The sequence below is a fragment of the Oncorhynchus gorbuscha genome, linkage group LG16 (genome assembly GCF_021184085.1).
Source record: "Oncorhynchus gorbuscha isolate QuinsamMale2020 ecotype Even-year linkage group LG16, OgorEven_v1.0, whole genome shotgun sequence".
NCBI classification, from domain to species: Eukaryota; Metazoa; Chordata; class Actinopteri; order Salmoniformes; family Salmonidae; genus Oncorhynchus; species Oncorhynchus gorbuscha.
Window position 1 is genome coordinate 70389211 of NC_060188.1, and position 68878 is coordinate 70458088.

Sequence of the window (68878 nt, forward strand, 5' to 3'; positions counted from 1 at the left end):
TAGAGGTTTGTTAGCACAGTGTCCAAAGAAGGGCCAGATGTATACAGAATGGTGTCATCTGAGTAGAGGTGGATCAGAGAATCACCAGCAGCAAGAGCGACGTCATTGATATATACCGAGAAAAGAGTCGGCCCGAGAATTGAACCCTGTGGCACCCCCATAGAGACTGCCAGAGGTCCGTACAACAGGCCCTCCAATTTGACACACTGAACTCTATCTGAGAAGTAGTTGGTGAACCAGGTGAGGTAGTCATTTGAGAAGCCAAGGCTGAGTATGCCGATAAGAATGCGGTGATTGACAGAGTCGAAAACCTTGGCCAGGTCAATAAAGACGGCTGCACAGTACCGTCTTTTATCAATGGCGGTTATGATAATGTTTTGGACCTTGAGCGTGGCTGAGGTGCACCCTTGACCAGCTTGGAAACCAGATAGCATAGTGGAGAAGGTACGGTGGGATTCAAAATGGTCGGTGATCTGTTTGTCAACTTGGCTTTCGAAGATTTTAGAAAGGCAGAGCAGGATGGATATAGGTCTGTAACAGTTTGGGTCTAGAGTGTCTCCCTTTTGAAGAGGGGGATGACTGCTACAGCTTTCCAATCTTTGGGGATCTCAGACCAAAGAGAGGTTGAACATGTTAGTAATAGGGGTTGCAACAATGTTGGCAGATCATTTTAGAAAGAGAGGGTCCAGATTATCTAGCCCAGTTGATTTGTAGGGATCCAGATTTTGGATTTGGGTGAAAGAGAAGCGGGGGTGGGGGGGGGGGGGGGCTTTGGCAAGTTGCTGCAGGGGGTGCTGAGATGTTGGCCGGGGTAGGGGTAGCAAGGTGGAAAGCATGGCCAGCTGTAGAAAAATGCTTTTTGAAATGATCGATTAACGTAGAGATTTATCGGTGGTGACAGTGTTCCATATCCTCAGTGGGCAGCTGGGAGGAGGTGCTCTTATTCTCCATTAACTTTACAGTGACCCAACACTTTTTTGAAATTAGTGCTGCAGTATGCACATTTCTGTTTTAAAAAGCTAGCCTTAGCTTTCCTAACTGACAGATTATATTGGTTCCTGACTTCCCTGAAAGTTGCATATGTGGCTATTCGATGCTAATGCAGAACGCCACAGGACGTTTTTGTGCTGGCAGTCAAGTCTGGGGTGAACCAAGGGTTATATACTGTATCTGTTCTTAGCTCTACATTTTTAAAAATTGGGCATGCTTATTTAAGATGGAGAGGAAAGCACTTTTGAAGAGCAACCAGGCATCCACTACTGATGGGATGAGGTCAATATCCTTCCAGGATACCCGGGCCAGGTTGATTAGAAAGGCCTGCTTGCTGAAGTGTTTTAGGGAGCGTTTGATAGTGATGAGGGGTGGTTGTTTGATTGCGGACCCATTACGCACTCAGGCAATGAGGTAGTGATCGCTGAGATCCTGTTTGAAGACAGCAGAGGTGTATTTAGAGGGAAAGTTGGTCAGGATGATATCTATTAATGAATCTTCTTCGGGATCGGTGTCCCTTCCATGGGACGGTTGGGCTAACGTAGGCTTATGTGATTAGCATGATGTTGTAAGTAACAGGAACATTTCCCAGGACATAGACATATCTGATATTGGCAGAAAGCTTACGTTCTTGTTAATCTAACTGCACTGTCCATTTTACAGTAGCTATTACACTGACATAATACCATGCTATTGTTTGAGGAGAGTGCACAATTTTGAACATGAAAAGTTACTAATTAACAAATTAGGCACATTTGGGCACTCTTGATACAACATTTTAAACAGAAATGAAATGGTTCATTGGATCAGTTTAAAGCTTTGCACATACACCTATACCATCTAGTGGCTAAAATCTAAATTGTACCTGGGCTGGAATAATACATTATAGCCTTTCTCTTGCATTTCAAAGATGATGGTACTAGGTTACATAAACAATTTATATGTGTTTGCTTGTCGAAATGTTATGATTTACATACATGATCAAGGCTCAAGCAAAACAAGCACACACACATTTTCTTGATTTACTCCAGACAGGGCCTGACTGCTGAACTGACGTAGAAGCAACAGGTTGCAGTAAATTCAGTAATTCAGTATAACAAATCTGAAGTTGTCTATGTAAATGCTCTGAAACGATCTGTCTGAGCCTAATCTGCTTCTGATTGACAGGTCCCATCTTGGTTGCCATGTGACAGTGCAGAAGTGGATGGATGGTATGACTGTCCAAGTGCCCCAATAGTTGAGGGACGCTGTGGGATCTAAAGGCAGCCAGTGATCCTTCATGCAACTTGCTGCCCCTCGCACCTATTGTACAAAGTCTAATAATAATCCAACATCCCCAGGAACATATCACTCAGGAACATATCACATATCAATCAACTAGCTTGAAGTAGGTTCGGTTGTAGAATCAGTTGTAGCAATTACATGTTAACGGTACATAGCGTTAAAAAGAAAATACTGCCAGCAGCGGGCCATTGCCTAAAGTAGCATGCCTTTAGAAGTCATTTCTGTAATTAGAAATAGTAAGTTAAGTGTTACAAATCATTGTTTGTAGCTCTGTAACAAGGCATCCAGCCTGCTGGCTTCATAATGTTTTCTTGTTTTGATGTTAACCTGCCCTGGAACTGCAGACGGAAATGAGCTGCTAGCTAAATCTGATACAACACATATTTTCTCAAGTGTACTGCTTCTGATGTACATTGTCCTTGCTCAAATAAACTCAATAAATAAACACAATAAAGAAATAAAAGGAAACATTATGCCTAGGACCCTAGGACTGAGAAGGCATTGGAAAACATACTCAGAGATTCAGAGATGTTTAGGGCTAACTTGATTTATTATCGGTGGTGCCATCAACATAAGCTCGTACAGGGGTGAAGAGGTGCAAATCCCCCCCTCGCACGCACGCACGCACGCACACACACACACACACACACGTTGATATGAAGGTTAACGCTACATATGATTATTGTTCAAAGTTACAGTTCTAGGATAAAACATACATAAAAACAGACAATGATGTGGTAAAAGTGGTACAGTATATGTTACTATGTGTTTAAGACCGTTATATCAATGCGTCTAAATGAGATCTATACATGAGGCTTCATTTTGCAAATGCAAAATAGCACTGAACTGTGCAAAAACAAAACAAACATTTAAACTCACTATATGCAATGTGATTTACGTTGGTCATTTTTCTTTAGCGATAAAAGTGAGAAGTAGGTGATTACTTATTAACCAGATGTTAACTATACAGCAGGAATATGTGTTGCACACCATACAATCACTTTACATTATTTGGAACTCAGTTTGGATAATATTCCATCTCAGGTATTTATATTGTTACAATTATTCTGTATATTTGTTTTGTTTGCAAAACAGAATCCAGGCCATAAAAACTTAAATAAATGTGTATGTTTGCCCATATACAAGTTGTGCATCTTATACCTAATTTGCCTCAAATTTGGTTGTTTTTACTTTTTCAGCGACAGATTATCACAGCCCCATTAGGAAACACATACATCACAGTGATGTCAAGATGTCTGGTCCTTATTCATAATGCTTCTGTATAGAAAATTATTAAGGTTATGAATCCCCACTCATTTGGAGGAAGTGCTCTGTCTAAGTGGTTTGAGTGCCTGCATTCAATCTGCACCATCCAACTGGGCAACAACTGGTTGAATCAATGTTGTTTCCACATCATTTCAACCAAAAAATGAAATGTGATGATGTTGAATCCATGTGTAAAAACCGATTGGATTTGCAAAAAGTCATCAATATAAGATCATTTCGTATTTTTTTCACCCTATTTTTTTTAACCTAAATCCAATGACATGGTGAAATGTTTTCTTGATTTCATGTTGAATTCACCTTAGATGACAACTCAACTTAAAGTTAATCAAAATTAGACTTTGAACTGATGTCTATGCCCAGTGGGATCCTTCATTGACTTAATTTATAATTTCACAAAAAATACACACAAAGAGGGGGGTGAAATAACCCAGGATGATCTACATTCTGACAGCCCATTACAAAACATCAAATGATGAGCATTAACAATCAGACAACTCCTCACCATGTGATCGCTTTGTGGCATTTTCTGTTGGTTCCAACATTTTATTTTGCCACTGGAGGAGCTCTTTTTTGTTCCATTTTGCATCTAAGTGGCCATTCTTGCTGTCACTTGAGTTGAAGTATTCTCTCACAGAATTTCTGACAGTTGCTTGCAGTTTTATTCTAATAGTGTGGCTGATTGCACATTCGGTCTTGTGGCTGATTGTGCTTGCAGTCTTGTGGCTGATTGTGCTTGCAGTTTTGGCTGATTGTGCTTGCAGTATTGTGGCTGATTGTGCTTGCATTCTTGTGGCTGATTGTGCTTGCATTATTGTGGCTGATTGTGCTTGCAGTTTTGGCATGAGTTTTAGATGATGTGTGGGAGAGAGGAGTGCACCCACCACCCAACTGTTCAGGGACCACTTCACCAAGGTGAATATCTGTTTTGGCCTTTCATCCTTTTTGTTATTTGCAAATTGTCTGGTTGACACAGACTGCAGGACCAGTGGAGTGTTTTGACCATAGGACACTGTCTGGGGTATGTGGAGCTGCACACTTTGGGCCAGCAGTTCCCCAATTTCCTGATGTTCTCTCCCTGTGTCAGATACCAGAGAGACTCCACACAGTTCCACAGATTGATCAGACTGTTTTTTCACCAGCATTCTGTTAGAGGAGGTGTAAAATGCAATTTTCGTCCCCTTCACCTCTTCCTTCTTGACAAACAGTTTTTTTATTTCTCAGCTGTATGTGTGCAATGGATGTTTCTTTGGTCTGTCCTTTTGACTCTGACAACTTGCACACTTTATCCTTCTGTGTCATGTTTGTCATTTATTATCTTGTCTTGTCCCTGTGCTTCCCATTCTATTCGTTTCCCTCTGCTGGTCTTATTTGGTTCTTTCCCTCCTTCTATCCCTCTCTCTCCCCCTCCCTCTCTCACTCTCTCGCTCTCTCTTCTCTCTATCGTTCCGTTCCTGCTCCCAGCTGTTCCTATTCCCCTAATCATCATTTAGTCTTCCCACACCTGTTCCCGATCCTTTCCCCTGATTAGACTCCCTATTTATTCCTTTGTGATCCGTTCCTGTTCCATCGGTTCCTTGTTTTGTATTCCATGCTGTGATTGCGTTTCGCCTTGTCCTGTCGTGTTTTTTGCCGTGATTGTGTATCACCCTGTCCTGTCGTGTTTTGTGCCTTCTTCAGACGCTGCGTGTGAGCAGGTGTCTCAGTCGACTACGGCCTGCGCCTACCCGAAGCGACCTGCAGTCTGTGGCCGCTTCTCCAGTTGTTTTCCCTCTACAAATCTAGAGGATTTCAGTTATTCCGTTTTGAACATTAATAAACTCTGTTTCTGTTAAGTCGCGTTTGGGTCCTCTTTCACCCGCATGACAGAAGGAACCGATCAAGGAATGGACCCAGCGACTTCAGACGCTGTTTACACTGCCGTCAAGATCCAAGGAGCCATGCTCGGCAGACACGAGCAGGAATTGTCTGCTGCTCGCCATGCCGTGGAGAACCTGGCCGCTCAGGTTTCCGACCTCTCTGGACAGTTCCAGAGTCTACGTCTCGTGCCACCTGTTACTTCCTGGCCTGCCGAGCCTCCAGAACCTAGGGTTAATAACCCACCTTGCTACTCCGGGCAGCCCACTGAGTGCCGCTCCTTTCTCACGCAGTGTGAGATTGTGTTCTCTCTCCAACCCAACACATACTCTAGAGAGAGAGCTCGAGTTGCTTACGTCATTTCACTCCTTACTGGCCGGGCTCGAGAATGGGGCACAGCTATCTGGGAGGCAAGGGCTGATTGCTCTAACAAATTCCAGAACTTTAAAGAGGAGATGATTCGGGTTTTTGACCGTTCAGTTTTTGGTGGGAGGCTTCTAGGGTCCTGGCTTCCTTATGCCAAGGTGAACGGTCCATAACGGATTATTCCATTGAGTTTCGCACTCTTGCTGCCTCTAGTGAGTGGAACGAGCCGGCGCTGCTCGCTCGTTTTCTGGAGGGACTCCACGCAGTGGTTAAGGATGAGATTCTCTCCCGGGAGGTTCCTTCAGATGTGGACTCTTTGATTGCTCTCGCCATCCGCATAGAACGACGGGTAGATCTTCGTCACCGGGCTCGTGGAAGAGAGCTCGCATCAACGGTGTTTCCCTGCTCCGCATCGCAACCATCTCCCTCCGCTGGCTTTGAGACTGAGCCCATGCAGCTGGGAGGGATTCGCATCTCGACTAAGGAGAGGGAACGGAGGATCACCAACCGCCTGTGCCTCTATTGCGGAGTTGCTGGACATTTTGTTAATTCATGTCCAGTAAGAGGCCAGAGCCCATCAGTAAGCGGAGGGCTACTGGTGAGCGCTACTACTCAGGTCCCTTCATCTAGATCTTGTACTACTATGTCGGTCCATCTACGCTGGACCGGTTCGGGTGCTACATGCAGTGCCTTGATTGACTCTGGGGCTGAGGGTTGTTTCATGGACGAAGCATGGGTTCGGAAACATAACATTCCTTTCAGACCGTTAGACAAGCCTACGCCCATGTTTGCCTTAGATGGTAGTCATCTTCCCAGTATCAAATTTGAGACACTACCTTTAACTCTCACAGTATCTGGTAACCACAGTGAGACTATTTCTTTTTTGATTTTCCGTTCACCGTTTACACCTGTTGTTTTGGGTCATCCCTGGCTAGTATGTCATAATCCTTCTATTAATTGGTCTAGTAATTCTATCCTATCCTGGAACGTTTCTTGTCATGTGAAGTGTTTAATGTCTGCCATCCCTCCCGTTTCTTCTCTCCCTACTTCTCAGGAGGAACCTGGCGATTTGACAGGAGTGCCGGAGGAATATCATGATCTGCGCACGGTCTTCAGTCGGTCCCGAGCCAACTCCCTTCCTCCTCACCGGTCGTATGATTGTAGTATTGATCTCCTTCCAGGGACCACGCCTCCTCGAGGTAGACTATACTCTCTGTCGGCTCCCGAACGTAAGGCTCTCGAGGATTATTTGTCTGTGTCTCTTGACGCCGGTACCATAGTGCCTTCTTCTTCTCCGGCCGGGGCGGGGTTCTTTTTGTTAAGAAGAAGGACGGTACTCTGCGCCCCTGCGTGATTATCGAGGGCTGAATGACATAACGGTTAAGAATCGTTATCCGCTTCCCCTTATGTCATCAGCCTTCGAGATTCTGCAGGGAGCCAGGTGCTTTACTAAGTTGGACCTTCGTAACTCTTACCATCTCGTGCGCATCAGAGAGGGGGACGAGTGGAAAACGGCGTTTAACACTCCGTTAGGGCATTTTGAGTACCGGGTTCTGCCGTTCGGTCTCGCCAATGCGCCAGCTGTTTTTCAGGCATTAGTTAATGATGTTCTGAGAGACATGCTGAACATTTTTGTTTTTGTCTATCTTGACGATATCCTGATTTTTTCTCCGTCACTCGAGATTCATGTTCAGCACGTTCGACGTGTTCTACAGCGCCTTTTAGAGAATTGTCTCTACGTAAAGGCTGAGAAGTGCTCTTTTCATGTCTCCTCCGTTACTTTTCTCGGTTCCGTTATTTCCGCTGAAGGCATTCAGATGGATTCCGCTAAGGTCCAAGCTGTCAGTGATTGGCCCGTTCCAAGGTCACGTGTCGAGTTGCAGCGCTTTTTAGGTTTCGCTAATTTCTATCGGCGTTTCATTCGTAATTTCGGTCAAGTTGCTGCCCCTCTCACAGCTCTTACTTCTGTCAAGACGTGTTTTAAGTGGTCCGGTTCCGCCCAGGGAGCTTTTGATCTTCTAAAAGAACGTTTTACGTCCGCTCCTATCCTCGTTACTCCTGACGTCACTAGACAATTCATTGTCGAGGTTGACGCTTCAGAGGTAGGCGTGGGAGCCATTCTATCCCAGCGCTTCCAGTCTGACGATAAGGTTCATCCGTGCGCTTATTTTTCTCATCGCCTGTCGCCATCTGAGCGCAACTATGATGTGGGTAACCGTGAACTGCTCGCCATCCGCTTAGCCCTAGGCGAATGGCGACAGTGGTTGGAGGGGGCGACCGTTCCTTTTGTCGTTTGGACAGACCATAAGAACCTTGAGTACATCCGTTCTGCCAAACGACTTAATGCCCGTCAAGCTCGTTGGGCGTTGTTTTTCGCTCGTTTCGAGTTTGTGATTTCTTACCGTCCGGGTAGCAAGAACACCAAGCCTGATGCCTTATCCCGTCTGTTTAGTTCTTCTGTGGCTTCTACTGATCCCGAGGGGATTCTTCCTTATGGGCGTGTTGTCGGGTTGACAGTCTGGGGAATTGAAAGACAGGTTAAGCAAGCACTCACGCACACTGCGTCGCCGCGCGCTTGTCCTAGTAACCTCCTTTTCGTTCCTGTTTCCACTCGTCTGGCTGTTCTTCAGTGGGCTCACTCTGCCAAGTTAGCTGGTCATCCCGGTGTTCGAGGCACTCTTGCGTCTATTCGCCAGCGCTTTTGGTGGCCGACTCAGGAGCGTGACACGCGCCGTTTCGTGGCTGCGTGTTCAGACTGCGCGCAGAAGAAGTCTGGTAATTTTTTTCTGCTTCTGCTCCTGGTCTTGCTGGGTCTCAGTCTGTTCCCTGCCATCGCATCTCTCCTGTTCTTGTCCCTGCCCTTGCTGTGTCTCAGTCTGTCCCTAGTTCTCATTTTTTTTTTAGAGTAGTACCCTAGTTTCCCTTTTTATCGTTTTTCGTTACGGTCCTGAGGAGAGGAGTTGGGTTCTTTCTCGGGACGTGCTGGACCGTTTGATCTATGATTTCCTCCGTTGCCGCCAGTGTTCCTCCTCGAGAGCGCCAGGAGGCGCTCGGTGAGTGGGGGTACTGTCATGTTTGTCATTTATTATCTTGTCTTGTCCCTGTGCTTCCCATTCTATTCGTTTCCTCTGCTGGTCTTATTTGGTTCTTTCCCTCCTTCTATCCCTCTCTCTCCCCCTCCCTCTCTCACTCTCTCGCTCTCTCTTCTCTCTATCGTTCCGTTCCTGCTCCCAGCTGTTCCTATTCCCCTAATCATCATTTAGTCTTCCCACACCTGTTCCCGATCCTTTCCCCTGATTAGACTCCCTATTTATTCCTTTGTGATCCGTTCCTGTTCCATCGGTTCCTTGTTTTGTATTCCATGCTGTAATTGCGTTTCGCCCTGTCCTGTCGTGTTTTTTGCCGTGATTGTGTATCACCCTGTCCTGTCGTGTTTTGTGCCTTCTTCAGACGCTGCGTGTGAGCAGGTGTCTCAGTTGACTACGGCCTGCGCCTACCCGAAGCGACCTGCAGTCTGTGGCCGCTTCTCCAGTTGTTTTCCCCTCTACTATCTAGAGGATTTCAGTTATTCGGTTTTGAGCATTAATAAACTCTGTTTCTGTTAAGTCGCGTTTGGGTCCTCCTTCACCTGCATAACATTCTGGCTCTGGTGCACCTGTTCCCCTCTCCAATCAGAGTGAATCCTTTCACTGTCTGGTTGAGAGACAGGGCTTTGAATATACTCACCTTTTAAACTACAGAGGCTTTGGGTGAGCATCTGGTGGTCTTCTCTATTCTGAATGCTAATAGAATGGCAATGCTTCTAGTCTCCTTTTCTCTCATCAGACCAATTATACCCATCCAAATCCTTGGGTGCCTGAGCAACTGCCACTGGGAATGTCATGGTCCAATCTTTTGGAAATGTCTTTGTGGTGTCTGGAGTGAGAGGGCGTAACCGTGCCGACATGCCGAACAGGAAGGGGAGGGAGTTGGGCTCGTTGGGAGAGGACACAGAGTCGGTGCAGAAGGAGAAGGCACTGTCTTTGGAGCTCAGAGAGGAGGTAGATGGAGAGGTGCCTGTGGAGGACAGGCTGGAGAAACTGGACCTGTTGGACACGGCCAGCCTCTGGACAAGGTGCCAGAACCTCGAGGCTACATGAGGGGATCTCCAGAAGGCATACCTAGACTTGCTGGCATCTACCCTGGGGTTGCTGTCCCACTTTAGTAGCCCCTTGGTGTGGGATTTGTGTGTGTGTGTGTTGGGAGTGGTCTGCATGGCCACACATCACTGCTGCATCGCAGCTGGACTGGCGGGCGACAAGAGTGTAGAGCTGGCTGTGGGACCCCAACCGGGGGGAGCTTAGACACACAATGGGCTCTGAGGAGCAGCGGGCTGAGCAAAAACTTTGTGTCCCCATCAGGGAGCAGATAGACCTACTGGAGAGGGAAGACATTAAGTCTAGATTCCCACAGCTATAAGCACTGTCCTCAGTCACATGTTGCTTTTTCAAGGAGTCAACCTCATTCAGAAGCCCCAAAATCTCTTTCAAGACCAGTTTCTCCAATGGCAGGAAAAAGGTTCCCTGTTAGGAGAGTGATGTCCTTCTTGCTTCTCTCAGTCCCAATAATCAGACGAGTCGACCTGCTGGTAAGACTCCACTGAAAGGAAAAACACAAAAAGATCCAAATGAGAGCACATGGTTACCATGGAAATGCTAAAATAGCGAAGAAACACTTATCTAATATAGATCTCACCCATGACATCCTCTGCAGTTCCTTGTTCCTTCTTTGGCTCAGTAAAAATGCACTCAACATCTTCACCAAAAAATCGCTGGGGTGTTTTCAATGAGATGTTGAACGAGAGCTGCAACCTGTATGGGAGACAGGAAAAACGAATTGAGGCAGAAACCCTTAACAAATAGGAAGCACAGGAGATGAATGTACACTATCTGCTCATGGATGATAATTATATTTTTTTGCTAGCTAAAACACCAGAATCATTACTGGGGTCCAATGAAAAATACTTTCAATTAAATATATTATTCCAACTTACACAGAAACAACTTTGATGTGTTGATGTGTTTAGAACTCTTGAGGACTGTTTTTTAAATGTTTATCTTGGTGATGTTTCACAGCAGCACAAATGTCAAATACTAGATCAATGTGCTGACGTTTAATTGGCATAATAATTGTGTAGGCCAAATTGTGTTGTAGACAACAATGTACCACGTAGACTGTTTTTGGTCCTCTGCAAATTAAACTTAATACATTTCTTAGCCTTGACATCATGTTGCTCTTTAAAATGATAATTTTAGCAGTAAGCTGCAGAATAGATAGAAAATGAAGCCTATTCCAAAAGCAGGACCAAATACGAACTGACAAATTCAGCATATACAGTGGGGTCCGAAATACCGACACCCTTGATAAAGATGAGCAAAAATGACTGTATATAACAATACTGAGCAATTGTATGCTAAAAAAGGGAAATTATATTAATACCAATACAATTGCTAAAAGAAAGATTTTGTTTAACAGGTAATAATTGTTTTTCTCAAAAAGGCAGGGGTCAAAATGATTGACATATGTAAATATCCTTATAAATAAAGTAGTCAAAAGTGTAGTATTTGGTCCCGTATTCCTAGCACGCATTGAGTACATCAAGCTTGTGACTCTACAAACTTGTTGGATGGATTTGCAGTTTGTTTTGGTTGTGTTTAAGATGATTTTGTGCCCAATAGAAATGAATACTAATTAATGCATTGTGTAATTTTGGAGTCACTGTTATTGTAAATAAGAACATAATACATTTCTAAACACTTCTACATTAATTTGGATGCTACAATGACTACAGGTAATCCTGAATTAATCATGAATAATGAAGAGTGAGAAAATTGCAGAGCGTTAAAGATCATACAACCAAGACATGCGTACCTCCCCTGTTATTGGTAATAGGATGCATTCTTGCATTTGTGTGTTTTATTGAAGCCTTAATAAAATATGATATCTTTGACTATATTTAATAAAATAGAATAATAGTTAACATGCTCACTCTCATATTATTTTTCAGAGGTAGTCGGGTGCTGGATCCTTATAGTCCATAGTGAAAGACATGGTCAGCACACAATAGTACTCTATGGATATTTTATTACACCATAATCATCTTAATTCATTTATTTCTCTGTGTACAAAATACAGAGAAAAAATAAATAAATAAATTATTGATGATTTATGGTACTTATAAAATATCTAGTGATGCACCGATACATCATTTTGGCCGATACCGATATCCAATATTTTCCTTGCCCAAAAAAACAATATGTCACGCCTTGGTCATTGTATTTTGTGTTTTTGTTATATGTTTGAGTAGGCCAGGGTGTGACATGGGTTTATATGTTGTGTTTCGTATTGGGGTTTGTATTATTTGGGATCGCGGCTGATTAGGGGTGTGGTATAGGCTTGGCTGCCTGAGGCGATTCTCAATTAGAGTCAGGTGCTTATCGTTGTCTATGATTGGGAACCGTATTTAGGCAGCCTGAGTTTCGCCTTGTATTTCGTGGGTGTTTGTTCCTGTCTCTGTGTTATAGTCACCAGATAGGCTGTAATTAGTTTCACGTTCCGTTCTGTTGTTTTTGTATTTAGTTTCAGTTATTTCATGTACCGCGATTCTTTCATTAAAGTCATGAGTAACCTACACGCTGCATTTCGGTCCGACTCTCTTCATTCAACAGACGAACGCCGTTACAAATATTGATACCGATAACTGATATTAAAAATTTTAGCGGCCTTTTAAGCATTCTAGTACAGTTAAATAGTTAACACACATATGGACGCAGCGCTCTAAGGCACTGCATCTCAGTGCAAGAGGTGTCACTACAGTCCCTGATACGAATCCAGGCTGTATCATATCCGGCCGTGATTGGGAGTCCCATAGGGCGGCGCACAATTGGCCCAGCGTCGTCTGGGTTTGGCCGTGGTAGGCCGTCACTGTAAATAAGAATTTGTTCTTAACTGACTTGCCTAGTTAAATAAAGGTTACACACACACACATACACACATACACACACAGACCAAAATGTATGTCCCCATTACCAGTAAATCATAATCAAAACCTATTTATTTCCCTTAATTGCTGTGCTGTTTTGTTGTTCATTTGTTCAGTCGTTTCATTCTCAACCAGGACTTCATCACACATGTCAAGCAGTGAAGTTTCAGCTTTGTCTGTCCGTGGCCTCTCTTGCTCGGTGCGCACTGTCACTTTTCATTTCCATCATGTCCAGCTGTGGTAGAATGGCCAGATGGAAGCAACTCCTCAGTAAAAGGCACATGACAGCCCACTTGGAGTTTGCCAAAAGGAACCTAAAGACTCTCAAACCATGAAATTCTCTGGTCTGATGAAACCAAGATTGAACTCTTTGGCCTGAATGCTAAGCGTCACGTCTGGAGGAAACCTGGCACCATCCCTATGGCATGGTGGTGGCAGAATCATGCTGTGGGGATGTTTTTCAGTGTCAGGGACTGGAAGACTAGTTAGGATCGAGGCAAAGATGAGCGGAGCAAAGATAGAGAGATCCTTGATGAAAACATGCTCCAGAGCGCTCAGGACTTGGCACACAGCCAAGAGAACACAGGAGTGGCTTTGGGACATGTTTCTGAATGTCCTTGAGTGGTCCAGCCAGAGCCGGGGCTTGAACACAATCTAACATTTCTGGAGAGACCTGAAAATAGCTGTGAGCAACACACCCCATCCAACCTGACAGAGCTTGAGACGATCTGCAGAGAAGAATGGGATAAACTCCACAAATACAGCTGTGCCAAGCTTACAGCGTCATACCTAAGAAGGCTCTATGCTGTAATCGCTGCCAAAGGTGCTTCAACAAAGTACTGAGTAAAGGGTCTGAATACTTATGTAAATGTAATATTTAGTCATTATGGGGTATTGTGTGTAGATTGATGAAGGAGAAAAAAGGTTGGATGAGAGAGAAAAGAAGTTTGAGAATCACTCATTTAGACAACAGTTCTTAAAAAACTCTTAAGGATCTGCTCCCTTTTTAATAAAATAAAAAAATTATCCTAAAATGACATACCCAAATCTAACTGCCTCTAGCTCAGGCCCTGAAGCAAGGATGTGTATATTCTTGGTACCATTTGTAAGGAAAAACTTCCACGTTTGTGGAAATGTGAAAGGAATATAGGAGAATATAAAACAATGGATAGTGTAGAAGATAATACAAAGAAAAAACAGACATTATTTTGTATTTTCTTGTACCATCATCGTTGAAATGCAAGAGACAGGCCATAATGTATTTTTCCAGCCCAGGTGCAATTTAGATTTTGGCCACCAGATGGCAGCAGTGTATGTGCAAAGTTTTAGACCGATCCAATGAACCACTGCATTTCTGTTCAAAATGTGCCTACTTTAGGCCTCCCGGGTGGCGCAGTGGTCTATGGCCGCGACCGGGGGGGTCCATGGGGCGACGCACAATTGGCCTAGCGTCGTCCGAGTTAGGGAGGGTTTGGCCGGTAGGGATATCCTTGTCTCATCGTGCACTAGCGACTCCTGTGGCGGGCCGGGCGCAGTGCACGCTAACCAGGTCGCCAGGTGCTTTCCTCTTTGGTGCAGCTGGCTTCCAGGTTGGATGCGCGCTGTGTTAAGAAGCAGTGCGGCTTGGTTGGGTTGTGTTTCGGAGTACGCATGGCTTTCGACCTTCGTCTCTCCCGAGCCCGTATGGGAGTTGTAGTGAGGAGACAAGATAGTAACTACTAACAATTGGATACCACGAAATTGGGGAGAAAAAGGGGGGTAAAATAAAAAATATCTATATTTTTTAAAGTGCCTAATTTGTTTATTAAAATAACCTTTCATGTTCAAAATTGTGCACTCACCTCAAACAATAGCATGGTATTATTTAATTGTAATATCCACTGTAAAATGGACAGTGCAGTTAGAGTAACAAGAATTTAAGCTTTCTGCCAATATGAGATATGTCTATGTCCTGGGAAATGTTCTTGATACTTTCAACCTCATGCTAGCCGCACTAGCCTACAACTGTCCCATGGGAGGGACAACGATCCCGGATAAGTATTAATTGAGACACATGGCCTTACCAAATTTTTCTCTTCCCTCCATGGGAAAATGTGTAGAATTGTAGGAAGACACTTTTGCTGGCCGTATTCAACGTTTTGTTTTTCAATCCCTTTGGCTCATTCTTTAGATGTAAGTGGTATATTATTAAACCTCAAAGTACGAAATTCTAAACTGATAACCCTTGTAATGCTCCCTATTTTATGTTAGGAACCTTCACACATCTTTCACCCCTGCAAAAGTTTTCTGTGAAATACCATGAGAATATTACATTTAAGCCATTCAGTAGACACTCTATTTTGTAGCGACTTACAATTACTGCATTCATCTTAAGATAGATAGGTTAGAAAACAACATATCACAATCATCTCATGTACATTTTCTCTCAACAAAGTATTTATCAGCCAAATCAGTGCGTGTGGATAAAAGAGGTGCCGGGGGCGCCATGAGAGTTATATTTTGTTTAGTCACCAATAAGTCATGTAATGATAGGCTCACCATTTAGTCACATTAACTATAATTGAATCCAATAGCAAAAAAATACAATAACTGTTATTTTGTCTTGAATAGAAAGAATAGTAGATGGTAAATATAATTTCCATACAGTATTTGACTATAATACATTTTTTAAATTTTATTCAGCAGTATTGTTAACAAATTACAAGAAAATCACATCAAAAGTCAAGTGAATACTTAGATGATCTGTTTAGATTTTTGTGCTTTGTGAAAATGTACCACATACTTATGAAAATTGCAACAAAATTATTGAAAAAAACTGTGTATACAGTACCAGTCAAAAGCCTTGATGACAGCTTTGCATACTCTTGGCATTCTCTCAACCAGCTTCATGAGGTAGTCACATGGAATGGATTTCAATTAACAGATGTGCCTTGTTAAAAGTTAATTTGTGGAATTTCTTTCCTTCTTAATGCGTTTGAGCCAAGTAGCTGTGTTGTGACAAGGTAGGGGGGTTTACAGAAGATAGTCCTATTTGGTAAAAGACAGAGTTCATATTATGGCAAGAATAGCTCAAATAAGCAAAGAGAAAGGACAGTCCATCATTACGTTAAGACACGAAGGTCAGTTAATCCGGAAAATTTCAAGAACTTTCGCAAAAACCATCAAGCGCTCTCATGAGGACCGCCACAGGAAAGGAAGACCCAAAGTTACCTCTGCTTCAGAGGATAAGTTCATTAGAGTTACCAGGCTCAGCAATTGCAGCCCAAATAAATGCTTCACAGAGTTCAAGTAACAGACACATCTCAACATCAACTGTTCAGAGGATACTGCGTGAATCAGGGCTTCATGGTCGAATTGCTGCAAAGAAACCACTACTAAGGGACACCAATAAGAATAAGAGACTTGGTTGGGCCAAGAAACACGGGCAATGGACATTAGACCTGTGGAAATCTGTCCTTTGGTCTGACGAGTCCAAATGTATTTTTGGTTCCAACCACCGGGTCTTTGTGAGACGCAGAGTAGGTGAATGGATGATCTCCTCATGTGTGGTTCCCACCGTGAAGCATGGAGTAGGAGTTGTGATGGTGTGGGGGTGGTGCTTTGCTGGTTACACTGTCAGTGATTTATTCAAGGCACACTTAACCAGCATGGCTACCACAGCATTATACAGCGATACATCATCCCATCTGGTATACGCTCATTTGTCTTTCAAAAGGAAAATGACCCAACACACCTCTAGGCTGTGTAAGGGCTACTTGACCAAGAAGGAGAGTGATGGAGTGCTGCATCAGATGACCTGGCCTCCACAATCACCTGACTTGAACCCAAATGAGATGGTTTGGGATGAGTTGGACCGCTGAGTGAAGGAAAAGCATGTACGAGAACTTCTTCAAGACTGTTGGAAAAGCATTCCAGGTAAAGCTTGTTGAGAGAATGCGAAGAGTGTGCAAAGCAGTCTTCAAAGAAAAGGGTGGTTACTTTGAGGAATATTTGTTTCACACCTTTTTGGTAACTACATAATTCCATATGTGTTATTTCATAGTTTTTGTCATGTTTTGTCATTTATTATCTTGTCTTGTCCCTGTGCTTCCCATTCTATTCGTTTCCCTCTGCTGGTCTTATTAGGTTCTTTCCCTCTTTCTATCCCTCTCTCTCCCCCTCCCTCTCTCACTCTCTCGCTCTCTCTTCTCTCTATCGTTCCGTTCCTGCTCCCAGCTGTTCCTATTCCCCTAATCAATCATTTAGTCTTCCCACACCTGTTCCCGATCCTTTCCCCTGATTAGAGTCCCTATTTCTTCCTTTGTGTTCCGTTCCTGTCCTGTCGGTTCCTTGTCTAGAATTCACCGTGCTGTGTTTGTGTATCGCCCTGTCGTGTCGTGTTTTCCTCAGATGCTGCGTGGTGAGCAGGTGTCTGAGTCTGTCTGGTTCAAGTGCCTTCCCGAGGCAACCTGCTGTTCACCTGCTGTTCAAGATCGAGTCTCCAGTTTGTCCTCGTCATTTCGAGTGAAAGTTGTGTTTTTGTTTGTATTTACTTTACTGGATTAAAGACTCTGTTTTCGCCAAGTCGCTTTTGGGTCCTCTTTCACCTGCATGACAGAAGGAACCGACCAAGGAATGGACCCAGCGACTTCAGACGCTCGTTACACTGCCGTCGAGATCCAAGGAGCCATGCTCGGCAGACACGAGCAGGAATTGTCTGCTGCTCGCCATGCCGTGGAGAACCTGGCCGCTCAGGTTTCCGACCTCTCTGGACAGTTCCAGAGTCTACGTCTCGTGCCACCTGTTACTTCCTGGCCTGCCGAGCCTCCAGAACCTAGGGTTAATAACCCACCTTGCTACTCCGGGCAGCCCACTGAGTGCCGCTCCTTTCTCACGCAGTGTGAGATTGTGTTCTCTCTCCAACCCAACACATACTCTAGAGAGAGAGCTCGGGTTGCTTACGTCATTTCACTCCTTACTGGCCGGGCTCGAGAATGGGGCACAGCTATCTGGGAGGCAAGGGCTGATTGCTCTAACAAGTTCCAGAACTTTAAAGAGGAGATGATTCGGGTTTTTGACCGTTCAGTTTTTGGTGGGGAGGCTTCTAGGGCCCTGGCTTCCTTATGCCAAGGTGAACGGTCCATAACGGATTATTCTATTGAGTTTCGCACTCTTGCTGCCTCTAGTGAGTGGAACGTGCCGGCGCTGCTCGCTCGTTTTCTGGAGGGACTCCACGCAGTGGTTAAGGATGAGATTCTCTCCCGGGAGGTTCCTTCAGATGTGGACTCTTTGATTGCTCTCGCCATCCGCATAGAACGACGGGTAGATCTTCGTCACCGGGCTCGTGGAAGAGAGCTCGCATCAACGGTGTTTCCCTGCTCCGCATCGCAACCATCTCCCTCCTCTGGCTCAGAGTCTGAGCCCATGCAGCTGGGAGGGATTCGCATCTCGACTAAGGAGAGGGAACGGAGGATCACCAACTGCCTGTGCCTCTATTGCGGAGTTGCTGGACATTTTGTTAATTCATGTCCAGTAAAGCCAGAGCTCATCTGTAAGCGGAGGGCTACAGGTGAGCGCAACTACTCAAGTCTCTCCATCAAGATCCTGTACTACTTTGTCGGTCCATCTACGCTGGACCGGTTCGGGTGCTACATGTAGTGCCTTGATAGACTCTGGGGCTGAGGGTTGTTTCATGGACGAAGCATGGGTTCGGAAACATGACATTCCTTTCAGAGAGTTAGAGAAGCCTACGCCCATGTTCGCCTTAGATGGTAGTCATCTTCCCAGTATCAGATTTGAGACACTACCTTTAACCCTCACAGTATCTGGTAACCACAGTGAGACTATTTCTTTTTTGATTTTTCGTTCACCGTTTACACCTGTTGTTTTGGGTCATCCCTGGCTAGTATGTCATAATCCTTCTATTAATTGGTCTAGTAATTCTATCCTATCCTGGAACGTTTCTTGTCATGTGAAGTGTTTAATGTCTGCCATCCCTCCCGTTTCTTCTGTCCCTACTTCTCAGGAGGAACCTGGCGATTTGACAGGAGTGCCGGAGGAATATCATGATCTGCGCACGGTCTTCAGTCGGTCCCGAGCCAACTCCCTTCCTCCTCACCGGTCGTATGATTGTAGTATTGATCTCCTTCCGGGGACCACTCCTCCTCGGGGTAGACTATACTCTCTGTCGGCTCCCGAACGTAAGGCTCTCGAGGATTGTTTGTCTGTGTCTCTTGACGCCGGTACCATAGTGCCTTCTTCCTCTCCGGCCGGGGCGGGGTTCTTTTTGTTAAGAAGAAGGACGGTACTCTGCGCCCCTGCGTGGATTATCGAGGGCTGAATGACATAACGGTTAAGAATCGTTATCCGCTTCCCCTTATGTCATCAGCCTTCGAGATTCTGCAGGGAGCCAGGTGCTTTACTAAGTTGGACCTTCGTAACGCTTACCATCTCGTGCGCATCAGAGAGGGGGACGAGTGGAAAACGGCGTTTAACACTCCGTTAGGGCATTTTGAGTACCGGGTTCTGCCGTTTGGTCTCGCCAATGCGCCAGCTGTTTTTCAGGCATTAGTTAATGATGTTCTGAGAGACATGCTGAACATCTTTGTTTTTGTCTATCTTGACGATATCCTGATTTTTTCTCCGTCACTCGAGATTCATGATCAGCACGTTCGACGTGTTCTACAGCGCCTTTTAGAGAATTGTCTCTACGTAAAGTCTGAGAAGTGCTCTTTTCATGTCTCCTCCGTTACTTTTCTCGGTTCCGTTATTTCCGCTGAAGGCATTCAGATGGATTCCGCTAAGGTCCAAGCTGTCAGTGATTGGCCCGTTCCAAGGTCACGTGTCGAGTTGCAGCGCTTTTTAGGTTTCGCTAATTTCTATCGGCGTTTCATTCGTAATTTCGGTCAAGTTGCTGCCCCTCTCACAGCTCTTACTTCTGTCAAGACGTGTTTTAAGTGGTCCGGTTCCGCCCAGGGAGCTTTTGATCTTCTAAAAGAACGTTTTACGTCCGCTCCTATCCTCGTTACTCCTGACGTCACTAGACAATTCATTGTCGAGGTTGACGCTTCAGAGGTAGGCGTGGGAGCCATTCTATCCCAGCGCTTCCAGTCTGACGATAAGGTTCATCCTTGCGCTTATTTTTCTCATCGCCTGTCGCCATCTGAGCGCAACTATGATGTGGGTAACCGTGAACTGCTCGCCATCCGCTTAGCCCTAGGCGAATGGCGACAGTGGTTGGAGGGGGCGACCGTTCCTTTTGTCGTTTGGACAGACCATAAGAACCTTGAGTACATCCGTTCTGCCAAACGACTTAATGCCCGTCAAGCTCGTTGGGCGTTGTTTTTCGCTCGTTTCGAGTTTGTGATTTCTTACCGTCCGGGTAGCAAGAACACCAAGCCTGATGCCTTATCCCGTCTGTTTAGTTCTTCTGTGGCTTCTACTGATCCCGAGGGGATTCTTCCTTATGGGCGTGTTGTCGGGTTAACAGTCTGGGGAATTGAAAGACAGGTTAAGCAAGCACTCACGCACACTGCGTCGCCGCGCGCTTGTCCTAGTAACCTCCTTTTCGTTCCTGCTTCCACTCGTCTGGCTGTTCTTCAGTGGGCTCACTCTGCCAAGTTAGCTGGTCATCCCGGAGTTCGAGGCACTCTTGCGTCTATTCGCCAGCGCTTTTGGTGGCCGACTCAGGAGCGTGACACGCGCCGTTTCGTGGCTGCTTGTTCGGACTGCGCGCAGACTAAGTCGGGTAACTCTCCTCCTGCCGGTCGTCTCAGACCGCTCCCCATTCCTTCTCGACCATGGTCTCACATCGCCCTAGACTTCATTACCGGTCTGCCTTTGTCTGCGGGGAAGACTGTGATTCTTACGGTTGTCGATAGGTTCTCTAAGGCGGCACATTTCATTCCCCTCGCTAAACTTCCTTCCGCTAAGGAGACGGCACAAATCATTATCGAGAATGTATTCAGAATTCATGGCCTCCCGTTAGACGCCGTTTCAGACAGAGGCCCGCAATTCACGTCACAGTTTTGGAGGGAGTTCTGTCGTTTGATTGGTGCGTCCGTCAGTCTCTCTTCCGGGTTTCATCCCCAGTCTAACGGTCAAGCAGAGAGGGCCAATCAGACGATTGGTCGCATACTACGCAGCCTTTCTTTCAGAAACCCTGCGTCTTGGGCAGAACAGCTCCCTGGGCAGAATACGCTCACAATTCGCTTCCTTTGTCTGCTACCGGGTTATCTCCGTTTCAGAGTAGTCTGGGTTACCAGCCTCCTCTGTTCTCATCCCAGCTTGCCGAGTCCAGCGTTCCCTCCGCTCAAGCGTTTGTCCAACGTTGTGAGCGCACCTGGAGGAGGGTGAGGTCTGCACTTTGCCGTTACAGGGCACAGACTGTGAGAGCCGCCAATAAACGCAGGATTAAGAGTCCAAGGTATTGTTGCGGCCAGAGAGTGTGGCTTTCCACTCGCAACCTTCCTCTTACGACAGCTTCTCATAAGTTGACTCCGCGGTTCATTGGTCCGTTCCGTGTCTCCCAGGTCGTCAATCCTGTCGCTGTGCGACTGCTTCTTCCGCGACATCTTCGTCGCGTCCATCCTGTCTTCCATGTCTCCTGTGTTAAGCCCTTTCTTCGCACCCCGTTCGTCTTCCCTCCCCCCCCTCCCGTCCTTGTCGAGAGCGCACCTATTTACAAGGTACATAAGATCATGGACATGCGTTCTCGGGGACGGGGTCACCAATACTTAGTGGATTGGGAGGGTTACGGTCCTGAGGAGAGGAGTTGGGTTCCGTCTCGGGACGTGCTGGACCGTTCACTCATTGATGATTTCCTCCGTTGCCGCCAGGATTCCTCCTCGAGTGCGCCAGGAGGCGCTCGGTGAGTGGGGGGTACTGTCATGTTTTGTCATTTATTATCTTGTCTTGTCCCTGTGCTTCCCATTCTATTCGTTTCCCTCTGCTGGTCTTATTAGGTTCTTTCCCTCTTTCTATCCCTCTCTCTCCCCCTCCCTCTCTCACTCTCTCGCTCTCTCTTCTCTCTATCGTTCCGTTCCTGCTCCCAGCTGTTCCTATTCCCCTAATCAATCATTTAGTCTTCCCACACCTGTTCCCGATCCTTTCCCCTGATTAGAGTCCCTATTTCTTCCTTTGTGTTCCGTTCCTGTCCTGTCGGTTCCTTGTCTAGAATTCACCGTGCTGTGTTTGTGTATCGCCCTGTCGTGTCGTGTTTTCCTCAGATGCTGCGTGGTGAGCAGGTGTCTGAGTCTGTCTGGTTCAAGTGCCTTCCCGAGGCAACCTGCTGTTCACCTGCTGTTCAAGATCGAGTCTCCAGTTTGTCCTCGTCATTTCGAGTGAAAGTTGTGTTTTTGTTTGTATTTACTTTACTGGATTAAAGACTCTGTTTTCGCCAAGTCGCTTTTGGGTCCTCTTTCACCTGCATGACAGTTTTGATGTCTTCACTATTATTAAGTAGAAAATAGTTCAAATAAAGAAAAACCCTTGAATGAGTTGGTGTGTCCAAACCTTTGACTGGTACTGTACATTAACTAGGTACTACCTAGTTTTGGTTCAGTAGATATCAGTTTTGATCAGTTTAATTAAGTGATATTTAATTATATTTTTAACAAATGACAAGAAAATCATATCAAAGGTAAATTGAGTTTTGCATTTTGTAAAATAGAGACTTAAATTGAAACTGTGTCCAAATTGAAAGAGTCATTTGGTGCAGTGAACAATTGACTTTAATTTTGTTTGTTGTACTCAGTCAATTGAAAATGTGCTTGGGGGTTTGAAACATGAGCCATTTTGATGATCTGTTAAGATTTTTGAGCTTAGAGTTGTGAAAATATACCATATACTTGTGAAAATTGCACCGAAGTGATACAAAACAAATGCAGTGGTATAACACAACAAATCAACTGGAATGGCATTCCCGTTGCACAAAAAGAGCAGTGAGCAAACCACACCCCAAAATATTCAAATGAGCCTCCGTTCCTACATGTTAATTATAATTTAAAGAAGAAAGAGTCATTATGGTTGCACATAGAACCATCACCTTAGCAAAGAACCATTGATGAACCTTGTTTTCGGGGTATGCAGATACAGACAGGGACAATACAGCTACAAAGGCATACATGAGAAGACATGGATGTGAGCACTGATGGCTGGTGGAAAAAGTCAAATACATGAGTCTTGCCATAAATGGTTTCTTAGAGAATGTTTGCATTACAAGGCAGCTGCTGAAAACACCCTTAAAAGGCACAATGCAGATAAATCACCATACACGTTTTTTCAGATATACCTTTCAAAACGGTGCATACAAAATGACCTGGCAGAAATATTTATATGGCATTTGAGAAAACATTACTCATTTTAAAGAGCAGCAAAAAGCTTAGTTATAAAATTATTTGTATATATTTTTTCCCACAATGTTGTGTTAAGACAGAGAGACTTGTGTGCTATACCTCCAACACGCTATGGCACATTTAAAACACTAATTATCCAAATTACAGGAAGCAGATTCCGATAACGTCTATAGAACTAGATGTGCTAGCGTGACAGGAAGTGATTTACTATCTCCATGTCAATCACATCCGTAAAGAGGGTGAGATAATTGATGTGTAAAAAGTAGAAAACATTCAACAAAATGCACTATTGAAAATGATATTTTCTATTCCTGTTGTGTATATCAATGGAACTTATTAAAAATCAATATATGCTAGCCTCTCTCTCTCTCTCTCTCTCTCTCTCTCTCTCTCTCTCTCTCTCTCTCTCTCTCTCTCTCTCTCTCTCTCTCTCTCTCTCTCTCTCTCTCTCTTGCTCGCTCGCTCTCTCTCGCTCTCTCATTGAAAGTTAATAAAGGATTCACCTGCTCGGCCAAGTCCTCCCACATCAGCCTTTAGCCTGAGGATGAAGTTTGGGCCAGAAGCATCTTTGAGAAGGTGATCAAGGTAGAGGCTCCCATCTATGTTGTTGGTGACTGCTGAGACTTGGCAGTCTGTTTCCCTCAAGGAGTTTAGGATAATACTGAAGGGATGCTCATGACCTGACAGACATGACACATGTAGATCTGATCAAATTAGGTTTTTGTGTAGAATTGGAGAATGCATTCAGTCACTGCTTCTACCGTTTCTGTTTAATCATGAATGATGATGTGGCCTATATGGTCAAGTGGTTAGTGCTGTTGCTCCTGGTACATGTGTGTACCACTGTCACAGTAGGTTTGAATCTGGCCTGGTAATCTGTCATCAGCTTACTATCTATTCAAATAAACCAACAAAATTGAAAGGAATGGGAAGGAGTCAAATGGCAAGGAGTTGAGAATTTAAAGGAGCAATTAAATGATGCTAGAAACATGTTGAATCACGCGCCCCTTATATTTACATGGGCTTAAAGCAAATATTAGATAAACATGGTTGCAGTCTTACCAATCCTTTGCAATTTTCTTTTGAACTGAGATCACCTACAATTCTCAGGGTACTAAATTATATTATTTTCTACCCGTATTGACTTGAGACAATGAGGTACTGTATGTGCCCTTTAGACAGAATAGCATGCAGTTGTATGAGGCATTCATTCCATGAATCCTTTTTATCAGATTCTTAAATATGCCTTGGCTTTCTAGAGAGGCTCCTGTAGCCATGTCACCAGATTACAGTTTCAAGTCATAAACCCTACATGTGAACACACCAAGGATGAGTACGGACCGAAAACCTGCCCAACTGAAATATTTGTTTGCTTTGGGTAATCCCTTGCCTACATAGAAACACTAAGGTGTAAAACCAGAGCCAAGTCAAGTGTGCCTCCATCCTGACTGTGTTTGGAGGTGTGTTTCAGTGCAAAGTGATAGTTCTGACACATTTCCTCACCAATAAGAGGGCATGGGGCTTCCTCTCTCCCTGAGACAACCCAGAGCCGGTAGTCAGTGGGTCTGCCCTGTGGGAATAGAAAAATACAATTATGTTTAGGAGGAAGAAAGGAAACTCAGCGATATCTACACCCCCAGGAATGGTCAGAGACAGGAAATGCAATTTGAGACCACAAAACATTGTCATTTATTCTTGTTCCTCTTGTGATACTCTTCTGGCCTACTCTAAAGATCTATGAGTAAAGATGTAGGCTAGTGGTAGCGGAGAATGATCTAAACCTTAAAAAACGAACCTTAAAAAACGAATAACTTAATTAAACATGTTGCAACAGGTGTAACATTGCAGAGCTTGGAGAGATTGAGTCTAGGTCAGGGCTCTCCAACCCTGTTTCAGGAGATCTACTGTCCTGTAGGTTTTCGCTCCAACCATAATCTAGCGCACCTGATTCTCCAGGAACATGGTTGGAGAACCCTGGTCTAGGTCATGCATGATTATCTTCAACTTGAAAAAAAATATAATAAAAAAAAATATATATTATTATATTATTATATATATATTATTATTATATAATGCTAGTATTATTTTTGTTAATACATAATACAAACAGAATATCCATACAGCAAAAATATGGATTACATCTAATAATAGAGCTAAGACATAATGACTACATTAACTAGTGTCAACAACTCACAGTGAGTCTTAACTGTTGGGTGAAGATCCTGTGTACTTTGTCAACTTCGTCTTTATTGTCCACATTCACAGTTGTCTACATTAACACAAAACACAGATACTTCCTTCATATTCTTATAGAATTGGAAAATATTGTCTGAGGTTACTTGAATCAATGTCATGTTAACTAGGAAAAGTCATACATTCATTCAATGTATATAATTTAGAATTGAAAGATTTGAGGGAAATGGTCAATAAGCATAGGATAAGTAGCAGTAGTTGTAGATGAGTGAATTCCCTTACCATTGCACTAGTTCCAATATTTATGAGAACAACCTTCATGGTTAGATTGCTGGGATATTCCACTTTCTTGGATTTGGTGATGTGCCTGTGGCAAATAGGCATATATTAGTGCTATACATGTCTGATATCTTAATGTGCCTGCATCAGGTAGATACATAATCCTACACTCTTAGAAACAATTGTTCCAACAGGGTTCTTCGGATGTCCCATAGGATAACACTTTTTAGTTCCAGGTAGAACCCTTTTGTGTTCCATGTAGAACCTCTGTGAAAAGGGTTCTACATAGAACCCAAAAGTTTTTTTTACCTAGAACCAAAAAGGGTTCTCCAAAGGGTTCTCCTATAGGGACAGGCGAATAACCCCTTTAGGTTCTAGATAACACTTTTTTTGTGTTAACATTTAAGTGTCAACATTTAATTTCAGGAGTAATTTTTATATTGTACACCTGGGTTTTGTAAATATTTCCTTACCATTGTAAAGATGAAAGCCATTTCTCCTTTGCCTCAGATGAACTGATTGGGAAAACAAATGTCATCTTTCCCCCCCAAGTTAATTTTAATCAATTTTTCTGGCAATTGAAAAATTGAATTTAATGATTGGAAGTAGCCTACCTGAGAGTCACCACGTAATTGGTGGTACGCCAACCAATGACAAAGGAGTTCTTTGAGGTGAGTTTTCTCTCATCATCCTCTTCAATTCAAGAACCCAACCACATCTCACACAGCCTCACACTCTCCTTCCGTTTGAGGCTTGAGGAAGACCTGCAAGACAACAGAGTAGATAAACCACTATCAGCTATCTATCAGGACAAAATACAATAGTAATTGCAATCATCAATTTCACATTATATGTATATATATATTAAATTAAAGTGCCCCACTCATCCTAAAATGATCCAAATCTGCACAATTGACATGAAGGACAAAATGCTCACTTCTAATATCCCATTGTTAGTTCGCATCTATTCCTATTCATCTTGTTCAGTAAGTGGACATTATTTTTAGACGCTGAGGACTAACTTTGATTTAGTGATGATGAGTGTGTCACTGAAAAGTGTCTCTCTTGGGTCTACAGTCCAGTGCTTAGCTGCATCTGCTCCTCCATCACAAACTCTGCACTCTGGGACGTTAGGCTTTGGATCAGCCGTGCTCTTGGTGATGGGACTGGGACGCCACCCCTAAAGACAAAAAACACTCTGTAAAGGCGATATCATGTCTCTGGCAATGATTCAGTTAATTGTACTTTTAATTGAATTGAATCCCCTTGGGTGACTTTGCCTTGAGTCTCCCATCAAACAGGCATTTAACAATACATTTATCACATTGCACAAAAAACACACAGGGGTTACATTCTTTGTAGGGGTTACATATTTGAATAATTTTACTATTTAGATGTCTGATACTCATGGGAATGCACGGCTTCTGGGCACCGGTTGTATATAAGTGCCTGTTTAATTTAAGTTTCATTTTAATTAAATAATTCAATGTCCAACAAATATGACTGTGTCTGATCTGACAACTCAAATACTTACCTAAGGGAAATGGAACAACAACGGAGCTCCCAGTAGCACACAAACATGTCAAATGACAATGATTAATTTAGTATCAAAGTTGAAATCACTATGATTGTTGCTGCAAATACAAAAGCATGTACTACTACAGTAATGGTTATCTGCCTTGAAAACGTTCTTAGTTTGTACATGACTGTGAGACAAGAAAGGACACAGAGAGGAAATCCAGTCGTCTACAGAATGAAGTGTGGATTGATAGCCATCTTTTGTAAACCAAGCCAACCAAAAATTAGGTAGAGACTAAATTCTCTTCAGTTTTTATAGGAGGTAATCCGAGATGGCAATAGCCCCACGTGCTGTGTTTCAAAGGGGTTGTTTGTGTTTCCCCTCACTGTTTATCTGCCATTACCATGATAGAGAAGTTCTGAGACCAAATAAAGGCAGGAATTCTTTGCAGATGGCAGGGCTACAGACCTTGGGACTGTGGAGTGCCGTGTGCATTATGCGTCACTGAGACAGTGAGCTAGAGCAGGGCTTGGAGAAGACAGGAGAGTTGAACATGAAAACAAAATGTTAGTCACTGCACATCTCAAGGGCAGTACAAATGTCTTTGGAGAAACTAGATTGATGAAACTGACAGTACAGAAAACCACACAAGCCATAGGTCGTATCCATTCTTCTGCTGAATACTAACAAAACATACCTTATCAAGTATGACATGATGTCTTTCAATAACTCATCACAATATAAGTCTATCACTAGTCTGCTTCGAGTTTGCTTTCATGGCAAATGCAGCAGCAGGGTCTGTGCAAAGCTGACAGCAGTACAAGTATTGTATTACGGAACAATAACATGGTGCTTGCCTACGGAGCTGTGAGGGGAACGGCACCTCAGTACCTCCAGGCTCTGATCAGGCCCTACACCCAAACAAGGGCACTGCGTTCATCAACCTCTGGCCTGCTCGCCTCCCTACCACTGAGGAAGTACAGTTCCCGCTCAGCCCAGTCAAAACTGTTCGCTGCTCTGGCCCCCCAATGGTGGAACAAACTCCCTCACGACGCCAGGACAGCGGAGTCAATCACCACCTTCCGGAGACACCTGAAACCCCACCTCTTTAAGGAATACCTAGCATAGGATAAAGTAATCCTTCTCACCCCCCCCTTAAAAGATTTAGATGCACTATTGTAAAGTGGCTGTTCCACTGGATGTCATAAGGTGAATGCACCAATTTGTAAGTCGCTCTGGATAAGAGCGTCTGCTAAATGACTTAAATGTAAATGTAAATGTAAATGTAACAATGGCTGGAAATGAGACTGTTATTATGTCAGATGAGACCATGATTATGCCTGAACAGTGAGTAAACACAAACAGTCACTGACATGAGACAAATGGATCTGGTAATTCAAATAGCATGAGTAAAAAGGGGAAACAAGCCTGGAGACAAGTGTGTAGACAGACAGACAGACAGACAGACAGACAGACAGACAGACAGACAGACAGACAGACAGACAGACAGACAGACAGACAGACAGACAGACAGACAGACAGACAGACAGACAGACAGACAGACAGACAGACAGACAGACAGACAGACAGACAGACAGACAGACAGACAGACAGACAGACAGACAGACAGACAGACAGACAGACAGACAGACAGACAGACAGACACTGTAAGTGGCAGTACTCTTCATATAGCTGACCTGCTGTGGCCCTTCGGTTTGCTGAAGGCCTTTGTCATGGCCGATTTGCCAGTGTTTTCGCTGAAGTGTTGTCCTCATTTTCTGTGAGAAAAAACATACACTTTTTGATCAAAGATGAGATAAACAAATAATTCATTCCTGGAGCCAAAAGTGGCTTGGTAAAGAGATAGTTCACCCAAATTAACAACATTAGATGATTCCCTACCTTGAAAGTATTCTATGGAACATGAGAGAAGGTTTACATTTACAAAACAACAACAAAAAATCAAATCAAAAATATATTTTATATTTAAGATTCTTCAAATAGCCACCCTTTGCCTTGATGACAGCTTTGAACACTCTTGCATTCTCTCAACCAGCTTCATGAGGTAGTCACCTGCAATGCATTTCAATTAAGTACCTTCTTAAAAGGGAATTTCTTTCCTTCTTAATGTGTTTGAGCCAATCAGTTGTGTTGTGACAAGGTAGGAGAAGTATATAGAAGATAGCACTATTTGGTAAAATACCAAGTCTATATTATGGCAAGAAAAGTTCATATTAGCAAAGAGAAATGGCAGTCCATCATTACTTTAAGACATGAAGGTCAGTCAATACAGAACATTTCAAGAACTTTGAAAGTTTCTTCAAGAGCAGTCTCGAAAACCATCAAGAAACTGGCTCTCATGAGGTCCGCCACAGGAATGGAAGACCCAGAGTTACCTCTGGTGCAGAGAATAAGTTCATTAGAGTTACCAGCTTCAGAAATTGCATCCCAAATAAATGCTTCACAGAGTTCAAGTAACAGACACATCTCAACATCAACTGTTCAGAGTAGACTGGTTGAATTGCTGCAAAGAAACCACTACTAAAGGGTACCAATAAGAATAAGAGACTTGCTTTGGCCAAGAAACACGAACAATGGACATTAGACCTATGGAAATCTGTCCTTTGTTTTGGAGTCCAAATTGGAGATTTTTGGTTCCAACCATTGTCTTTGTTAGACGCGGGGTGAACGGATGAACTCTGCATGTATATTTCCCACCATAAAACATGGAGGAGGTGTTATGGTGTGGGGGTGCTTTGCTGGTGACACTGTCTGTGATTTATTTATAGGCAAACTTAACTAGCATGGCAGCCAACAAGTGCTCAGCATATGTGGGAACTCCTTCAAGACTGTTGAAAAAGCATTCCAGGTGAATCTGGATGAGAGAATGCCAAGAGTGTGCAAAGCTGTTATCAAGGCAAAGGGTGGCTACTTTGCAGAATATTTGTTCAACACTTTTTTAGTTACTATATGATTCCATATGTGTTATTTCATAGGTTTGATGTCTTCACTATTATTCTACAATGTAAAAAATAGTAAAAAATAAAGAAAAACCCTTGAATGAGTAAGTGTTTTAAAACTTTTGACCGGTAGTGTATATAGAAACGTATATGAGTGCATCTCATACGGTACAATGTAATGCAATTGTAGTACTGCATAAATAAATAACAAGTTTTGTCCATAGCTGATGGAAAGCAACATGTGGGATAGGATGGTGAGGGCTTCCTTCACTCCACAGCTGCCTAGCAGAGGAAGGAAACAGATGTACCCATCTGTATTATTCGCCCATGGTGATAGAGCTATACATCTGTGGGGTCCAATATCTTGATCCATTTGGATGGACACAAAAATATAAATATTGATTCACTTGCTATGTATTGTGTGCTGTGCAAGTGTTTTCTATGGTATTGTACATCTCTTTTATACATACAGTGGGGAGAACAAGTATTTGATACACTGCCGATTTGACAGGTTTTCCTACTTACAAAGCATGTAGAGGTCTGTAATTTTTATCATAGGTACACTTCAACTGTGAGAGACAGAAAATCCAGAAGATCACATTGTATGATTTTTATGCAATTAATTTGCATTTTATTGCATGACACAAGTATTTGATCACCTACCAACCAGTAAAAATTCCGGCTCTCACAGACCTGTTAGTTTTTCTTTAAGAAGCCATCCTGTTCTCCACTCATTACCTGTATTAACTGCACCTGTTTGAACTCGTTACCTGTATAAAAGACACCTGTCCACACCCTCAATCAAACAGACTCCAACCTCTCCACAATGGCCAAGACCAGAGAGCTGAGTACACGGCTGGGATGGGCTAGAGGACAATTGGCAAGCAGTTATTAGATGGGCTAGAGGACAATTGGCAAGCAGTTATTAGAAAATGGAAGAAGTTCAAGATGACGATCAATCACCCTCGGTCTAGGGCTCCATGCAAGATCTCACCTCGTGGGGCATCAATGATCATGAGGAAGGTGAGGGATCAGCCCAGAACTACACGGCAGGACCTGGTCAATGACCTGAAGAGAGCTGGGACCACAGTCTCAAAGAAAACCATTAGTAACACACTATGCCGTCATGGATTAAAATTCTGCAGCACATGCAAGGTCCCCCTGCTCAAGCCAGCGCATGTCCAGGCCTGTCTGAAGTTTGTCAATGACCATCTGGATGATCCAGAGGAGGAATGGGAGAAGGTCATGTGGTCTGATGAGACAAAAATATAGCTTTTTGGTCTAAACTCCACTCGCTGTGTTTGGAGGAAGAAGAAGGATGAGTAGAACCCCAAGAACACCATCCCAACCTTGAAGCATGGAGGTGGAAACATCATTCTTTGGGGATGCTTTCCTGCAAAGGGGACAGGACGACTGCACCGTATTGAGGGGAGGATGGATGGGGCCATGTATCGCAAGATCTTGGCCAACAACCTCCTTCTCACAGTAAGATCATTGAGGATGGGTCGTGGCTGGGTCTTCCAGCAGGGCACACAGCCAGGGCAACTAAGGAGTGGTTCCGTAAGAAGCATCTCAAGGTCCTGGAGTGGACACACACACACACACACACACACACACACACACACACACACACACACACACACACACACACACACACACACACACACACACACACACACACACACACACACACACACACACACACACACAGTGAATTGAAATAGCACAGTACCTACTGTAGAACATTAATGACAATGAAGTATGATTAGTACTTACCTTCACCTTCTCTTGAATACTTGACTCATTGTGGTTTACTTTGGGGTAGAAGCCAGTGCTTTGTTGAGGGGTCATCTTTTTAAGCCCGGTACGGTCACAAACGAAGTCACCTACTGTAATGTCCTAGTGCACTTTTATGCTGACGTTCACTAGAGAGGATCATTTAAAATGTTTGTAAAAGTCTTGCAGAGAGGTAGCAAGCAATCAAAGTCACACTTTGTTTGACAAAATAATTGGGTTTTGCTGACAGCCCTCTACAGTTGCACGCTTTTCCTGCTTTTTCCCAAACCCCACTGCTTTCTGGGCTGGGCCTCCCTCTTTCCTCCTCACTAACTAAATAAAGATATCCCAGCCTAGTCTCCTCACACTGTAGGTTGGGGCAGACAGTCGGTCAAGAGGACCTTCTCAGGTTACAATTCATTACCCAGCCTTCACCCAGGGGGCACTAAGGAGGACTTTGTGGGGACTTGAGGCTGCACAGTGCTCTCAACCGCTCAGGCCTGTGGTAGGACTGAGGTTGGTGAGAATAAAAGTGCCTACAGAGGTTTAAGAAATCATAAGCTCAGGGAGCTTAAAAAATATATTATTGCACAGATTGTACAATATTAGGAAGAAATATACAGTAGCCTATATATATATCATAGGCTACAGTAGGCTACTAAATAACATGTCCAGTGGCACACTGACTCACCTAATGATGAAGATGAAGCCATAAGGCTACTCATGGTGATGGCTGATGTGCCCATCGTGTCAAGAGCTTATATCAAGATGAGCTACTTTGAAAAACAATGCTGCTATTAGCAAAAAATTGGGAGTTGTTGAGATATTTTTTTCTTCTATTGGTTCTACAGACAGATTAGTCTTCTCTTTTCAGCAGTCGGCATTTGCTTTCCAAACTGCAGGCTTACGTTGTTCCAACAATTGTGTTTTGAAATCTGCAAAAGGCAAACTGACAGCTATAACCAACCACAGAAATATAATCCATAGATGGCAGATTCCAATCAAGTCAGGACTGGCATTCATTGCTAGTGTCCCCATGAGTTTAACAGACAAATTGCCAGGTTAAGAGGTTACAAAACCCTTCTATGGAATACATGTCTATCGTCACAACATGCAACAAGCTGTATAATTTGCGGGCATGCTACCCAAACTGCGGCCTTCACGACTGTAGGCATACTGGTAACTGCCAAAATAAAGGAAACACTTGAGTCAACAAGGGATGCAAAGTTAGCGTTATGGTGTGGGTTGCATTTTCTTGGCATGGTTTAAGTCCACTTGTAGAATCTATGCCAAGGTACACTGAAGCTGTTCTGGCAGTTTGTGGTGGCCCAACCCTTTTAAGACACTTTATGTTGGTGTTTCCTTTATTTAGGCAGATACAGTGCATTCGGGAAGTATTCAGACCCCTTGACTTTTTCCACATTTTGTTACGATACAGTCTTATACATTTTTTTTAAATACATTTGTTTCCTCATCAATATACACACAATACCCCACAATGACAAAGTGAAAACAGGTTTTTAGATTTTGTTTCGCAGATGTATTAAAAATAAAAAAAGGAAAAACCTTATTTACATATGTATTCAAACCCTTTGCTTTGAGACTTGAAGTTGAGCTCAGGTGCATCCTGTTTCCATTGACCATACTTGAGATGTTTCTACAACTTGATTGGAGTCCACCTGTTGTAAATACAATTGATTGGACATGAACCGTCCCACAGTTGACAGTGCATGTCAGAGCAAAAACTAAGCCATGAGGTCGAATAAATTGTCCATAGAGCTCTGAGACAGAATTTATTGAGGCACAGTTCTGGGCAAGGGAACTGAAAAATGTCTGCAGCATTGAAGGTCCCCAAGAACACAGTGGCCTCCATCATTCTTAAATGGAAGAAGTTTGGAACCACCAAGACTCTTCCAAGACTCTTCCGCCCGGTGAAACTGAGCAATCAGGGGAAAAGGGTCTTGGTCAGGGAAGTGACCAAGAAGCCGATGGTCACTCTGACAGAGCTCCAGAGTTCCTCTCTAGAGATGGGAGAATCTTCCAGAAGGACAACGATTTCTGCAGCGCTCCACCAATCAGGTCTTTATGGTAGGCCCAGTTGGAAGCCACACGACAGTCCACATGGAGTTTGCCAAAAGGCACCTAAAGACTCCCAAAACATGAGAAACAAGATTCTCTGGTTTGATTAAACCAAGATGGAACTCTTGCCAATCGCCACGTCTGGAGGAAACCTGGCATTGTGGTCGCAGCATCATGCTGTGGGGATGTTTTTCAGCGGCAGGGACTGGGAGACTAGTCAGGATCGAGGGAAAGATGAACGGAGCAGAGAGATCCTTGATGAAAACCTGCTCCAGAGCGCTCAGGACCTCAGACTGGGGTGAAGGTTCACCTTCCAACAGGACAACAACCCTAAGCACCCAGCCAAGACAATGCAGGAGTGACTTTGGGACAAGTCTCTGATTATCCTTTTGTGGCCCAGCCAGAGCCTGGACTTGAACCCGATCGAACATCTCTGCAGAGACCTGAAAATAGCTGTGCAGCTACGCTCCCCATTCAACCTGACAGAGCTTGAGAGGAGCTGCAGAGAAGAATGGGAGAACCTTCCCAAATAAAGGTGTGCCAAGCTTGTAGCATCATACTCAAGAAGAATCGAGGCTGTAATAACTGTCAAAGGTGCTTCAACAAGGGTCTGAATACTTATATAAAAGTCATTTTTCCGTTTTTTATAAATTTGCTGAACGTTAAAAATGTTTTTTTTTGCTTTGTTATTATGTGTCACACCCTGACCATAGAGAGCCCTCGGTTCTCTATGATGTTTAGGTCAGTGCGTGACTGGGGGGGGTTATCTATTTTTTCCCCTAGGTTGGTGGTTTGTGTGGTTCCCAATTAGAGGCAGCTGGTAATCGTTGCCTCTAATTGGGGATCATATTTAGGTAGGTTTTTCCCTACCTGTATTTGTGGGATATTTTTTGTTAGTGCACAACGTCAGTTTGTGTTTGAGCACGATGACTTCACATCCATTGTGTCCTCCTCCCAAAGCGCTAAGAACCTTGGCGTGATCCTGGACAACACCCTGTCGTTCTCAACCAACATCAAGGCGGTGGCCCGTTCCTGTAGGTTCATGCTCTACAACATCCGCAGAGTACGACCCTGCCTCACACAGGAAGCGGCGCAGGTCCTAATCCAGGCACTTGTTATCTCCCGTCTGGATTACTGCAACTCGCTGTTGCCTGGGCTCCCTGCCTGTGCCATTAAACCCCTTCAACTCATCCAGAACGCCGCAGCCCGTCTGGTGTTCAACCTTCCCAAGTTCTCTCACGTCACCCCGCTCCTCCGTTCTCTCCACTGGCTTCCAGTTGAAGCTCGCATCCGCTACAAGACCATGGTGCTTGCCTACGGAGCTGTGAGGGGAACGGCACCTCAGTACCTCCAGGCTCTGATCAGGCCCTACACCCAAACAAGGGCACTGCGTTCATCCACCTCTGGCCTGCTCGCCTCCCTACCACTGAGGAAGCACAGCTCCCGCTCAGCCCAGTCAAAACTGTTCGCTGCTCTGGCCCCCCCAATGGTGGAACAAACTCCCTCACGACGCCAGGACAGCGGAGTCAATCACCACCTTCCGGAAACACCTGAAACCCCACCTCTTTAAGGAATACCTAGGATAGGATAAGTAATCCCTCTCACCCCCCCCCCCCCTTTAAGATTTAGATGCACTATTGTAAAGTGACTGTTCCACTGGATGTCATAAGGTGAATGCACCAATTTGTAAGTCGCTCTGGATAAGAGCATCTGCTAAATGACTTAAATGTAAATGCAAATGTAATTCTTTGTAAGTTTTGTTGTTTTGTTTCTAGTTTCATTTTGTATTAATAAGATGTGGAACTCAATTAACGATTCCAAGATCGTGACATTATGGGGTATTGTGTGTAGATTGATGAGGGGGGAAAACAATTACATTTTTATTGGAATAAGGCTGTAATGTAGCAAAATGTGGAAAAAAAGTCAAGGGTTCTGAATACTCTCCGAATGCGCTGTACCTATATGTACTTGTGATAAAACTTAATCCACAGTTATTTGTTTGATAAACTATTGATCCTACATGGCTAAATTATGCTCTCTGGTGTATTTTGAACATTGAAAGCGGGTTCCTGTGATTGGATAAAAATGTATGTAATTATTATATTTTTTGCCTCTTAGGGCCCCTACATCCTTGAGCCCAGCCCCTGACTCACACAATTGACCAATAACATTGATTTATTACACAGTTTATTTTTATTAAGGCAGGGCCCCCCAGTTACCACGTGGGCTCCCTACCTCCTCTCCTCCCCAGCAGAGTGGCAGTAGGCAGCAGCAGGCTATCTACACTCATTGAGAACAGGCACCTGAGCCCCCCTGTGGTTGGTGGTTGCAGTAAAAAAATATATATATATATATAGTACATATATAGTACATGTTTCCTTTATTATGTTTTTTCTGTATAAAAAAAACAATCTGCCCGGTAAATCCGTGCATTAATCTGGCCCTGAAGGCCTCATGCAATTGTGTGACCGTAGCTAGGTTTCCATTCAATTGGTGAAAGATTTTCATCCAAATATTCTGAAATCTGCATAAAGTAAATATCTGCATTTTCCCACCAGTGGTGTTTCCACCAAACTGACGTGTTGATAAAATATCACTGCATGATGATGTAGTGCATACAAAATGTGCTTTTAAACTTAAGTTTTCAGTTATGTAATGAGATTATTATGGATAAGATAATATTTGTTTTCGGCAAACGACAGTTACGCATCAATCGTCATGTCACCAGAAGAAGACCCTCGATATTTATTGGAAAGTAGCATCAAGATCACTGTGCGTTTATACCATCCTGTGAAGTTCAATAAATGTAAAACTTATTTAATCTGTAGCCTAATAAACTGCATGGTTTCCCGAGTCGCAGTGGGAGGACCACACACCATATCATTGCATGACTCCAAGTTTACTTTAATATTATGGTTTAGCTGATGAGTATTTTTCTCAGCTCTGTCATGATGTTGGCCTCTTTGGGTATAGCGAGCCCCATCCCCCTCTCCCTGCCTCCCCCTTTGCCTCCTTCAACTAGGTTGCTGTGGTCAGAGAAGTCGTAAAATCCTGAGAAGACCCTGCCACATGGCCACACAGTATAGAGAGAGTCAATTTTCATGGAAAACAAAGGAAATCCTTCCAACTCACAGAACTTGAGGTACGAACAAATTTGATGTTCCGAAGAAAGTATAAAAGATCGGTGAAGAATCCAGCTACAAACTGGTCCGTTTGTTACAACTTGGGGAAGCTCATGGGAGACGGTGTGGCCACAATACCGTAACGCTGTTTATATAATAGCCGCATATGAGGTTTACATCTAATTGTTGTATAAGATGAATGAGTCAGTATGATACTGTTTACACAATTTTACAATGTGATTTTGGACTGTTTAATGAAGGAAAACTCAAAAAGCAAACTGGATTTGAACTAAATCAGAGGACCGCCCCTGAGCCCAGTTAGGTTCAGACATCCTGGGACAGCCTTTTCTGCCATTCCGAATAAAAAACCCACTCGGGTTTTCGATCAGCAGACCGAGCTTACCTCAATTATGAGATGGCTAAAGGTTGCAGACCATGTTTTTCTCCATTAGGAGGACAAAGATTGTAGACCATTGCTGAATCTTTTAACCATACTGTAACGGCGTTCGTCTGTTGAAGAAAGAGAGTCGGACCGAAATGCAGCGTGTTGGTTACTCATGACTTTAATGAAATGAATCGCGGTACATGAAATAACTGAATACTAAATACAAAAACAACAGAACGGAATGTGAAACTAATTACAGCCTATCTGGTGACTACAACACAGAGACAGGTACAAACACCCACGAAATACAAAGCGAAACTCAGGCTGCCTAAATACGGTTCCCAATCAGAGACAACGAGAATCACCTGACTGATTGAGAATCGCCTCAGGCAACCAAGCCTATACAACACCCCTAATCAGCCGCGATCCCAAATACTACAAACCCCAATACGAAAAACAACATATAAACCCATGTCACACCCTGGCCTACCCAAACATATAACAAAAACACAAAATACAATGACCAAGGCGTGACACATACCACATGGTTAAACTCTTAGCCTATCGATACCAACAGAATAAGAACAAGTCTTTGGTATTAATTACTAGTCTGCAGCTAGGAATTCGGTATCATTTAACGCGAAGAATGACATCCGGCGAAACATCCATTCTATAACGTATGTCACTCTGAACAATCCCCTCTAACCACAACCGAGAGAGAGAGGAAGAGAGACGGACAATTGAAATTAACTTTTCACCAGCGATCAAGATGACACACTGAGCGTAAATATATATATATTGATTGCAATTGTTCCCGAATGAGTGAGCGTTCATGTGCAAAGGATTAGCATTTCAATTGTTATAATTATCACTGTAGTGACTTCTTAGTCGACCCCCACTTCCCCTTTTGTCTAACAAGCCGCCATGCCGGTTTAGCCCACTAGGGCACATTCTCCTATCATTTCATGTAACCACATTTACCTTGTTTGTTTGTTTGTCTATGCATTTCTGTGAATTACTTAGTTAGTAATAAATAAATGATTTAAAACAATTGATGTATGGATGACTCATAGTGAAGACTGGGTTGGTGCAGATAACCAACAATTTACGACTTTTGTAATGAGACGAAGTAAATAATTAATTAATTCGAAAAGGAATTGATCAGATAAAATATCTGAAAAGTTATTTTAGGAAATGATAACTTTGCAATCTGAATATTTTTCCTTGGTGCCTCGATTTCCTAGTAATTACGGTTACATGGATGTCTTGCTCCCAGACAGACTAAATAACTATTTTCTTTTGCCCGCTTTGAGGACAATACAGTGCCACTGACACGGCCCGCAACCAAAACCTGCAGACTCTCCTTCACGTCAGCCGACGTTAGTAAAACATTTAAACTTGTTAACCCTCGCAAGGCTGCAGGCCCAGACGGCATCCCCAGCCGCGTCCTCAGAGCATGCGCAGACCAGCTGGCTGGTGTGTTTACGGACATATTCAATCAATACTTATCCCAGTCTGCTGTTCCCACATGCTTCAAGAGGGCCACCATTGTCCCTATTCCCAAGAAAGCTAAGGTAACTGAGCTAAACGACTACCGCCCCGTAGCACTCACTTCCGTCATCATGAAGTGCTTTGAGAGACTAGTCAAGGACCATATCACCTCCACCGTACCTGACCCTCTAGACCCACTCCAATTTGCTTACCGCCCAAATAGGTCCACAGACGACGCAATCGCAACCAAACTGCACACTGCCCTAACCCATCTGGACAAATCAAATCCCTGCTCACCCACGGCTGAGTGGCCATGCACGCCTCCAACTCAATCATCAAGTTTGCGGACGACACTACAGTGGTAGGCTTGATTACCGACAACGACGAGAAGGACCACAGGGAGGAGGTGAGGGCCCTCGGAGTGTAGTGTCAGGAAAATAACCTCACAATCAACGTCAACAAAACAAAGGAGATGATTGTGGACTTCAGGAAACAGCAGAGAGAGCACCCCCCTATCCAAATCGGCGTACACATCACGGACAAACTGAATTGGTCCACCCACACAGACAGCGTCGTGAAGAAGGCACAGCAGCGAGGGGGCAAACTACCCGCCCTCACCGGGGGCAAACTACCCGCCCTCCAGGACACCTTGATCCATGAAAATGTCACTGCTCATGTTTTGTAGGAGCAGTGCATCTGTTGTTGTTATTACTGTAAATCTCCATCAACATACCATCTCTCATTAGTACAATGTAGACTGTGTATAATGCATACTTGAATTTATGGAGTCAATTTGGAGCCAAGACTATTGATGTTGGTTGAATACAGAACATCTTTTGATACAGTAAAATAGTCCAAGATTGGTCCTGCATCCATAAAATATTTGTAAACATTGTGTCCACCATTTCATAAACAAACTTTTACATTTGCATATAACAAAAATGTGGCCTGTCCCTGTAAAAAAATAAAAAAATAAACCCAACATACTGTATATTTGAACATTTTGAAAAATACAAAAACCCAGGATCCCTGAGGCCTGAAAGTAGTACATGTAGTAGTAGTGTAATAGGAAGTTAATTGTTAATGTAGTACACAATGGAAAACAACCACTTGTATCTCTGAAGCAACCAAGCAACCAACCCTTCCAACCACAGTAAAGTGAGGTAGTGGTTTGGTACTTCCTGTGTGATATGAGGGAGGAACCCAAAACTTGAGGTGTTGAAAGATAAATTGCACACAATATGGTTGCCCTGGTTTGAACTACCTGAATATTCACCATCATATTCTAGATAACACAAGTCAGGTATCAACAATAACATGTTCATTTCACATGTGGATGCACCAAGTCTGAGTCACTACATCTCCCTGTTTGCTACAAAAATGAATTTTTATCAGATGATCCCAATTGTAATAATATAAATGTTCCCTGTATTTAGTAGCAATGCACATGGATGGCATTTTCAGCTTGATTTTAAATATATATTTTTTTTAAGTTGTTCTTATGAAAATTGGGACATTTTCTAATTGAGAACATGTACACACCAATCAAATTAAATCAAATTTGATTTGTCACATACAACAGGTGTACAGTGAAATGCTTACTTACGAGCCCCAAACAAACAATGCAGTTAAAAAATACAGATAAGAATAAGAGATAAAAGTAACAAGTAATTAAAGAGCAGCAGTGAAATAACAATAATGAGACTATATACACGGGGGTACAGAAACAGAGTCAATTTGTGGTGGCACCGGTTATTTGAGGTAGTATGTACATGTAGGTAGAGTTATTAAAGTGACTACGCATAGATGACAACAGAGAGTAGCAGTGGTGTAAAGAGGGGGTGGGGGGTAGCCATTTGACTAGATGTTCAGGAGTTTTATGGCTTGTGGGTAGAAGCTGTTTAGAAGCCTCTTGGACCTAGACTTGGTTCTCCGGTACCGCTTGCTGTGCAGTAGCAGAGAGAACAGTCTATGACTAGTGTGGCTGGAGTCTTTGACAATTTTTAGGCCCTTCCTCTGACACCGCCTTGTACAGAGGTCCTGGATGGCAGGAAGCTTGGCCCCAGTGATGTACTGGGCCGTTCACACTACCCCCTGTAGTGCCTTGTGGCCAGTTGCCATACCAAGCAGTGATTCAACCAATGCTCTCCTTGGTGCAGGTCTCTAACCTCCTCCCCATAGGCTGTCTCGTCGTTGTTGGTGATCAGGCCTACCACTGTTGTGTCATCTGCAAATTTAAAGATAGAGTTTGAGTCGTGCCTGGCCGTGCAGTCATGAGTGAACAGGGAGTACAGGAGGGGACTGAGCACGCACCCCTGGTGGCCCCTGTGTTGAGGATCAGTGTGGTGGATGTGTTGCTACCTACCCTCACCACCTGGGGCGGTCCATCAGGAAGTCCAGGATCCAGTTGCAGAGGGAGATGTTTAGTCCCAGGGTCCTTAGCTTATTGATGAGCTTTGAGAGCACTATGGTGTTGAACGCTGAACTGTAATCAATGAATAGCATTCTCAAATAGGTGTTCCTTTTGTCCAGGTGGAAAGCAGTGTGGAGTGCAATGGAGATTGCATCATCTGTGGATCTGTTGGGGCGGTATGCAAATTGGGCACAGCGACTATGGTGGTCTGCTTGAAACATATTGGTATTACAGACTCGGACAGGGAGATGTGGAAGATGTCAGTGATGACACTTGCAAGTTGGTCAGAGCATGCTCGCAGTACACGTCCTGGCAATCCGTCTGGCCCTGCGGCCTTGTGAATGTTAATCTGTTTAAAGGTCTTACTCACATCGGCTGCGGAGAGCGTGATCACACAGTCTTTCGGAACAGCTGGTGCTCTTATGCACGTTTCAGTGTTATTTGCCTCGAAGCGAGCATAGAAGTCGTTTAGCTCGTCTGGTAGGCTTGTGTCACTGGGCAGCTCTCGGCTGTGCTTCCCCTTGTAGTCCGTATTAGTTTGCAAGCCCTGCCACATCCGACGAACGTCAGAGCCGGCGTAGTACGATTCGATCTTTGTCCTGTATTGATGCTTCGCCTGTTAGATGGTTTGTCGGAGGGCATATCAGGATTTCTTATAAGCTTCCAGGTTAAGAGTCCCACTCCTTGAAAGCGGCAGCTCTAGCCTTTAGCTCAGTGCGGATGTTGCCTGTAATCCATGGCTTCTGGTTGGGGTATGTATGTACCGTCACTGTGGGGACGATGTCATTGATGCACTTATTTATGAAGCCAATGACTGATGTGGTGTACTCCTCAATGCCATCGGAGGAATTCCGGAACATATTCCAGTCTATGCTAGCAAAACAGTCCTGTAGCTTAGCATCTGCTTCATCTGACCATTTTTTTAAATGATCTAGTCACTGGTGTTTTCTGCTTTCATTTTTTGCTTGTAAGCAGGAATCAGGAGGATAGAATTATGGTCAGATTTGCCAAATGGAAGGCGAGGGAGAGCTTTGTATGCGTCTCTGTGTGACAAAGAATACAGATGAAAACTCTCTCGGTAGGTAGTGTGGTCTACAGCTTATCACGAGGAACTCTAACGGAGGCGGCAGGATAGCTTAGTGGTTAGAGAGTTGGACTAGTAACCGAAAGGTTGCAAGTTCAAATCCCTGAGCTGACAAGGTACAAATCTGTCATTCTGCCCCTGAACATCTGTCATTCTGCCCCTGAACAGGCAGTTAACCCACTGTTCCTTGGTCGTTGTTGAAAATAATAATTTGTTCTTAACTGATTTGCCTAGTTAAATAAAGGTAAACTAAAAAGAATTGCTCAAGATTACCTTAGATATCATGCACCAGCTGTTGTTTACAAAAATACATAGACCACTCCCCCGTCTTACCAGACGCTGGTGTTCTATCTGCCGGTACATCGTATAACCAGCCTGTTGATGTTGTCGTCGTTCAGCCCCGACTCCATGAAGCATAAGATGTTACAGTTTTTATTGTCCCGTTGGTAGTTTAATCTTCCGCATAACTCATCGATTTTATTCTCCAAAGATTGCACATTTGCTAGCAGAATGGAGGGAAGTGGGGGTTTATTCGATCGCCTACGAATTCTCAGAAGGCAGGCGGACCTTTCGGCCCCTCTTTCTCCGCCTCCTCTTCACGCAGATCATGGGGATCGTGGCCTGTCCCCGAGTAAGCAGCGTATCCTTCGCGACGGGCTCATCAGAGTCGTGAAAGGAAAAAGAGGATTCTGCTAGTGCGTGGTGAGTAATTGCAGTCCTGATGTCTAGATGTTATTGTTGGTCATAAGAGACGGTAGTGGCAACATTATGTACAAAATAAGTAAAAAAATAAGTTACAAACAATGCAAATAAGTGAACAAAAAAACACAATCGGCTGGGGGCATGTAAAACATCTGCCATCTTCTCCGGTGCCATCTTACGTGATGCATTTTCTGAATGTTTATAGAGTAATTGGTATTCATCATAAATACGGCATCCCCTTGTGAATAAGCTATCTACGGCAGCACTGACATAACAGATATGTGTTTTTAGAAGTGTTACCCATCAAAGCATTTAAAAGATCCAGTGCTATGAACATGGGTCATAGGGTCATGATAGGCCTACCCTACGGGAGATGACAGCTTATTTGCTGTACGAAGATATGACTTATTCTACTCAGCCTTTTTACACTCATACGTCAAACATTTCTTGTTTCAACAGTGTCTTAAGTGGCTTGTATTTCCTTCAACCACACAGTGTAATAATAGAGAGAAGTGAATGAATGATCTGAGGAAGTTTTTTCTTTCTTTCTTTTAAAGGTGAACTGAATGTTCACACTCACACACCATGTGAAACAAAGCTGTGAGTTTATATATTTATCTCTGACATGCACTCATTTTCAGTTATCCTGGACGACATTTCTTAGACTCGCCTCAGTTAAGGGGATCATATACGCTAGAAATCAACTGAAAGATACTACAGTAGAAGCTGCTAGGCTGTACCTAACTAAACATGACTACACGTTACTACACATTCATTTTGACAGTTGTATAATTGCGGTACCATTGATAAACAATTTAACCATGATAATACGCAGGGTGATTCTGTAGCTATTGTAGAACATGGACTTCTATGGTTCAATATTTTTAAGTACCAAGAAAATTGCTTGTGTTGTGTGACATGCATCAATTGTGTTGTATGACATTACCTATGACATGGCAGACATGTTGAAACAAACACGACCCACACTCTATTACAAGGTTATTAAGTCCCTCTAATGTTATTGCATTGCATTGAAGAGTAACTCTTCAAGGATTGTGTGAGAGTCAGGCTGGTAAAGAATACAGTGCATTCGAAAAGTATTCAGACCCCCAGACCCCTTCACTTTTCCACATTTTGTTACATTTCAGCCTTATTCTAAAATGGATTAAATACTTTCCCCCCTTATGAATCTACACACAATACCCCATAATGACAAAGTAAAAACAGTTTAGAAATGTTTCTTAATTTATTGAAAATAAAAAACTTAAATATCACATTTACATAACTATTCAGAGCCTTTACTCAGTATTTTTGTTGAACCATCTTTGGCAGTAATTACAGCCTTGAGTCTTCTTGGGTATGACGCTACAAGCTTGGCACACCTGCATTTGGGTAGTTTCTCCCATTCTTCTCTGCAGATCCTCTCAAGCTCTGTCAGGTTGGATGGGGAGCGTCGCTGCACAGCTATTTTCAGGTCTCTCCAGGTATGTTCGATCGGTTTCAAGTCTGCGCTCTGGCTGGGGCACTCAAGGACATTCAGAGACTTGTACAGAAGCCACTTCTGCGTTCTCTTGGCTGTGTGATTAGGGTCGTTGTCCTGTTGGAAGGTGAACCTTCGCCCCAGTCTGAGGTCCTGAGCACTCTGGAGCAGGTTTTCATCAAGGATCTCTCTCTACTTTGCTCCGTTCAGCTTTCCTTCGATCCTGACTGGTCTCCCAGTACCTGCCACTGAAAAACAAAACCACAACATGATGCTGCCACCACCATGCTTTACCGTAGGGATGGTGTCATGTTTCCTCCAGACGATACGCTTGGCATGCAGGCCAAAGAGTTCAAATTTGGTTTCTTCAGACCAGAGACAAAAATTATAGTTATTTCAATCAAATGAAAGCATACTGTACATGTTTGTTTTATTAACAAGGAATAATGAGTAGAAAGCCGAGGTCACAGACTGTTTCCAAACTCATTAATTCAGGCTATCTACAAAGAACTCGTTACAGGCCATGGTCAGCACAGCAACCAAGATGACAAACTCCTGAAAGTCCACTAAGCAGGCTGTCATGTGCCTTTTACTGAGGAGTGGCTTCCGTCTGGCCAATCTACCATAAAGGCCTGATTGGTGGAATGCTGCAAAGATGGTTGTCCTTTTCCCACCTGTACAGAGGAACTCTGGAGCTTTGTCAAGAGTGACCATCGATCACCCGATTGCTCAGTTTAGCTGGCCAGCCAGCTCTAGGAAGAATCTAGGTAGTTCCAAACTTCTTCCATTTAAGAATGACAGAGGCCACTGTGTTCTTGGGGACCTTCAATGCTGCAGAAATATGTTGGTACTCTTCTCCAGATCTGTGCCTTGACAAAATCCTGTCTTTAAGCTCTGCGGACAATTCCTTCGACCTCATGGCTTGGTCTGACATGCACTGTCAACTGTGGGACCTCATATAGACAGGTGTGTGCATTTCCAAATTATGTCCAATCAATTGAATTTACCACAGGTGGACTCCAATCAAGTTGTAGATATATCTCAAGGATGATCAATGGAAACAGGATGAACCTGAGCTCAATTTCAAGTTTCATAGTAAAGGATACTTATGAATACTTATGTAAATAACATCTTTCTGTTTTTTATTACATTTGCAAAAATGTCTAAAATCCTGTTTTCACTTTGTCATTTTGGGGTATTGTGTGTATATTGATGAGGGGAAAAATATTAAATCCATTTGAGAATAAGGCTGTAACGTAACAAAATGTGGAAAAAGTAAAGGGGTCTGAATACTTTCTGAATGCACTGTAAGTAATATATTGTTTGTCACAGTAGCTGTGGACTATTGAAAGCAAATAAGATATAATGTGCTTTTACTTTCATCAAGAGCTAATTCCTTTTCCACATTGTATTTCATGATCTCTGAAACTGTTTTGACAAAGTGGCTCAATTTCAAACTGCCATCTGAAGCATTTCACAACCATGGCATGTTGTCACTGTTGTTCCAGATATTTCCTGCTAACTAGCCTTGCAGTTGTCTTCCTCATTTTAGCTTCCTCTTTGTGATGTTAAGGCTTATTAATGATCAGGCGTGTTGTCAGATGCACAGTATCATCAGCGTCCCTGTCGCTGTTTGGTTAAAGGAGAGAACTCAACTAAGGAATCATTGGGGCACCAACTAAACATCCACCATTTCAACTAGAGGTCAAATCATTCAGGTATAACATTATATTATTTCATGGTTTAATTTCTAATTCATTACATTTACATAAAACATCTGCACAATTTTGGAATATATTATACAGTATAATGTATTGCTTTTTCTAAATGTAATGGGTCTTCTTTAGTCATTGTTTCTATTTGACTTGGGGAGGCAGGTAGCCTAGTGGTTAGAGCATTGGACTAGTAACTGAAAGGTTGACAGATCAAATCCCTGAGCTGACAAGGTAAAAAATCTCTCATTCTGCCCCTGAACAAGGCAGTTAACCCACTGTTCCTAGGCTGTCATTGACAATAATAATTTGTTCTTAACTGTCTTGCTTAGTTAAATACATAATAATTGTAGTTTCATGAAGATATGAATGGAAGTCTTATCTACCCTAAACAAACAGTTGAAATGTGTTGGTCCACTGGTGTCACTGAAGTACAGTTAAGTACACCAAAACAAAAAAACTACATCAAAAATAACCTGGAGTTAATTGTTTGGATATGGAATACATTCATGTTTAAACATTACCCAAATGTCTTTTCTGTTCATACTACAGGTTCATAGTCTGCAACTGTGAGAGCAGGCCCCCCACTTAGTGTATTTGTCAAGCTGAGTTGGACACTCAGTATTACAGGGTGTCAGTTTGTCAAATACCCCAAGTGAGGGGTCACTTGTCTGCTGAGCATCTCCCATCAGACTAACTTCAAAGAAGAACACTTCATTAACCTCCAAGTGACTTTCACTGTTAAGACTTTCTCAGAGGCAAGACATTTTGATTATGTGAAAATGATTATCTTTATCTACTATGCGTGATTATGTGCAATTGATCACGCACTGTCACAAATGTCTCATGTATTTTGTGTAAGTTTGTATGATGAAACTTAGTACACTGTGTAACAAATGTGTGTCTCTGTATTAAATACTGCATTAAATAAGTACTGGGTTATAAAACATTGAGGTCCCTAGTATATTTATAGACTATGTGTATTGATTAATAGGAATGAATAGAAATGGAATTACTATTGCATTTATATAGATAACTTTTCATCAGGTTTCTATGCACTTTATGGCCTGCATTATGTGTAAGGATGACTGACCCACTACTACAAATGTAAAGTAATCACTGGGTGATGCACAGGAACAGTGAGTGGTGGCACATTGCTCTATAATTCTCAGCACAATCAGTTATGACAGAGGAAATTAAAGGAGAGTTTGTGCTAATATGAAGCAGAGTCTAAACATTGCTTTCAACTATTTAAGGGAGATATAGGGATGATATATCACTTATTTATCTTGCACTCTGTGCTTTTACAAGGCCTATTATTATGGTCAATAACCTGCCTTTGGATACTTATATAAAACACCACCCTTTATCTGTCAGTCCCACATGCTTTCCTGTGCTCACAAAGCCATATGAGCTAGAATAAGAGCGGATGTCTGTGCTATCTTGTGATTAGATAGCAGTGTGTGACTCACATACTGCATAGAAATGGCGGTCAAAACATATGTAGTCATCACCCATCAGTGTCATGTGTCATCAGTAACACTGAATATCGTTGTAATTTACCGACATGGTACCAAAACCACCCAATATGACTATACTGTATGTATTTCCATACAGTAGCTTTCCCATTGTGATTTCCTCTGAGATTAGACTAATTCAACCCTGTTGGTTGGCCTCAAAGGGAGTCTTCAATCAGTCAGGTAAAGGTATACTCAGGATTGGGTAGGTTACTTTCTAAATGTAATCTGTTACAGTTACTAGTTACCCGTCCAAAATTGTAATCAGTACTGTATCTTTTGGATTACCCAAACTCAGTAAGGTAATAGCCAAGCTTCCTGCCATCCAGGACCTATATAATAGGCGGTGTCAGAGGAAAGCCCATAAAATTGTCAGAGACTCCAGTCACCCAAGTCATAGACTGTTTTCTCCTCTACCACACAGCAAGCGGTACCAAAAGGATCATGAACAGCTTCTACCCCCAAGCCATAAGACTGCTGAACAATTCATTAAATGGCCACCGGACTGTTACATTGACCCCCCACCCCCATTTGTGTTGTACACTGCTGCTACTCGCTGTTTATTATCTATGCATAGTCACTTCACCCCTACCTACATGTACAAATTACCTCAACTAAACTTTACACCCGCACACTGACTCGGTACCGGTACCCCCTGTATATAACCTTGTTATTGTTATGTTATTGTGTTACTTTTGATTATTTTTTACTTTAGTTTATTTGGTAAATATTTTCTTAACTCTTCTTGAATGGTAATGGCAACACCTGTATTCGGAGCATGTGACAGATAAAGTTTGATTTGATTACATTCCATTACTTTTAGATTACATGGGCTCTCAAGCCTACACAGGGCTCCCTGTGGCGCAGCGGTTTAAGGCACTTTGTGCTAGAGGCGTCACTACAGACCCTGGTTGGATTCCAGGCTGTATCAGGCCTTGGCCGTGGTTGGGCGGTGCACAATTGGCCCATTGTCGTTAGGGCTTGGCCAGGGTAGTCTGTAATTATAAATAATAATGTGTTCTTTATTGACTTACCTAGTTAAATAAAGGTTAAATAAAAAATTACAAAATAATAATTAAGAGGCATTAGAAGAAGACATACAGTGGGGCAAACAAGTATTTAGTCAGCCACCAATTGTGCAAGTTCTCCCACTTAAAAAGATGAGAGAGGCCTGTAATTTTCATCATAGGTATTATTACGTGTTATTACTTTTCTATTATTTATCTAATTTCTTTCTCTCTGTGTTGGGAAGGGTCCGTAAGTAAGCATCACTGTTAGTCTACACTTGTTGTGATTTGAAATAATATTTATAAACCATTCAAATGTATTTGCTTGAGCCTGTCTGGGGTGACAGATGAGCATGTAAGGGATTACAAAAACGATAACTGTAATCTGTTACATTACCAGCAAAAATATTGTAATCAGATTACAGATACTTTTGAAAAACTAGATGACTACTTCGAGGATTACTTTTAAATTCAGAAAGGATGTTTTCGAAAAAAATGTTTGACACTTTTTTTTTAATGACATTCAAATCAGTATTGGAAAATGGCGCAAGTTTGTTTTCTGCCTGAGCGAGTCTGACCACAAGTCAGAGACCACTATGTCGACACACCAAACAAATGTGTTTAATGGATCGCGGAAAAAGAGCAGGAATAGATTTTTGTAGTCCACAGTCCAAGTTATGTCTTCCAAAAGTGTGAATGCTGTCAGGATCCAAAGATTATTCAACTTGAATTAAACAATGATTTCAGTTAAACACATTTTCTTTGCAGGTAGTTATGCATCCGATGAGGCAGTGGATATCAATGTTTTGTGGCATGATTTGGGTCACGGCCTCGTGTTTCTCTCTACCTCATGCCATTTATCAGAAGCTGCTGTGGTTTGACTTTGGGTAAGGGAGCAATATTATCTATTTATGTAAATTACATATTTTCTCCAGACAATCTGTACCATACAGTAATATTTATGCTTCCTTTTAGACACTAATAAATGCCTCCTGTTTCCAGAGTTTAGTAAAACCCAATTACAGTCATTCTTAGCCAACACAGCCTCTGATTTTGAATGTACCTTTTACCTTTAATAGCTTCTATAATAACTAATATAAGCCTCTATAAAACCATAACTACTTACTTCCAAAAGTAGAGACTAAGCAAACATCCTATTTTTCCCTAGTCACAGAAAGGTTTGAATGGTGTGTCTGCCCAGCTTTCCACAGCCGTCAGATGTGTTTTGGAAATACTTGGACCTGGCCACGTTTTTCCTCCTCTACTTGTTGCCACTTTCTATCATCTCCATAGCTTACATTATCGTTGCTAAGAAGCTATGGATGCGTAATGCTATAGGGGATGTGACTCTGGCGTAATATGTCGCCCACAAACAAAGGAAGAAGATGACTCTGAAGATGCTGATGTTGGTGGTGGCTGTTTTTGCTATTTGCTGGTTCCCTTTAAACTGTTATGTGATTTTGGTGTCCAGCCAGGCCATTAACACTAACAATGCTATCTACTTCACCTTCCATTGCTTTGCCATGAGTAGCACCTGTTACAATCATTTTATCTACTGCTGGCTGAACGGAAGCTTCAGGACTGAGCTCACGTCCCTGCCTTTCATTTGGCGTTCCAAGAGGGCAGTACATCCATGCTGAGGTTGTCATCTCTATAGCTACATAGATTATGTATAAAGATATAGAGGTTAACATCTTTCCATAAGATTCTGTCAAGGTTGCACCTATCTCCATTTGGTTGATGTAATTTATAATTAGATCTAGGTCGACCTATAATATGAAATATTAGAGAATAACGGAAGTCTATTTCTTTAAGGGGAGGTAAAAAAAATGTAAATGGTGAAGTAGTTTGTAAAATATTTTGTAAATAATCAGGAAAGAGAATATTAGTGAAACACTTGTATGGATACCGTAATGGTAAATAAAACTAATGTGATTGAGCATGTTATGCGTACGGCTACACAATTCAAGTAAAAAAATATTTTGTTCTATTATAGTATAATGTTTGTAAATGTGTTACTGTGCACAGAGTAAATTTGAAACATTCACAATCATTCATTAGTGCACACTATTGCATAGGGCTATTCAATTCTGTCCCTCAAGAGATGTACAAATCAAATCAAATGTATTTATATAGCCCTTCGTACATCAGCTGATATCTCAAAGTGCTGTACAGAAACCCAGCCTAAAACCCCAAACAGCAAGCAATGCAGGTGTAGAAGCACGGTGGCTAGGAAAAACTCCCTAGAAAGGCCAAAACCTAGGAAGAAACCTAGAGAGGAACCAGGCTATGTGGGGTGGCCAGTCCTCTTCTGGCTGTGCCGGGTGGAGATTATAACAGAACATGGCCAAGATATTAAAATGTTCATAAATGACCAGCATGGTCGAATAATAATAAGGCAGAACAGTTTAAACTGGAGCAGCAACACGGCCAGGTGGACTCGGGACAGCAAGGAGTCATCATGTCAGGTAGTCCTGGGGAACGGTCCTAGGGCTCAGGTCAGTTGAAACTGGAGCAGCAGCACGGCCAGGTGGACTGGGGACAGCAAGGAGTCATCATGTCAGGTAGTCCTGGGGCATGGTCCTAGGGCTCAGGTCCTCCGAGAGAGAGAAAGAAAGAGAGAAGGAGAGAATTAGAGAACGCACACTTAGATTCACACAGGACACCGAATAGGACAGGAGAAGTACTCCAGATATAACAAACTGACTCTAGCCCCCCGACACATAAACTACTGCAGCATTAATACTGGAGGCTGAGACAGGAGGGGTCAGGAGACACTGTGGCCCCATCCGAGGACACCCCCGGATAGGGCCAAACAGGAAGGATATAACCCCACCCACTTTGCCAAAGCACAGCCCCCACACCACTAGAGGGATGTCTTCAACCACCAACCTACCATCCTGAGACAAGGCTGAGTATAGTAGTACTGCTGTTTTTCTTTCCTCCCTGGTAGTTAGTTGATCTGTGTATGTCATTGACCTTAGACTTGACCCACAATGTATTATCAGGGCTGATTCATTCAGTCCCTGATCAGATGGAGGAAGTAAAACCACCAGTTATGTGTGTGGCCCTCAAGGATTTTTCCTGGCCCTGCCATAGCATTATGCTATTAGTCAGATCTGATGAGCCAAGATTAAGCAAGTGTGAATACTTTTCACTGAATTACCTTTAAAGGAGTACCCATAATGACATGTCATGATACTTGAAATCATTCAAATAATCTGAGCAGAACTATCTACCAATATAATTGCTTTCCCATAAAAAAATATTATAATTGCTTAATTTGATAATTTCATGAATTTATATAATTAGATATATAGATGATCATTAAAAATCACAAAGTTATTGAATGGCTTGGATTGACCAATCAGCATGCCGGTTAGAAAAATTTACTTTTCTCACGACACCATCTGCTGGTTGAATCATAGACAATCTTCATGTATAAAATTGGTTGAATATACACTATGAAATAGTGTCAGTGCCAGGGGAATCAGATGTGCTTATGTGTGAGTATTTCATTTGTATTTAAACTAAGTGTATTTGTATTTGAGTGTTTACCAGCATTTGTAACTTGAGTCCGATAATTATCTGTACAAAACAGTTAATCTGATAATACTTGTGGAATATAAAAGTGCTTGTTTTCCAGTTTCTTGAAATACTTTGCAAATACAACGTATTTCTATTTGAAAACTGAAATGGTCTATTCATTCCTTTTACAATTTAGCAGATGCTCTTATCCAGAGCAATTTACAGTAGTGAGTGCATACAACCCTAGTGTTGCAAGTGCCATGCTCTACCAACTGAGCTACATCATCACAAACCACTCAATGTCTCAATGTAATCAATTACTGTATTGTGCATTGTTTTTCTTCATGGTGATGGAAAGTCTACAGGTACAAACCTAGATGACCAGCCTATGTACAATACAGTAATGAACATTTACATTAAGTGGTTTGTAAGGATGGTAAATTAATACTGCATAGAAAGTGGTTGTTTTCAATGTTATTTGATCTAGAAAAATAAAGCAAGGTATGACATCAATCCATACTTTGGTTTAGTTTCCCTGGCACTGTTTCCACATACTAACGTTTTAACATTTGTGGCACAAATCCCATTCAAGTCATGGGACCGATATTTGCATTTTTCACGTATCATGTAAAATCATCCAAAACTATCTAAAATGTAATGTAAAGCTCAACAAAGTCATGTATAGATGATTAGAACATGATGCGGGAAAAATGCTAATATTGTTCCGATTACAGAAAAATGCTAATATTGTTCCGATTACAGAAAAATGCTAATATTGGTCCAATGCATGGATTGCTGTCATACCTTGTCAATAGACTGATGGTTAGGAAACCAATATGTCATTTTGTTATTTGGGTGATCTATACCTTTAACGCCAACAAGCCAGAGACCTGGCCGTGTGGTGCAAGGATAACAACCTCTCCCTCAATGTAATCAAGACAAGTGAGATGATTGTGGACTACAGGAAAAGGAGGACCGAGCACACCCCCATTCTCATCGACGGGGCTGTAGTGGAGCAGGTTGAGAGCTTCAAGTTCCTTGGTGTCCACATCACCAACAAACTATCATGGTCCAAACACACCAAGACAATCATGAAGAGGGCACGACAAAGCCTATTCCCCCTCAGGAAACTGAAAAGATTGGATGTACGACACAGTACATCACTGGGGCCCAGCTTCCTGCAATCCAAGACCTTCAAACCAGGCGGTGTCAGAGGAAGGCACTATAAAGATTGTGAAAAACTCCAGCCACCCTAGTCAAAGAAAGTTCTCTCTGTTACTGCACGACATGCGGTACTGTAGCACCAAATCTAGGTTCAAAAGGCTTAACAGCTTCTACCTCCAAGCCATAAGACTCCTGAACAGCTAATCAAATGGCTACCCAGACTATTTGCATTGCCCCTCCCCCCTTTTATGCTGCTGCTACTCTCTATTTATTATCTATGCAGTCACTTTAACTCTACCTACATGTACATATTACCTCAATTACCTTGACTAACCGGTGTCGCTGAAAATTGACTCTGTACCGGTACCCCTGTATATAGACTCGCTACTGTTATTTTACTGCTGCTCTTTAATTATTTGTTACTTGTACTTGTATTTTAAATCTATTTTTTACTTAATACATATTTTTCTTAAAACTGCATTGTTGGTTAAGGGCTTGTAAGTAAGCATTTCACTGTAATACAACACCTGTTGTATGTGGCGCATGTGAATACAACAATTTTGGACCTGGACTTGGCGCTCCGGACAAATAAAATTGGATTTGATTTAAAAGCCTATTAGAAAATATTTAATCGCAGTAGAACATCATCCTACTCATGCCACCTGGTGTAAAATATTGTGAACTACCTCACATTTGAATGTCCACCATATTTTCATCATATTATGGATTAAAGTGTCAGAATTATATTGTTATTTTCAATAGATCACCAACTACAAATGTCATATCACAAAATAAGACACATTTTATTTTACATATGGCATGTTTGTCAATCTCAAATTAGATGGTCTTTCTGAGAAGTCAGCTTTGTAACAGTTTACAGTTTTACCACACAAAAAAAACGGTATAAGCAATTGATATTGGTATGGCTGTAAACAATACATTATGATTTTGGTAGCTAATACAAATTGGTTGTCTCATTGATGTCACTGAAATCATGATATCTACTGTAATACACATAGAGAACATCAGAGGGCTCCATGAGCTTGTTTATGACTGTAAAACAGTAAAATTGCTTAATTTGACCATACAATATAAAAGTAATAATATCCAGTCTCCTACAGATGTATAATTATTGTATTTTTTCTTATTTTTGACTGTGGATTGTGATGTCTTCGTGGATATTTCTTGTGATTCTATGCTGTACTTGTTTGGAAAAGTAAATGAACAATGCTGAGAAAAACTCAAGTTTAATTTCATAACAAAATAATTTGTGTTGTTACACAATGTAAAATCCTTGCTAAAGGGTAGCTTAGTAGAAATGTCAGTAGTGTGGCATTAGTTCTGCAAATCTTAATTTGAAGTCTGCTTTTCAATTATGTGTTGCAGAAATACAGCAACTGGCCATGTTTTCTGTTCAAATTTGTCTATGACTATATACTTCTTCATTAAGTAAGGTTTATAACAAATTACATCACAACATAATTTCCATGAATAGGAATGTAATTTTAGTTTTGTTTACAAAAGTCCAAAACATGTATAAAAAGTAATACTAATACAAAATGAAATACATTTTCTTCATTCATTCAGTACAGCCATTAACATAGTTTGTACAGTATGCATTTAAAAGAATGTATCTTCTGACAAACTTTTCAAATATGAATGCATCATTTTCATGGATAGCTTTTGATGCATGCAAAATATCTGAAACAGAGTCAATTATGTCACATTAGCATTCACATACGTTACATGTGAAACCAGGTAAAAAATAACATTTGATCTATTCCGAATAAAAAATACAAATATAGCTGACCAGGCTCAATGACAGAAAGGACTCAAGATTAATAGGATAAAAAAAATCAAGCACCCTATCATGTAGGAACTATCTTCCTTCATGTGGAATCAGTGAAAGCATTACCATGTTTATCTCTCAATACCACAAGGACATCCATGATAGCGTTGATAGGCCACTATGTAGTGGATTTACAGTGGTTTAAATGGACACGTAAAATCAGATTTTTGATTTGTCAATAACTCAGCCATCTTTCGACCAATTCGTTAGCAGAAACTAAGTTAAGACATGCACCATGGGTCTACATTCCAAAGTTGGTGTCATTTGGTCCTATGGTTCATGAGATTTAGATTTCAAATATGAATCTACTGGTATAGTGCGGCCATCTTTAAACCAACATTATTTTCTCAAATGTTTTGTGGACTACCGTCCAAAGACAACATTTGGAGTGAATCTGACTTTTAGTCCATGAGAAGATTTTTACAAATTATTTTAAGTTTAGCGTTACATAGTCAAAAAAGGTCATTGTTAACAGTGTCCATATTTTTAAGATATCAATTCCAAGTGTAGCATGGTTCATTGTGGTAATGTATTTGATTATTCTAAAAAGATTCAAGTGGATAGGCCATTGTGGGGTGGATTTACAAAGGATTTAAATGGACACGTAAAATGGGATTTCCTGATTTAACAATAACTCAGCCATCTCTTAACCAATCGCTTAGCTTTTCTCAAACTAAGTTATGAAATGTACCATGCGCCTACATACCAAATTTCATGAGAAGTTACCTATGGTTCATGAGAAATTTTTCACAGATTTTCCAAATTTTACAAGATGGAGGAAAATCTGTCCTGACAGATCTTATGGGTCCCTGAGGCAAATTTGTTCAGTATGAAGAACAACACCTAGATACTAGGTCAAACGAGACGGCGCATATGAGGGTTTAAGTGAGACTGCTTATAACAGTGCCACATATAGGTCAATCAGTGCCATTATTTTTGACCAAGTTATTCAGGTCTCTAGTTTCTGTGTGTAAAATTAGAAAAAAGTTACCAATCTATGCTTGCGTTATTTGACCATGTCAAGGAAAACAAATAATCTAATAACAATAGGTTTTACAGCTTTGCTGTGAACCCCTAAATGTTTACACATCCACATCTGAGTTTGAGCAGTTATGTTGTTCAAGGTAGGTTCTAGTTCAGTAGTACGCATACTGATCATATTATAACTTGTTGATGTCAGCCTTCTAGGTTGTGTTGGCAGAAGTGTTGTTAGCATCAACAGTTAGTATGTGCATCCTGTGACATAGCACTGCAGGGCATATTCACACAGCAGGAGCAGGGTGTCAAGCCTTTGCAGGAGATAGAAGGTGTGGAGCAGAGTAGGTACTGTCAGCAGAGTGCAGGAGGAGAGGTACCGAAAGACCTGTTCAAACCCGCGCAGGTCTTTCAGCAACTCGTGAGATATGCCCATCTTCAGCGCCACCTGCTGGTAGTTCTGTACTCCTGGGAACGTTGGGTCCAGCTTCAGAGCCAGAGAATCCACCAAGGCCTGCGGCAGCCTGCCTAGACGGACCCCTGGACAGAAGATACACAGGCCAATGGGGAAATGAGCACAGATCCCCCTGTCCACCTACCACAAGAGGTTAACTATTCAGCTATTACTAGATGTTACTGTTTCTACATTCAACATTTGAGAATGTCTCATGGACAGTGACAGTGTGCAAATAACTTCATCCTCTGCGGATCACACACACCAGGTCAGTTGGTGTGTTGCTTCACCAGGAAGCCTACAGGAAGCAAATTCTAACAATTGTAGCATGCTATCATCATTACTATCTCAGGACTAGCCCATGCTGTAAAGGGAAAACATTTATCCTCTTCTTGAATATTTAGCCAGTGGTGCCAAGTATGCAGCTAAGTCTCTTGGCACAACGATTGTCTGTTTCTCCATGTGGCCTGTAGAACAGTAAGACATTGTATATTTGACTATTCCTCTTGGCCAAGATAAAGAAATGTTTTAAAACCATTAAGACACAACGAAAAACAACTTTAAAAACTACTGGTATAAACTGCTGCATTAACTTTGAAATCCAGAACCATTAAGAATAAGATTAGATTCTGTGAATACGTAGCTCAACTAAATCCCTAGCCACAACAGCAACAGAACTTCACCTCATCAGTCACATATACTGTGTATTGTGGTTTCTTTGAGAGTTGCAATGTTTCATTTGGTTTCTGTTGAATGTGCTCCAGCATTAAAATAAGCTTTAGATATCAAGTAAACTGAAGAATAACACACCTTGCATGATTCGGATACACTTCTTCAGCAGGCTCACTGTTTCCATCTACAAATATAAATATTAATGAATGAATACTTTTTTTGCTCCATCCAGGGAAACATTCTCTACTAAATGAGTGAAGCTGTAAACTTAGTTTGTCATATCTAGCTAATTATGTCTTAAATGACAAGTGGGAAACATGAAACCAATGATCTATGGGCATCCAGTCTCTTGCCTATAATGGGAGGGTATCACAACTTATGATATCAGCCTGTGTGTGTGTGTGTGTGTGTGTGTGTGTGTGTGTGTGTGTGTGTGTGTGTGTGTGTGTGTGTGTGTGTGTGTGTGTGTGTGTGTGTGTGTGTGTGTGTGTGTGTGTGTGTGTGTGTGTGTGTGTGTGTGTGTGTGTGTGTGTGTGTGTGTGTGTGTGTGTGTGTGTGTGTGTGTGTGTGTGTGTGTGTTTACATTGCATCCCATGGGCCACAACTTAAAAGTGAAATGAAGGGTGCCATTTGTTTAAAAAAAAAATCTGTGTAAGCATAAAATACAGCTACATATAGTGACTGCTCACTCAAACTCACTACTGTTGAGTAAATGGTCACCTGTGTGAGAACAGCAGGTGAAACATCTCTGTCTTTCCTAAAGGTAATTACCGCATTACTGCCTCCCAGACTGCTGTTGCAGGGTTGTTGATGGCTGTTCCAACAGCTGTCAGTTTGCTCCTCTGGGCAGTCAGATGGACTCCTCCTCAGTTGTCTTCCTCCTAACCTGTCTCCGGAGGAGCTGTCCCTAACCTCAGATATCTCAGTAATCCCCAGACTCACAGAGCTACAGTCTGGGTCTGTAGTACTGTCAAGGTCCAGTGTTGAGGCTGCAGTGGTGTGGAAGTCTAGCTCAGTGCACTCCACTGGGACATGCTGATGGAGTGGGCTCGCAAGCAGCTCAGAGGCACAGTATCCCTCACTGCTCTGCAGGAACAAGGACCCTGCCACATACTCCCCACTGTCTATTGGACCCACAGGGATCTCCATTGTGAGTGGGACGTCCCCACTGACTGAGGGCGGCTCAGAGGATATCTGAGAGACAAACCCAGATGAGCAGTTACTGCAGGTGGAGTTCTGCACCAGCGGCTGGGTCTCCAGGAGGTATCTGTGGTCCTGAGTTTTAAGGTCAGGGCTTAGTACAATGGACCCCAGAGGGACAATCATGTCCACTTTGGACTGCAGTCTGGCCAATGTTTCTGCAGTGGTGGTAGAGTTAGCACATGCACCTGTAGGAAGACAGGTCATCAGAGGGTTACATTAGTACCCTAACAAATCCCTTATGAACCACGCATTCACAAATTGACTAGAATATGAGTCAATTAGGGGATGTTTAAGGCGTGGTGGGTGCTGTTTTACTCTGATAATTACCTGAGCCTTGGCCTTCCTGCTCCAGGTTCAGTGTGACCCTGTTCACTCGGTATGCTGCACACTCCATGTCATTCTGACTTGTGCTTTGAGGAGCCAGGCATCCTTTCAGAGAGAGAAGATAATTAATGAGCCAGAGGAGGCACAGTTTGAGGAGGATTACTTGTACCCTGCGTGTTACTATAAAAGAGATTTCAACAAACACACTGACAGAATCCACATTATTACAGTTTCATCAGTGGTTGTGTGAACATCTCATGCAACAAAAACTTAATTAGAGGAGAGATTTGCGTGTGGATAATGAGATACCTTTAAATATTTTCTTTAGTAAGGTATGTCTGAAGTATATAAACAAGGCAGCAGCTAGGATTGCCATGGTAACCAGGGCTACAGAAATTGTGGCGGTAACAGCAGCATTATGGGCTGGACCTTCTGGGCTCCAGACTTTTTCCACATCAACTTCTCTGCTTCCTGCAAAACAAAAGAATTGAGGTTGGTGCTCAGCAAATGGCTGAGCAAATGCTTTTACACACAACATTTATTTGATGTTTTCAATTTCTGACTTTGATCCTTTGGCAAATACAATTATTATAACACTATTCTATTAATAATGAACAGTGTTATAATTCTTAAATATCTCATAACCCAAACAATTAATTACCTACGTCAACAATTGCACACAGAAAATTAGGCTAATAAAAACATGGGTAATTAAGTTTCCAGCATATGGAGATAATTTTCCAATATAACAGTAGGCTACACAATTGACTTCAATAATGAAGTTGTTTTCCTTTCTCAGAGTCCCGTCCAAGCTTTACTGAGACTTACGGCTGCACTGCTGCTCAGTGGTGGAGGAGGGACCACATGGCATGCACTCCAACTCCTGCAAGCCATTTATGCGTGTCTTACTGTAAAAGCTGAAATCAGATAAAATTAAAGCAGGAAAAAAAGTCTGAAATAGTGGTATTTCAAGTAAACAAGCTAGTAAAACTAAGTCCACATGTTCTGGTCTGGATGAAGAGCTTTTATGACTTAAAAGCACAGCTATGTCTTAACTATAAAGATCTGTAGATACTATAGGTAAGAAAGCGATGCGATAATGCACAGTACAAACCCTTGTAAACACTCCCCACAGACAGCATTGCTTTTAGAGGTGCACAGTGACTTCTGGTGCCTGTTTATGCGTTTACATGACTGGCAGAATCTGCAGAAGTGGTAACCCCAACCCTCTTTATAAGTCTTGACATTACAGGGGATGCAATAAGCCGACCGTCCACTTCCATAACCACAGTCCTGCCGGGAAATAAGAATCAAAATATACAGTGCAGATCTGTTTACAGCAAAGGATTTCACTGAAGTTAATTTCTGAAGCAGACGGTTGCAAAACAGAAATGAATATGATGATTAGAGGTCTAGATTACAAAATACATTACTGTTTCCCCTTCCAATGAGCACTGGGGTTATTTTAGGTCATGGGTAAACCCAAATGTGAAGATCCTTAGCATGCCTGCCAAGTGGACTTGTGTGAACTTGGAACAAGGTTCTCTGCCAGTGGGATTATGTTAGAGTGAGATCACCACAGACAGTCAAACCAAGCTTTTTGTGGTTTCATAAAATTGTAGGATGTTCATTTGAACCAGTTTGCTACAGCAACAGGAAATGTGAATTATTATGTGGATAACCAATGGACATTTTTGTAGGGGTTGATAGGCTATATTTTTCTAAAGGGAAAATCAAGGCGGACATTTCTCAATGGAAATTCCACATTTCATAAGCTTTTGTAAACCTAAAATACACTACACGTTTTACATTTCCTGCATTGTTATCTGCATTGCTATATTGTTATGCAAAGTTATCCTGCAAATTAAGGATACAATTAAGATCCTACACCTGTAATGACAAATCCTGGTTCTGCAGTAAAGGGTGTGAACATTTAAACCTTAAAACGTTTAAAGGAAATTGGGATCCTAAACGTTAAGAAAAATCCCTAACCGAGTTATCGTAAGCACCAGAGCTAATCAGTCTCCTCCGTTCCTAGAGGAGTCGAATCTTGACACTCAGAAATGGGGAAATGGGAGTCGACACCGGGAGCTGACGAGCAAGGAGTCGATTAATCAATTATTTTGAAGTCAGTTGAAAAAATGGCAGAGAAAGGCAAGCGACAACTGTGAAATGCTGTTTGGCAATACTTTGAGAACTTCGATGAGAAGTTAATGCAAGGTGGAATTGAGTTACAGTAATGATAGTACAGGTGTAATGCTTAATCATTTGAAAGGGATGCACCGTGTGACCCAAACATGAGACCCAAACCGTTGCAGGCAGCAGTACAGCTGCATTGTGAATTCACGTGGAATTCTAAATATTTTTATTTTCCTTATTATTAACTCGAAACCCATAACAAAATGCCCGTTTAAACGTTAAGAGATGTTTTCCATTTGTCACACAATTACTGCTCAGCTGAGTGGATAGGCTACTAGACATGGCCTATCTGTTTGTTGTCCTTAGTGAAAATACAGTGATTCTCTTCCAAAACAAAAATATTCCTCTATAATGTAATAATACCCACCTCTGACAGCTCTTGTCCTGGTCCACATTGCAGACAAGGGTGGCAGTTCCCATTCAAGTAGTACTGGGTTTCAGAACAATCCATGACAGCAATGTAACTCCTAGGAAAAGGTCATATGTATGATAGTTTATAGCTCAGTAGTTAGCTCCTTTTTTATCTTTATAATTAACACTGAGTAAAATGGAAACAAAATGCATAGAGATTGCTGTATCTTAACCACTGCACTGAATATTGTATTTTTTATTTTATTTATTGAACATTTATTTAACTAGGCAAGTCAGTTAATTAAGAACAAATTATTATTTACAATGACGGCCAACAAAAAGGCAAAAGGCCTCCTGCGGGGCTGGGATTAAAAATACAAATAAACAAAACACACATCACGACACGCGAGACAACACAACACTACATAGAGAGACCTAAAACAACAACATAGCATGGCAGCAACACATGACAACACAGCATTGTAGCAGTACAACATGGCTGCAGCTCAACATGGTAGCACCACCACAAAACAGGGTACAAACATTATTGGGCACAAACAGCACAAAGGGCAACAAGGTACAGGCAATACATCACGCAAAGCAGCCACAACTGTCTGTCCATGATTGAGTCTTTGAATGAAGAGATTGAGATAAAACTGTCCAGTTTGAATGTTTGTTACTGCTCGTTCCAGTCGCTAGCTGCAGCGAACTGAAAAGACGAGCGACCCAGGGATGTGTGAGCTTTGTGGACCTTTAACAGAATGTGACTGGCAGAACGGGTGGAGGATGTGGGCTGCAGTAGATATCTCAGATAGGGAGGAGTATTGAACACATTGAATTAAAAGTTTTGCTTGTGTGCATGTTGAACAATTTTCAATATCCCATAACTGGATGTCACTGAAGTACAGTAAAAATGCAAAACACAAACAAGAGTATATAGAATTACAGACAAAGAATGTCTAAAGCTGAAATCAGCTAGGCTCCATCGTCATCTCTATGTGTTGTGTTGAGGGGTGAAAAGCGAGAGAACACTATTGAGAAAGAATACATGCAGAGGTTTTAGCATACTGTATCCTCTACTTTAAATTACAACCCTGCTATACTAACATTGATTGGTGAGATTACTTAACAGTTTTATGAAATGCCACAAAGCAAAAGCACTAAAATCGAACAGTTCATTGGCAACTGGAAAGATAATTCATTACCAGCGGTGCGTATCTGATACATCCATCACTTAGGCTACAAGCTAATAAATTACACCTCCCACGCTTAGTATCACAACACATTTAAATATATTTCACTGTCACATTACCTTGATCCATAAGTTTTACGAAAAAATCGTAAAAATCGTTTTCACGAGCCTATACTTTAGCACGCTATCGATAGACAGTTCCACTTCATCCAATCTGGACATGCCCTGACATGCCTTACAGACTGCACGTCGGGCGGCCAAAACCATCCTCAATGCGTACTAATTGGGAAACGTCTGAGGTTCTGCGTAACATTATCTATAAGGAATATGCAGCCGTATTTTTGTTAGAGCAGTGCTGGAATATTGGCTAATAACAGAGAATAAACAAACGGTAGAATACTGCCTGTCTGTCTGTGTAATAGTAGAGCTACTCTATGCAATATAGTAGACCTATAATAGCATGTGAACAGTATGTAATAGATAAGGACTGTGTGGGCTAATAGTATGTCTCTGTGTAATTTAAATGATCAAAAATAATATTAATTCAATAAAATTGTTTTTGTGACAACAATGAAAACATTTGAATGTTTCTCTCTGGTAGAGAATTATGGCTAATTTGAGTTAATTAGAAATTGTTGTCATAGTATGAAAAGTAAACATCAAATTGCTTCATTTGGGGTTTTAATATGTGCTTGTCAGTAGGATCAAAACTGCGGTAACATAATAATCTTTCCTCATAATTTCACAACATAACGTTGGACAATGCATTTTCCCTTCATCCAGGGTAGACTAAATCTCTGTCAAGTTTTGATACTTCTCTCAATAGTGTACTTTCAATTTGTGCCATCTCCATTGTCTATGACTAAATTCCATCCACTAAATTCCATCACTGACCTGGTTACTGCTTGAAACAAGTTATCTTTTTCCAAGCCAAGCATTGTTCAGTCTACATAGGCCCACTTACTTATCATCTTTCACAAAGGACATGGAGTAATCCAAGTGTGGGATGACTTTCACACAGTCTTCATAACCCCCTAAAACAAACCTTTGGGGTAGGCAACAGAGAATCAATATCCTCGCATTGTAAGAGGATATCAAAATGCTCAATCCTCTCATTTGAACTGTAGACTAAATCCTTTGTTTTAAAGCAGCCAAACAATGTAGATGCGACTCCGTTCATATAGCCCAGCTGATGTTTACCATTTGCAGAGGGTGATGTGGAGAGGATCAGGTCAGAGTGGACCATTGGTAATGGAGGTGAACTGTACTTATGTGATGAGTGATGTTTCCTTTAGACCTGAAGACTCCTGTCATCTCCTTAGAGCCAGAAACTATGCAGGGCAGTGGGATAACGCAGCATTATGTAAGTCAAGAGAACAACCTTCTTTCAATATCGGGTCAGTTACACCACAGCTGCTATAGTATAGGGTATGTATGGATTCAATAGACATGACATAATGTTCTTCTGAAAAGCCTCCAAATTCCATTGTTTGATATAGATGACATAGAGATGTCTGATTGTTGAATGTGCCTTGCATAATCTTTTCGAGAAAGTTAAGGGAAGCTAAGTATTGTTTGTCGCCAATATGTATGTTGTAGCTGTTGGACAGTTATGTTTTGTGAGAACTAGAGAATTCCATTGGATGAGGAAACAGAGGTCATGCACAGTCTACGTCAGACTTAAATGCCATTGCTACAGGTGGAGGAGCCTTCTGTATTCTGGTAGACTACAAACAAGAAGATAGTGAATTCTCTCATATTCATAATCTCAACTATTTGCAGTGAATGATGTGACCTTGGTATTACACTGTTGTGCTTACTGTCTTTGTCATTGCAACATAGTTTTCTTAATATCAAATGTAGTCCTCTAAGAATGCAAACATCATTATGATTAAAAAAATAACAATAGGCTGATGGCAATTTATTGTGTGAATGTATGCAAACAGTTTGATTACCAGTAATGTTACTTTCTACAACTGTACTCTACTATGGAAAGAAGCTCCGCCCACTGTCTCAGAGTGCCTGCAATGTCTCCCTTTGACCCAGCAGGGAGACTGGCTCATTCACTGTGCTTCTCTTATTCAGAAGAAGCACTCAGACCACCTAAGAAAGTGGAGTGCTGACTTTGTATAGTGTGGAATGTTATTTTGTAGCTAATTAGTTTTTTTCCTCTCAATTTTCAAATATTGCAGTTAAAGCATTTTCTTCCCATCTCTTTAACAATGTTTAAAATAGCTAAACTCAAGATTTAACACAATCATTTCCTTTTGGTGTCATGAAGTACTTTTCAAGATGTTTATTTCTCAAACTCAAAAAGGAACTGTCACCCAGTGCTCACCAATAGGTTTATGTTTAGTTTACTGTCATGTGGTGTTAACCATGGATTTATTTACTTTGTTTACCACCAAAGGTTAGTCATTATTTTTAAATACATAAAGAAGTCAATGTCAAAGCGTTATTCAAACATGTAGCCTTATTTTGCTAGGTCAACAAAGAGGCTTCTGTACCTAACCATAAACATAAGCAAACACAGCATTAATGTGACCGTTTTAACAATGCATCATAATGCCTTCTTAGCTGCTTTGGAAGGAATCTCGAGTGCTGACAGAAAGCAGCCTGTGGTCTTTTACCTAGTGCTGTGTAGCCTACTTGAAGGACTGTTTTTTAATCCAGTGGGAGCTGGTCCTCCGAAGGCCATGAAGCACTGCCAAACACAGACAGGCGGACACAGAAATGTTTAAGATAAGAACCCTGACGGAAACATTTAACACCTGCAGCCAAAGGGAAAAAGTGATATTTTTGTCAAACACATTTGTTGCTTGCCCAAGTAACCTCGCCAGCTCCCTAAAGAGACTATCACCAGTTTATCCTTAGCTCCTCATCACCATGGGAAATAGGAATTTTCCAGTGTCCTGATAATATTATAACCTGGAACATGCTTTGTCTTTAGTGGTTTCAAGGGTATAAAACAGAGCATTACAGTAATCATCCCATCCATTCTGAAGCCTAAACATCCTTCAAAAGATTACCGACAAAAGGACAGCATTTTATGAAAGTAAGATATGATGTAGGCTGTGCTATTGTCTGATATACTTGTCCATATTACTTTATCAAAGACAAAGATGCCGATGTCATTTTGGTCTAACAAATCTCATTTTACTGACTAGACAGTCAGCAGACACAGTCAGTGTCTTTCAAACGTAGTATATATAACAAGACATAGAGTAATTTAATGTTACCCCTGGGAGGATTTATACTGTTTTGTCACAGTGTGCCTGTCACTGCAGAGTTAGTTGTGACTTGTATGAATCCATAAAAAATATGAACTACTTTCTACTTTTACCACATTAAATTTCTGAGCTACTGTATGCGATTTTAGATCATCCAATGGCACAGTGAACACTGACCAGATGACATTGATAAATCTTAGTGAGTTCCATCTGGCTGCTTCTCCTTTATTCTCATGGGCTCATTGGTTGTTGGCACAAGTGTATTGGTCCACATCTCTTACACACCAGACATGTTGGATGTGACTAGGCAGGAAGAGCCCCAAATTCAATTGGAATATCAGACTTCTTCTCTTTTGAAAGGATGGTTACGGTACCGATGATGTTAATATTTAATCTGTGGGTAGCCTCAGAGTACAGCACAACACAACCACAGCAGAGCCTTGCAGAAGTGGTTCCAAACTTTTACTCGACATGACCCCAAATTGACACTAGAAAATGCAGGGAACCATACATGTCAAATTATATTCCCTAGTTAACGCTGTGTGTTCATTTTCACTCAATTGTAGGTCCTACACGCTGTCTCAACATATAATAATGACATGAAAGCGAATTCTAATAGTGTAAGTTATTAGTTGATGCTAAAAGGTTATATTCTATACCCATTTGAAGAGAAAACATTTCTTATTTTGTTTGATAAGATTACAGATTTTCTTTCAGGGGACCCCATTTAAATTTCAAGGGACCCCATGTTTGGGAACCCACGTTTGGTAATCACTGCCTTACAGGAAGAGTGGCTGTAGGCCACTAGGCACGAATAGCTCAATGCACTGCAAGTCACCTCCGTTGCTGGCGCTCATGACCTGCAATACCAAAATCTAACTGAGGAGCTCTACTATCCTCAGTAGCCTTCATCATGGCTTGGAGAATGTATAGCCTATAACAGCGTAATTAGTTACACTGTACCTGCTTATGACAGGTTGAACTGAGCAAAGTTGCTGACATTCAGCAGAATCCTGCTTATCTTTTAAGATGTTTATAAAGCCAAGCTTTAAATGATATCAGACAATAGACAGAATCTACTGCACACCCAGAGGTGATTAGGGAAGGTGCTGGAGGCAAAAGGCAAAACTGGAGAAACAGGAAAAAGTCTCTGCAGACTGCAAGTCAGATGCACTTTTCTTTAATAGTGAATGAGCTTTCGGTCAATGATATCAAACAACAAATCCCTTATGGTTCAAGAGTCCTAAACAAGAGGTTCCTTTGCCAAAAGGTACCTGCCAGGCGTTATGCAATATACAATGACAATCCTTTATAAGAGCTTCACATATTTCAAGTAACAGACATCTCAACATCAACTGTTCAGAAGAGACTGTGTGAATCAGGCCTTCATGGTTGAATTGCCACTAAAGGACACCAACAATAAGAAGAGACTTTCTTGGCCCAAGAAACACAATCAATGGACATTAGATCAGCGGAAATCTGTCCTTTGGTCTGATGAGTACAACCGCCGTGTCATTGTGAGACGCAGAGTAGGTGAATGGTTGATCTCATGTGTGGTTCCCACCACTAAGCACAGAGGAGGAGTTGTGATGGTGTGGGGGTGCTTTGCTGGTTACACTGTCTGCGATTTATTCAAGGCACACTTAACCAGCATGACTACCACAGCTATATGCCATTATACAGCCATTATACAGCTATATGCCATCCCATCTGGTTTGCACTTAGTGGGACTATCATTTGTCTTTCAAAAGGACAATGACCCAACACACCTCCAGGCTGTGCAAGGGCTATTTGATCAAGAAAGAGAGTGATGGAGCCGTTCCTCCACCGGGACCCAGCATCTGTCCTCCGGACCATACCCCTCCCAGTCCACGAGGTACTGAAGGTCCCTCGCCTGACGTCTCGAATCCAGTATGGAACGAATGGAGTATGCCGGGGCCCCCTTGATGTCCAGAGGGGATGGAGGAACCTCCCGCACCTCAGACTCCTGGAGCAGGCCCGCCACCACCGACCTGAGGAGAGACACATGGAATGAGGGGTTAATACGGTAATTGGGGGGAAGCTGTAACCTATAACAAACCTTGTTCACTCCCCTCATGACTTTAAATGGCCCTACAAACCCAGCTTCCGACAGGGCAGGCGGAGGGGAAGGTTTTGGGTCAAGAGCCAGACCCGGTCCCCCGGTGTGAACACCGGGGCCTCACTGCAGTGGCAGTCACGGCGTGCTGAAGGTGGACATGGGCGGCGTCCCATGTTTCCGTCGCACGCCGGAACCGGTCGTCCACCGCAGGAGCCTCGGTCTGACTCTGATGCCAAGGAGCCAGAACCGGCTGATAGCCGAGTATGCACTGGAAGGGAGAGAGATTAGTAGAGGAGTGGTGGAGCGGGTTCTGGGCCATCTCTGCCCAGGGCACGAACGCTGCCCACTCCCCTGGCGCCGGTCCTAGCAATAAGACCTCAGAAACCTACCCACATCCTGGTTAACTCTCTCCACCTGCCCGTTACTCTCGGGGTGAAAACCTGAGGTAAGGCTGACCGAGACCCCCAGACGTTCCATGAACGCCCTCCAGACATGGAGACCATGCAAAGGGAGGAGATGACGGGACTTATTACACACGGCTGCAATGCGGTCACTCTCCGTCTCCACCCCTGAAGTGGAAATGCGGTACCCTAGGAAAGAGACGGACTGTTGGAAGAACAGGCATTTCTCAGCCTTGACGTAAAGGTCATGCTACAACAAGCAACCAAGCACTCTGCGCACCAGGGACACATGCTCAGCGCGTGTAGCGGAATACATCAAAATGTCATCAATATACACCACTACACCCGTCCCATGCAGGTCCCTGAAAATCTTGTCTACAAAGGCTTGGAAGAATCATGGT

At 42.4% G+C, this 68878-nt stretch overlaps 1 protein-coding gene and 2 long non-coding RNA genes across 4 annotated transcripts; 1 reads left to right on the top strand and 2 right to left on the bottom strand.

The window, feature by feature from the left end:
* Positions 1–2927: 2927 nt before the first annotated feature.
* LOC124000743 lies at positions 2928–28920 on the bottom strand. Its single transcript, XR_006832659.1, has 10 exons — positions 28825–28920; positions 26631–26788; positions 26082–26372; positions 25612–25696; positions 25331–25405; positions 24640–24706; positions 23640–23816; positions 10516–10631; positions 9419–10419; positions 2928–4848 (listed from the first exon to the last, which is right to left on the bottom strand). It is a non-coding gene; the product is annotated as an uncharacterized LOC124000743 (long non-coding RNA).
* Positions 28921–46207: 17287 nt separating this feature from the next.
* On the top strand, positions 46208–47278 carry LOC124000876. The gene is made up of 2 exons (XR_006832679.1): positions 46208–46337; positions 46884–47278. It is a non-coding gene; the product is annotated as an uncharacterized LOC124000876 (long non-coding RNA).
* A 7075-nt stretch (positions 47279–54353) lies between these two features.
* LOC123998627 lies at positions 54354–63097 on the bottom strand. Of its 2 annotated transcripts, XM_046303673.1 has the most exons (9): positions 62887–63097; positions 61591–61690; positions 60139–60317; positions 59853–59941; positions 59334–59495; positions 59028–59129; positions 58269–58885; positions 57636–57681; positions 54354–56911 (listed from the first exon to the last, which is right to left on the bottom strand). In XM_046303673.1, the coding sequence occupies exons 2-9, from the start codon at positions 61672–61674 to the stop codon at positions 56619–56621; spliced, it is 1572 nt and encodes a 523-aa protein (XP_046159629.1). In that variant the 5' UTR covers positions 61675–61690; positions 62887–63097; the 3' UTR covers positions 54354–56618. The 2 variants fall into 2 exon arrangements, with proteins under 2 accessions (XP_046159629.1, XP_046159630.1); XM_046303674.1 differs by lacking the exon at positions 60139–60317.
* Between the last annotated feature and the right edge of the window lie 5781 nt (positions 63098–68878).

Bases quoted from the DNA above. Each gene is read 5' to 3' on its own strand.
- LOC123998627 (XM_046303673.1), bottom strand. From the start codon at position 61,674: ATGGATTGTTCTGAAACCCAGTACTACTTGAATGGGAACTGCCACCCT. The intron at 59,496-59,852 runs GTAAGTCTCAGT...TTTGTTTTGCAG, and splicing joins CACTGAGCAGCAGTGCAGCC to GAAGCAGAGAAGTTGATGTG. The intron at 58,886-59,027 runs GTAATTATCAGA...GTCTTCCTACAG, and splicing joins GCAGGAAGGCCAAGGCTCAG to GTGCATGTGCTAACTCTACC.